At 41.4% G+C, this 69249-nt stretch overlaps 3 protein-coding genes across 3 annotated transcripts; 2 read left to right on the plus strand and 1 right to left on the minus strand.

Annotated features, from left to right (window-relative positions):
* Positions 1 to 4798: 4798 nt before the first annotated feature.
* On the plus strand, positions 4799 to 32720 carry ppp3r1.L (protein phosphatase 3 regulatory subunit B, alpha L homeolog). The gene is made up of 6 exons (XM_018262808.2): positions 4799 to 5035; positions 19388 to 19427; positions 24973 to 25149; positions 27632 to 27691; positions 29210 to 29394; positions 30751 to 32720. Exons 1-6 carry the CDS (start codon positions 5033 to 5035, stop codon positions 30796 to 30798), a joined length of 513 nt encoding a protein of 170 aa, XP_018118297.1. The 5' UTR covers positions 4799 to 5032; the 3' UTR covers positions 30799 to 32720.
* Positions 32721 to 38290: 5570 nt separating this feature from the next.
* Positions 38291 to 50196, minus strand: pno1.L (partner of NOB1 homolog L homeolog). Its single transcript, NM_001085973.2, is given in 7 exon segments — positions 38291 to 38612; positions 39021 to 39091; positions 40743 to 40860; positions 42859 to 42919; positions 45377 to 45460; positions 46483 to 46632; positions 49930 to 50196. Coding segments are annotated over 7 exon segments (711 nt in total). The 5' UTR covers positions 50089 to 50196; the 3' UTR covers positions 38291 to 38544.
* A 341-nt stretch (positions 50197 to 50537) lies between these two features.
* Positions 50538 to 69041, plus strand: dnaaf10.L (dynein axonemal assembly factor 10 L homeolog). The gene is given in 8 exon segments (NM_001095400.1): positions 50538 to 50793; positions 56307 to 56407; positions 57942 to 58072; positions 63045 to 63146; positions 63685 to 63800; positions 64697 to 64831; positions 66176 to 66273; positions 68087 to 69041. Coding segments are annotated over 8 exon segments (1077 nt in total). The 5' UTR covers positions 50538 to 50607; the 3' UTR covers positions 68295 to 69041.
* The last annotated feature ends 208 nt before the right edge of the window (positions 69042 to 69249 follow it).

Genomic DNA, 69249 nt, shown 5'->3' on the forward strand with positions numbered 1-69249 from the left:
GGGGGGTTACCTTTTTTAGCACTAATGTCTGTGTGGTCTTTTAACTGTTGTACGGGGCCCCGATAAAATTTGTTGTACGGGGCCCCGTGATTTCTAATGGTGGCCCTGAATGCCACAGTTTCAGCCTGGTGGTGTAAAGTTCTTATAATCCCCAGTTTATGTTCCAGAGTGTGATGGGACTCAAACAGCAAATAGTAATTGGTGTGAGTGGGTTTCCTGTATACCTCAATTTCCAAGTTTCCCCTTTCTTTGATAAAAAAAGAAATGCTAGTTTGCTGTTTATCACATCTTCCCTAGTGACCTTGATGTTTTTGTCCACTGAATTTAAGTTTTGAGAGAAAAATGGAACCTCATGTGCTTTAATTTTTACCCAGGTGTCAGCCACATATATGAACCAATGACTTGGTGCTATTGCCTTGAAGGTATTCAGGGCTTTTGTTTCCACTTCTTCCATGTAAAGATTTGCTATGATTGGGGACACAGGCAAACCCATGGCACAACCACTTTTTAGTCTATAAAAGACTTCCTTGTGCTTGAAGTAAGTGGTATTAAGGCATAGGTCCAGTAAGGAAAAATTCCTATATCAAAAGATAAATCTGTCCAAGGCTTTCTTTCTTCAGTAAAAAAACATTTTATTTAAGTTCACATTGAAATTCAGATACATACTGACCCCACATGGGCCACCTTACGCGTTTTGCACCCTCCGGCGCTTAGTCATAGGTGTCTCTGTTAACAACATATCCTATGTGGTATTTAAACCCTGTTAATCCCGCCCATTTTTCTTTAAAACCAATCAAAAGTTAAAAGGGATTAACCCTACTTTCTTAGTATGATCCCAAAATTGCTCCTGTGGGATGTTCGTATCCTATTCCATAAATCACAAATTATAAATTCAAGTAATATTTCAAGACAAACCAAATAACAGGCAATGAACACAGCACTGAAGTCCCTTTAAATACAGTTTGAATTTGGTGCTGTGCGCGCTGACGTCACGCACCAGCATCACTGTGCCTTTAAGAAGAGACTTGCGTGTCGCGCGTGGCCCTAGGAAACTGGCAGTAGTGAGGATCAGCGTGGTGGGGTCCCTGCCGACCCCCTTGAACCGCTAGACCACCAGGGTGAGTAGTTATTACACTTTAGCATTAGCTAGGGCCTCCAATACTTTCAACCGGATGTTTTCAGCCTCATCAAAAGCTATCTTATTATTGTGAATAGAAGAATCTGTGGCTGTGATAAAATCTACCACTGGGACATACCATGGGGCCACAGCAAAGTTAAGTCCCTTGGATCAGATTTCCTTCTCTGGTTCTGTGAGTTCCCTTCCCTGTCTGATAAAGTCTTTACCCACAGATCCTTGATGTTCTAGGATGTCTTGTTCTTATCTTCTTCCCTCCCTGTTGATTTGTCTGTTCTTTGGGTGTTGTTGATATGTGACAATAAGCTGGTGAATTGTTTATCTGCCTCTCCTTGCTCTTTGCATGTTGTACTAGCTGGTAGTCGTGCTGCCAGGCTCTGCTTCACATACTCGTATAGCGTATCATTCAGGACCTCAATTGAGAAATTGGTCTGTCTCCCCCGTTCATTTAACAGCTGTTTCTGGGCTTTCTGCTGGATCAACTTCACCCTGTGGCCAAGAGAACCCAGGCGTAGGCTGCATGGTGTAATTGCCTATCTACGGTGTAGATTAAAACGTAGATATTTTTTGTAATCCGCAAGTTTTCTGGCCGTCCTCTCATATTCCTGTACCGATTTCAGGGTAGTCTCTCCAAGATGAGTAGCAATATGTCTATGAAGATTCTCATTTATCCAGGTCATGATATACAGTATCTAGTAAAATTAAATCCAAGGCAACTGGGCAGACTCTAAGTGCCAAGTTACCTTTAATTTAATTCTACTAGATCCTGTATATCATGACCTGCATACATGAGAATCTTTATAGCCATTTTGTCTAAAAGAAAAACTATACCACTCAAATAATGTAGGTCTCTTTAAAAATACATTGCATAAAACAGTTCATATGTAAAACTCTGCTTGATGTAAATAAACCATTTTCATAGTAATAGTAGTATGTGCCATTGAGTAATCATAAATAGAAAACCGCCATATTAAAAAATAAGGGCCGCCCCTGGGATCGTATGATTCAAGTTGCACACAAACATACCAACAAACCAGACTTGTTAGGTCACATGAGCCAATTGACAAACAGAGTTCTGTCTTTTGCTTCCACACTTCTTCCTGTTACAGTTAGAGCTGCAGTATTTCTGGTCAGGTGATCTCTGAGGCAGCACACAGACCATCACAAAATGGTGGCTCAAGGCAAGAGACGTAAAAGGACAATATTTACTTAAATATATATTCCAGTTTGATAATATTCTTTAATATGCCACTTATGTTGATATAAACTATCTGTTGCTCAAGTGTTTATTTTGGGGGTATAGTATTTTTTATTTGGATTCATGATTTGCTTTTATAAAACTGCTTTTTCGTCATGTTGGTATATGTATAGCACAAGCTTCAGTATGAAGCCATTCCTTATTTATTGTTGGTCATTTGACACCTGCAGATAGGTTGCCACCTTCTCCCCATCATAGCAACAAAATCATGTGCTGGACGGCTGGTTACAGTTAAGGCAAGTGTTATGCGATTCCAGACTCTTAGCACGTGCGTCTCTTTAGAGAGGGATGAGCTGTCACCTTTATTTTGTAATGGAGGAGGCGAGGGTGGTTATCAAATGCATCGTGAAGTAAACAGTGCCCCTAAAGGAGACATTTAGGATAAATGAAAAACCCCTAGTTTTATAGGCAGTTATAAGTAATATATGGTGTTGCTTTTACATGGTGCTAAAAATTAACACTATCTTTAAAAATAGCTCCTTTATTGGAGCTCCCTATATATGTTGTCTGGTCCCTGTCTGTTTTTTAAATGAGGGGTGGGCGTGTCTTAACCGTCCTGCCAGATGCACAGTAGGAGGGGGACAGCCAATCAAAGCCCTGCAGTCACACAAGCACAGTAGGGTTACCACCTTTTCTGAAAGGTTTTACCAGCCGGTGGGGGGGGGGAACAAAACGGGCAGTCCGTGATGCAAAAGAGGTGGAGCCACGTACCATGATGCAAAAAGAGGCAAAGCCACGTCGCGAGATGGCCAGAAGGCCGTAAAAAAGGTAAGTTCTGAGTGAATTGGGGGTGGGCCAACTCCAAGGGATTTTTTAAAGGGATACTGTTATGGGAAAACATGTTTTTTTTCAAAATGCATCAGTTAATAGTGCTACTCCAGCAGAATTCTGCACTGAAATCCAATTCTCAAAAGAGCAAACAGATTTTTTTTTATATTCAATTTTGAAATCTGACATTGGGCTAGACATATTGTCAGTTTCCCAGCTGCCCCCAGTCATGTAACTTGTGCTTTTACTATTAAGTGTTGTTCTTAGATCTACCAGGCAACTATTATCTTGTGTTAGGGAGCTGCTATCTGGTTACCTTCACATTGTTCTTTGGTTAGGCTGCTGGGGGGGAAAAGGGAGGGGGTGTTATCACTCCAACTTGCAGTACAGCAGTAAAGAGTGACTGAAGTTTATCAGAGCACAAGTCACATGACTGGGGGCAGTTGGGAAACTGACAATATGTCTAGCCCCATGTCAGATTTCAAAATTGAATATAAAAAAATCTGTTTACTCTTTTGAGAAATGGATTTTAGTGCAGAATTCTGCTGGAGCAGTTCTATTAACTGATGTGTTTTAAAGGGTATTACAGATTTACCGGCAACTACATTGCCAGTAAATTTGTAATACCGGCACTGGCCTTGGCAGGTGTTTTACAGGCTAGGCCAGTAAAATACTGGCCGGGTGGCAACTAGGTTTGCCACCTTTTCCGAAATGTTTTACCGGCCTGGCGGGGGTGGGAACAAAAAGGGGCCGACGTGACATCAAAAGGGGCGGCACCATGCCATAAAAGGGGCATGGCCACTGCGCCGCCATTTCAAGATGGGGATAAAAAAAGCTAAGTTTTTACAGGGGATTGGGGGCAGGCCGAGGGGTCTTTTGAAGGGTATTACAAATTTACCGGCAGCTACATTGCCGGTAAATTTGTAATACCGGCCCCGGGCTTGGCAGGTGTTTTACCAGCTAGGCCGGTTAAATACTGGCCGGGTGGCAACACTAGTGGCAACCCTAAAGCACACAGGCTTCAGTTCCCTATCAGGTCCTGCTAGCCGCTGTTTGGTTCCTGTCCTACAGTTAGGGTTGCCATCTGGCCAGTATTTTACAGGCCTGGCCGGTAAAAACGATGGCTGATCCCAATGTTATTAATAGGGAAAAAAGATAAATATATAGGAAGGATTTTTCCAGAAAAGGTGGCAACCCTACGTACAGAGCAGTGATCTGAGTGCTACTTACGGTTGCCACCTTTTCTGGAAAAAAATACTGGCCTTCCTATATTCTTGCCTCTTTTTCCTATTAATAACATTGGCATCAAGCTTTATCAACCCTACCAGCCCCCCCTGCACAGCCTGGGAATTCAGGGATCAGGAAGTGGAAGGGAGGGATTATTAGAGTTTTTGCAGAAATATTCAACAAATCAGCCAGAAACACTACTTTTTAAAGCACAATTCTTCTATATCTAAATGAGTATAATGCACTGGTATGTTCTTATTTTTTTTTTTTTTACACAAAATGTCTCCATTGGCCATTCGACGAGGTTGTTGGCAGGGCAGGGCGCAGACACTATAACACGCCTTGTACGTGCGACGTAATGACTTCAGCACGTTGCTAGCGCTTTGGAGAGGTGCCTTGGCCGGACGACAAAGCCGCAAGCCACACCTATCTGTCTAGTACGTCAGTGCAGCTCCGCCTCTTTCTCTCCCTGTCGCTGTTACTTGTTCTCCCCCTCCTAGAAGCTGCGGGTCAGTCTACAACCGCTCTCTGCGCGCAGCCTGAGCCTTGTCCCGAGGCACCGAGAGGAACAGGGCGAGTGCCGGGGATTCCTGAGGCCGACCAGTCAGCTGTGACAGTGAAGCGAGCGCCGCTCAGCCGCCACCATGGTGAGAAAAGAGAGAGGGGGAGGGGAGGCTAGTGGGCGGCCTATTACCCGCTTGTGTACATGGCGGATTACAGGGAAACTAGTGGATAAGCCGCTGTAGTCCTGAGAAGAGCCGCGCCTGTACTTGTCCCCCATTCCAAGTCCGCAATGCGCCTGAGCCGCGTTCTCGGGGTGGGTGTCGGCTCTGGGGCCCTGCCATGTTGCACATATGTAAACATACATGTCACGGTGTGTCTGTAACCTTGCAGCGCCCCCTGCTGCTCACACTCCCGCACCGATACACTGGCGCAACCTCCTACACTCGATAGGCCGCCTGATCAATTTGTGCTCGTGCTGCGGGTGTGTAGGGATAGTCCGCCCTCCTGTAATTCCCCCAGTGATCGCCCATGTGCTCCAGCAGTACAGGAGGGGCACATCTCTGCTTGTATACAAGAGCTTATGTACTAAAGCTTTGTGTGGAATGAACCTGCTGCAGTGATGGCTTAGATCCCACTGAAGGGGAGTCCCTGGCAATGATGAAGAGGCAGGGATGGGGCTTTGCTTGGCTTTGACAGATGCAAATGTGCTGCAAAGCTCTTGTTGTACTGTAGGGGGTTAATGGCGCAGGATCTAGTGCAGAGGAGGAGCTGGGGGGAGCACAGAGGAGGGATACAGGCACTAGAATGTTTATTTTCTCTGCAGATCCCTCACCTCGGCTGCTTGGCTTTCTAAAATATCAAGACAATAAAAATAACGCCCTCTGCTGCAATTCTGGATTTGTCTTCATGGCCTCTAACCTAGAGATATACACAGAATCCAGCCAGGGGGTCTGCAATTCACATTTTATAACCTAGAGAGATATACACACAATCCAGCCACAGGGTCTGCAATTCACATTTTATAACCTAGAGATATACACACAATCCAGCCACAGGGTCTGCAATTCACATCTTATAACATAGAGAGATATACACACAATCCAGCCACAGGGTCTGCAATTCACATTTTATAACCTAGAGAGATATACACACAATCCAGCCACAGGGTCTGCAATTCACATTTTATAACCTAGAGAGATATACACACAATCCAGCCACAGGGTCTGCAATTCACATCTTATAACCTAGAGAGATATACACACAATCCAGCCACAGGGTCTGCAACATACAACTAGTGCAGGGAATTCACGGTCAAACTGAAGTAAAGCTCTTGCACTAAAGGCTTTCAATCTAAGACTGCCGTATCATTTTTTTCTTGCTTTTACTGTTTCCACAGTAGTATAGCACTGAACTCGCGAACAACGAATAGTGTGAAAACCGCTATTAAATCAGGGTTTCCTATGTTTTCAATGGAGTGATTTCCTAATAACGTGTAGGCATAGGCCGGAGGCAAAGAACTGATGGTGAAATAAGCTTTACATAAATGTATTCCTGATTGACAGCATCCTGCAACCCTTCGGGAACGACTAACCCTGTACTTTTCTTAATTACAATGTATTCATTGTATATCTTTATTTCATATCCTAAGTAGAGGAGTATAGTATATTCTGCCAAGACCTTAGTTAAATCACTCAGCCTGCAGAGAGAGAGATTTGTACCCAGTCACTATGCTTCATTATTTCTCCTTGATATTTGTTTAACGTGTATTGTAAAGCAATGTGGAATATGTTGGCACATGACTTGGCTATTCCTCATAATTGGGCAGTTGCCAATGAGGAGATAACTCACTGTGTTGTACAAAACATTGAATTTTATGCATCCTTATATTTCGGGATGCACCAAATTCACTATTTGGGATTCGGCCGAATCCATTGTGAAGGATTCAGCCGAATTTAATCCAAATCCTAATTTGTATATGCAAATTAGGGAAGGAAAAGGAAAACATTTTTACTTCCTTGTTTTGTGGTGAAAAGTCATGTAATTTCCCTTCCTGCCCCAGCTTTACATATGCAAATTCGTTTTCAGTTTGGCCAGGCACAAGGATTCAGCCGAATCCAAATCCTGCTGAAAAATGCTGAATTCTGACCAAATCTCTAACTGAATCCAGGATTAGCATCCCTACTTATATTTATACATGGCAGTGGAAGTTGCCATATTACTTGCTTTGACTGAGATGTTTTAGCAGGTGCTTTCTCTGGAGACTTTAGGAGAACAACAGCATTGGGTTCTTGGGTGGAGTTGTGACCTACAAGGAGGTTGTGTATTCTCCCAGTGTCTGCATGGTTTTCCTCCCACACCCCTAAATCATTGAGACAGGTTAACGGACTCCTGATTAAATCAGTTCTAGTGAATGTGATCAGGACCTTGGGTTGTAAACTCAACTGATGTGAATCCCCAACAATCACAACATAAACAAGTGAGCACTACATCAGGCAACAAGAGTACAGGTATCAGATGCGTTATCTGGAAACACGGTATCCAGAAAGTTCTGAATTACGGAATGGCCATCTCCCATAGACTCCATTTTATCCGAATAATCCGCTTACTTGATCCAAACTAAGATATAATTACTCATTGTTGCAGCAGAGCCAATAGGGTTTATATAATGTTTAAAATATTTTCTAGTAGACTTAAGGTATGAAGATCCTAATTACAAAAATATCCATTATCTGGGAAACCCCAAGTTGCAAGCATTCTGGATAACGGGTCCGATGCCTGTATATTGCTGCCAATGCTGTATGCTATATAATCTGGCTATCCTCTCTTTGCGTGCCAGTGACATGGTACATGCTCAGTGTGCTCTGGCTGATCCAGAATGCACTGGTTTCAATGCTGCTGTGCAATATGAATATGGCCCACCCAATCAGCCTTGTATCATTCATTTTATACTATATATATTGTAAAGCTGGCCATATATGCAAAGATCCGATCATTCGAATCCTCGAATGATCGGACTTCCCCATCTTGAGACCTGCCAAGAACTGATCAACCGATGTTCTTCCCCTACAGCAATGGTACGAAAGTTATGTCTGACAAAAGCTAGTGACAGTCTCCCACTGAAAATCGTACCATTGGCAATACATTCAGAGATATCGTCAGGCGACAAATCTTTTAACCTGGCCGATCGAACAAACGACCGATGTCCGTGGGCCGAAAAATGTTGGGACTCTCCACACACGGTCCGGAAAATCGTACAAAACGAGGATTCCTACAATCGGATCTTTGCGTCTATGGCCAGCTTTAGCCCCCATACGGTGTGCTATTTGTAACCCAATTTTGTTGAGCTTTAGTTCTCCTTTAAACGAGAAGGAAACCCTTTTGGCGCAAAACCCCTCCCTTACCCCCCCCCTGGGGAAATGCCCCTAACTTGTTAGTCACCCATCCGTGCAGGTCCTCTCTTACTGAGTTCACGGGTGCCATCTTTGTCCGAGCGCTCTTCTTCCTGTACTGATCAGCATTTGGCGTGCGCAGTAGGAGGCATTTGCCAGTTGGATCTACTGCGAATGCGCCCGAATTTCACGAAGTTTCCGATTTCTTTTTCGGAAACTTTGTGACTTTCGGCGCATGCGCAGTAGATCCAAATGCTTCCTACTGCGCATGCGCCGCCAAATACAGGAAGAAGAACAATCGGACGAAGATGGCGCCCTGTGAACTCGGCAAAAGAGGACCTGCATGGAGGGGTGACTAACAAGTTAGTGGCATTTGCCGGGGGGGAGGGGTTTTGCGCCAAAAGGGTTTCCTTCTCCTTTAAGAGCAATGGCAGATGGGGGTGTAATTCTCCATCGGCATATTTCAGTCAGACATCACTTAAAGGAGAACCAAACCCTTTTTATTAAAATCCCTTACCCTACATAGACCCCCCTCCCTGCTCCCCCCCAGCCTAGGTGTTACACTGGGTAAATGTCCCTAACTCTTTACTTACCCCTTGTTGCAGTTTTAGGGCATCGGAGTTTACGGGCGCCATCTTCTTCTCTTCGGGTCTTCTGGCGAATGGACAATTCCCGTGGCTTTCAGCACATGTGCAGTTGCTCATGACCAGAAGATTGTGCAAACTGCACATGTGCCGATACGCCGCTCTCTTCCCGAAGATGACCGAATAGAAGAAGGCGCTCGTGAAATCTAATGCCCTGAATCTGCAACGAGGGGTAAGTAAAGAGTTAGGGGCATTTACCCAGGGTAACACCTAGGCTGGGGGGAGCAAGGAGGGGGTCTATGCAGTGTAGGGGATTTTAATAAAAAGGGTTTGGTTCTCCTTTAAAGGGTTAAAAGGGCCCTTGTGTGTGATGCATAATAAATGTCAGTGCCCCTATAAGAAATGACATTACAAAAACAAATGCATTATTTATCACTGGATTAAAACATCTCCCTCGTGTATACACTCCTGCTTCGGTTCGTCAGACAATTGAATCTATCGCAAGGCCCACGCTTCCCTTTCAGGTAGAAAGCAAGACATTACAGTTCCACCCAACAACAAATAGAACGGTGAAAGGAGATACTGTACATTTTATAGAGTAAAGTATCCATTATACTGCAGGTATCCATTCCCTTGGTGTAAATGAGTATGTAATACATGTCCATTTGTCTTGAATGGTTGACTTGGCCTTTGTTTACCATTTACAGCAACCCTTGCGTTACCCTAAGGGCAGAGACACACGTGGAGATTCGGGGAGATTAGTCACCCATCGACAAATCGCCTCTTCTTCGGGTGACTAATCTCCCTGCAATGCCTTTCCGCCGGCTAGAATCTAAATCGCCGGTGGGATGGCACTCTGAGCACAAACAAGGGAAAGTTGTGCTCACCACTAATTTTAAAAAACAGGTGGGGCTGCAATGAGGGTGTGACCACAAAATACATATAGACACATACAAGAGTCCTCTGCACTCAACCCATTATCAATATATAATCTACAGTCTGGTCATTTCCCTATGGGACCAGACTGTAAATTATATCCTTATTAACGGTGCGTTCTGATGTCAGAACAAGCCGTTTATAACGGGGGTCCCCGGCCACTGAATTTGACGCAGCGCGTCCGAATTTGATGCTGCCCGGTTCAAATTGAACGGCGACGAGCCCAAATTGGATGCCGGCGCACCTGATTTGGACACCTGCGACCAGAATTGGACACTGGCCCCTCAACATTTCACACAAAATGTAGATTATAATGCATAATGTACCCCCTACTGAAATTTATAAAGATATTAGAAGTCACCTCGGAGTTATGTGACCTGTATAAAAGCACTCGTGGTTTTATATGGTCACATAACTCCACGGTGGCATAATATCTCTATACATTACAGTAGGGGGTACATTATACACTATATTTAAGAGAGAAATTTTGTGCATACTGCTACAAAAAAAAAAATAATAATAATAAAATATAATATATAATATATATATATATATATATATATATATATATATATATATATATATATATATATATATATATATATATATATATATATATATATATATATATATATATATATATATATATATATATATATATATATAAAAAAATATATAAATAATATGGGGGATGCACCGAATCCACTATTTTGGATTCGGCCGAACCCCCGAATCCTTCGTGAAAGGTTCGGCCGAATACTAAACCGAATGGGAAAACATTTTTTTCTTCCTTGTTTTGTGACAAAAAGTCACATCATTTCCCTCCCTGCCCCTAATTTGCATATGCAAATTATGATTCCGATTTGGTTAGGAATAATGGTGAAGTGGATAGCGAAGTAAGTTTTCTATTTCAGTTTGTGACTCCTCTGGCCTTGCTGCAGTTGCTCTGTCTATTTACAGCACTGAATGTGACCAGAAGCCTAGGCCATTCATGTGTCGGCACAGGGCACTTGTGTATGACTGACACTGAAGTACAAATTACAGGAAACAAAGGGGGTCAAAAAGTCTCTTGAAGTCCTTGTTGTCACTGAGGAGCTTGGTGATAAATGTTAATGGGCATTGATTGACTGTAAGGGGTTACTGACACCATACGTACATTGACAATGACGGGGAGGTTTGCAAACACTGGAGTCTCGGTTTTAAAATACAGGTATGGGACCTGTTATCCAGAATGCTCGGGACCTGGGGTTTTGCAGATAAAGGATCTTTCCGTAATTTGGATTTTCATACCTTAAATCTACTAGAAATTCACGTAAACATTAAATAAAAACAATAGGCTGGTTTTGCTTCCAATAAGGATTAATTATATCTTAGTTTGGATCAAGTACAAGAAATACTCTGTATACGGGACACGCCTATACGTAATTCGGAGCTTTCTGGATAACAGTTTATTGGATAACTGATCCCATACCTGTACCCCCACCCCTAAGCTACTGAGATAAATAGTATGTTTTGTCACCTTTGCCCACTGTGTCATTATTACCTTAGGGGACGTATTTATCAAAGGTCGAATTTTGAATTCATGGGAGTTTTTTTAAAACTCCCATGAAATCGAAGTTCAACCATTCAAAATTTATTTAAAAAAAATAAATAGATTTTTCAAAACTCGAGTGAATAGGATCGACCAGGAAACTCAAATGTCAGAAAGGCAGCAAACAACTCCAAATTGATCCCTGGACATCTCCCATTGACTTAAACAGCAATTTGGCAGGTTTTAGGTGGCAAATTTGACTTCTTAAAGGGCCAGAGTATGATAAATTTCAAAAACTAAATTTTAAAAAAAACTTGAATCTAATTTTTACAATTCACTAGTTGAATTTGACCGTTTTGGCCATAAAAAATTAGAATTCGAATTTTCAGTTTTTGTCCCTTGATAAATCTTCCCATAGGTGTGGACACATTTTTATGCACTATTTATCTGTGTTTTTATCTAATAAACTTATAATGTAATTATCTCTTTGCTTTAAGTTTGTTCTCAACTGTTCAGCGGAATCTGCGCAGACAATGTTATGGATATAGATTTTTTGTATTCATGGCAGTAGTCATTGGGAGTAGGTAATATCCTAATCCCAAACACAAAAATAAGCATACATACTACTTTTGTAGAAAACTCACCAATGTAGAACGGTCGCACAGGTAATAAAATATATAAAAAAATAATAATAAAAAAAATAGAAAAATCTTTATTAAACAATCATCTCAAGCCTTACGCATTTCATGTCTGTCTGACATTAGTCATAAGCTTACAGTAGGTAATATCCTCCCTAGATGGCAATGAAACACTGCCCTCTTGTGGCCACAAGAAATAAATAATCAAGTAATCGAGATGTAGGTATAATTCTAATACGATTCAGAACCATCCTATTGGGTTTTTTATGTATAAATTATTTTTTAGTATACTATGGTAATATACGCCATGGTGGTCTAAATAATAGAAGGATCCATTATCCGGAACACCCCAGGTCCCAAACATTCTGGACAACAGGTCCCATACCTGTATTCCCATGATAATGAAAGGATTATGTTGCATACTTATTGCTTTGTCTCAGATGTATCATTCACCCATCTAAAACCTACTGCTCCGTTTGCTTTACGTGATTTTGCAGAATTACTGGAGGGCTGAAACAGAGAATCCTTTTGTAATAGAATCATGAATGGTGGCCATTGTTTCATGACTATCATTATTGGCTGCTGGCATTCAGCTGGCCATTAACCATATTTTTTCATGTTAAGCATGCCTTCAAGGTGGCACTCGCACTTCACCATAATTGGAGATTTCTGCTGCAAGAGCAGTGCCTACATTGGTCTTATAAAATGCTATTAATTCTCATAGTGGTATAGAATTTGATGTAGTGTTGTGCTGAACTGGTAAGACTGGTGTGTTTGCTTCAGAAACTCTACTATAGCTTAAATAAACAAGAGGACATTCAACAGTGAAAAAGGATACACAGCAGATAACCTATAAGCTCTGTAGAATATCATGGGCTTCCTCCGAACGTATCTGTTATCTACTGTGTATCCTGTGCTTGAATGGCTTCCCCCATGGCTACACAGCAGCTTGTTTATATAAATTTAGGTTGTGTTTCTATAGCAAATACACCAGTTTCACCAGTGGATAGCAACATTACATCATATTGTCATTACTTTAAGTACTTTAATTTTTTAGTGTTACTGTTCCTTGAAGGCTATTTTCACACACACATATTTTTTTCTCTGCAAAAAAAAGCATAAGAAATCCACCTTTTCTGAGCACTTACAGGTGGATGCCATGCCTCTCGAGTCCTGCATGGGTCCATTTTTTGGAACCCGACCCGTACCTGCAATCCGGACCCGCAACCTGCATTCTTACCCGCTTGAACCCGCTACCTGACCCGCAAGTACCTTATCCGCAACCCAGTCCCGCGACCCGCTGACTATCAAGAATCATGAAGTGCTGCCGTAAACCGGAAATGACATCATCGGAAGTAGGCGTGATCAGAAAAAAGAGTAAAACAGGAAGTGATGTCATTGTAAACCGGAACTGACATCATCGGAAGGAGATATATGTAAAAAGGAGTGAATCGGTATTGAGAAGACCCGCAGAACCGCCGACCCGCGTCTATACCCGCACCCGGAACTTCAACACGCTGCAGGACTCTACCTCTCGGTGCATACTGATAATGGGGCAGCAATCCCGTGTGTGACACTAGACTAAAGTTTACCAAATGCAGTCCAGTAAAAGCATCTAAATCCATCCCTTCAGACAGTCTGTAGCTTATTGGCTTGTGTATATGGCCCTTCTGACAGTCTGAAGACTGATAACTGGTTGATTTTATCTGTTTATATGTGGCCTGATCTGGACAGGTCTAGATAAGCAATCGAGCGAGGATTGTATTGGCTTGTTGATGTGGTCTTCTACTGACTGGTCACCACATTGTGATCTGGTCGTTGATCCAGGGCCCAAACAGGACTGTATTTATATACAGGTATGGGACCTGTTATCCAGAATGCTTGGGCCTCGTATTTTCCAAATAACAGATCTTTTTATAATTTGAATCTCCGTAGCTGAAATCTACTAGAAAAAACATCCCCAACAGGCTGGTTTTGCTTCCAATAAGGATTCATTATATCTTAGTTGGGATCAAGTACATGGTACTGTTTTATTATTACAGAGAAATAGGAAATCATTTTTAAAAAATTTGGATTATTTGATTATAATGGAGTATATAGGAGATGGCCTTTCCGTAATTTGAATTGTTCTGGATAACGGGTCCCATACCTGTATCCCTTAGAAATCTCTTGTTTGTTCCCTGTTACACAAAAGAAAAAGCTGCCATCAGCCTGACAGTATTTGTATGAATAAGCCAGTTTTGGAAGGTGGGCGTTTGAAAGAAATCTGCTGGCTATCCCCACACCGTGCCTTTCTCTAGGACCGAGCAGTAAGAAAGAACATAATCAGACTAGAAATAGCAGTGCTCCTACATATCTCCTCTGCTCTCAGATATATCCTTTCTCTTTATGATTTACTGCTGCAGCAGACACCTGTATCAACAAAGTCATGTTTACAGAGCGATTAGCTGTATTTTAAATGTTCTCGTACGGCCTTGAAGTGCATGTTTCTTGCCTGTTCAGAACTAGCAGAAACATAACACGTAATCGTAATATCTGCATAAGAATATTACACAGTAAGGGCTTATTCGCTTGTCCTTTGCTGTGTATACATTTCCCTTATGTCTTAATTCTTCTGAAAACGATTTTGTTAATTTAGTGTTCCCTAAGCTGCCAGTCTCTGATGGAGGGCAACTTCCTTCCTTATCTCGCCCATAGCTCTCCTTTTGTGTTTTCCCCTAACAAGGGCTGTTAACGGTGTTGTTCACCTTTAAATTAACTAACTTTTAATTTGACAGAGAGTGATATTCCGAGACAATTTGCAGTTGGTTTTTATTTATTTATTAGTTTTTTTTTTTTTTTAAGTTATTTTGCTTTTTATTCAGCATCTCTCCAGTTTGCAATTTCAGCCATCTGGTCCCTAGGGTCCTAATTTCCCTAGCAACCGTGCATTAATTTGAATAAGAGACTGGAATATGAAAAGGAGCGGGTCTGAATAGAACGATGAGTAATAAAATGTAGCAATAACAATACATTTGTAGCCTTACAGAGCATTTGGTTTTTAGATGAGACCAGTGAAAGCTGGAAAGGGTTAGAAGAAGAAGGCAAATCATTCAAAAACTATTAGAAAAAAAAAAAAAAATGAAGACCAACTGAAAGGTTCCTTAGAATTGGCCGTTCTATAACATATTAAAGTTAACATAAAGTTGAAGCACCTCTTTAAGAGTCTTTGAGTCTTATTAGTAGGAATAAGAAGATCACATGAATATTTTTGATATATATACACACTATTGGTGATTCCCCCACACGTTGACATCCATTTAACATCAATAAATGGCAGTTGCCTCGGGAAATCTAAAGGCAATCTCCATAGTGATTGTAATTTTTCGCAACGTTACAATACTTTTGATTTGTAGGATTCTGCCCTGTATCCACCACGACAAACTGCTGATTGGAATCTTTAAATGATCTTAAATGGTTGGAGCCTTTGGTGCCAAACCTTCCCATTGACTTGCTGGTAAAGTCTTCCCATTGACTTGCTGGTAAAGTCTTCCCATTGACTTGCTGGTAAAGTCTTCCCATTGACTTGCTGGTAAAATCCTGCCTATGGTGAGGTACAAGAAACTTCACTTGTCGTTGAAGGCCTGAACCCCCCTGTATTGTAAGACTTCTTGGTGTCTATGTAGACTATGGACATTTCAGTTGTTGATTAGTTCCTAGTTTTCCAAAGATGTTTTATGCATTATGTGCAAGAATATTTTTGGACAAACTTGTTGTGAGAGCAGATCTTGTGAAGGAACTTTAATCAAATAGATGCACCCTTAAAACCCCATAAGATGTAAATTTGCTAACAATGGGGGGGGGGTAACCCTTCTGTAAATGTCCTTGCTGCTGTAGCCAACCTGGCATGGCATGGCTTGACACTGCAAATATTTGTGAAGGACATGGAAGCTAAACAATCTTTCAGGTCTCTCTTAGATGCAGACATGAAGGCATCTTTGAAACCTATTTTTGCTAAAGCCAGTTGTTTGGGTTCAAGACCTGTAAATTGGATTTTACTCATTCCATCTTGAATGATTTACCTAGAATATAATTTGTCAAAAAGCTAAGATTCAGAAGTTAATGGACATTTTTGAAGGTTTTGAATTATTTGCCTTTATTACTGACACTTTGCAGCTTTCAAAAAGGGTCACTGACCCCATCTAAAACCAAATGCCCTGTAAGGCTACAAATTTATTGTTATTTACCAGCAAGTCAATGGGAAGATTTTACCAGCAAGTCAATGGGAAGATATTGCACCACAGGTTCCAACCATATGAGATCATATAAATATTGTAATGAGCAGTTTGTCGTGGTGGATACAGGGCAGCATCCTATAAATCAAAAGTAATCACTCAATTAACACACAGTATATTGAAACGTTGCAGAAAATTACATTCATTATGGAGTTTGCCTTTAAATTTCCTGAGGCAGCTGCCATTTATTGATGTAAAATAGAAGAGGTGCTTCACCTTTGTTAACTTTAATATGTTTAATATGAACTTCCAATGCTAAGGAACCTTTCAGTTGGTCTTCATTTTTTTTTTTCTAATAGTTTTAGAATGATTTGCCTTCTTCTTCTAACCCTTTCCAGCTTTCACTGGTCACTGACCCATCTAAAAACCAAATGCTCTTTAAGGCTACAAATGTATTGTCATTGCTACTTTTTATTACTCATCGTTCTATTCAGGCCTCTCCTATTCATATTCCAGTCTCTTATTCACATCAATGCATGGTTGCTAGGGTAATTTGGTCTCTTACAACCGGATTGTTGACATTACAAACTGGATGGCAGCTGAATGCCTGATCCCACCCCTAACACACAAGCTTAACAGGTGTTTTCCATTCTATTGTATCATCATTTGCTCTACTCATTGGGGGGCTTGGGTTCTTTAGGTAAACCATACGTGTGCAGATCCGCTCGTTTGGAGAGTTCACCAAACAAGCAGATCTTGCACCAATGTGCTGTCCTTGAGTGGGCAGTATGGGGCTGGTTAGATTGTTGCACTTTAGGGCCCACGATCAGATCGGCCCCATATTGCCCACATTGAGGGGAATGCAGGAGGTCGATGTGAGGACCACATCAAAAAACTCGATCCGAATGGAATTCTAAAGTTGTCTGATCGACATCTGGCTGCTTTCCAATTAGATATTGGTCTGGGAAGCCTGTCGGAGGGTCCCCCTACACTGACCAATGAGTTGTCTGCAGCTTTTATTGGCCTGTGTATTAGTGGTGTGTGGGTCGAGAAATTCTTGACCTGCACCAGGCCCTATTCCACCCTCTCTCAACCCACGCCTGCACCTCCCCGCAGTGACATCACCAAAGGGGCAGGACCATGAGCGAGTCAATTAATTTAGGGGGCGGAAGTGCGAGGTCGTGAAGATTTTGAGCAAGATCCGGCCCGAACCCGCCCGACCTGCGAGTAAACCCCTCTGGTTTCAGGCCAGCCGACACATTACTACCTTTAGGGCTCTTACTCACTTGCGTTCTGACCTGCGCTCCCCTGCGTTCCGTTTTTTGGCGTTCAGCTGCAGGGGAGCGCAGGAATAGACGCATGTCATTATTTCAAATGGGGCTGTACTCACTCAGGCGCGTGTAGGCGCTGAACGCAGGAAAAATGCAGCATGTTGCGTCTGAACCTGCGTTCGGCGCCTACACGCGCCTGAGTGAGTACAGCCCCATTTGAAATAATGACATGCGTCTATTCCTGCGCTCCCCTGCGGCTGAACGCCAAAAAACGTAACGCAGGGGAGCGCAGGTCAGAACGCAAGTGAGTAAGAGCCCTTAGAGCCAGAACAGTCTGCAAAGTGACTTGTTGCTATGTATGTTGTAACTAAAGCATTCCTGACATTATATAGTAAGTCTTATTTATTTATTTTTAATAAAGCTCAGCAGCATTAAATAGGAGGCATTACAGCATACAGAGGGAATCTCCCTGCAGCCGAAAACACATGTTGTAAATGTCTCAGACTGAAACAGATACTGGAAAATGGAGAGAGGGAACCCTGACATGTTGTTTGCCAAAAATCTCAGACTTAACGTCTCCTTTAAGAACTCCCTCATCCTGCTGAGACTTGCAGAGGCAACATTTATTTATTTATTTTTTTACTAAATTTTCATTTAAAAGAGAAAAAAAAAAAAGATTTTAAAACTGATAGCACAGCACTACAGAGGAGCTCTGTAAGATAAAGTCAGTAATTGCAGTGCATGGTGTCCGTGTGTCCGTGCCAAAGCTGCGTATAGGTGGGACATCAGTGTCCATGCTTAGAAGCTGCTGTGTGTGTGCAATTCCTTGGTCGGGTCGCAACATGATATTCACTGGGGGAATCCTTTCCCATAAGAAGATCATCTTGTCAGCTGAGTGGAGGCCCTGTCTGTGTGGACATCTGTTAAGTCTGTTAACTAGAAGTGACGGGCCTGTGAAGCCAATACTCTCTGTGATTAGTCTTTCTGGGATACTTACTACAGAACTTACTGACGAGCCATTTTAGCAGTGCAGGCAGATGTACTGAGGACGTGTTTTGCACGTTTTTAGCCTATCATTTGCACTTAAAAAGTAAGACATTCTAATCTCATAGATTTGTGTGTTGTACAGATATGGGACCTGTTATACAGAATGCTCTGGGGTTTTCCAGATAACTGATATTTCCATATTTTGGATCTTCATACCTTAAAGGAGAACTAAACTCTAAACATGAACATGGCTAAAAATGCCATATTTTATATACAGAACTTATTGCACAAGGCTAAAGTTTCAGCTTGTCAATAGCAGCAATGATCCAGGACTTCAAACTTGTCACAGGGGGTCACCATCTTGGAAAGTGTCTGTGACACTCACATGCTCAGTGGGCTCTGAGCAGCTGTTGAGAAGCTAAGCTTAGGGGTTGTCACAAATTATCAATCAGAAAATGAGGTTGGTCTGCAATATAAGCTGATGCTACAGGTCTGATTATAAAATTCTGATGCTAATTGCACTGGTTTCTGTGCTGCCATGTATTAATTACTAATCAGCCTTATATTGTGACATTTCTATTCTATGTGTACTGTATATTGTGAGTGGGTCTCTAAGCTCAGTAAGTGACAGCAGCACAGAGCATGTGCAGTGAAGAAGATGGGGAGCTACTGGGGCATCTTTGGAGACACAGATGTTACTGAGTACAGATCTGGATTTTGTCTGGTCATATTTGGGTGTGGTTAGGGTGGGTCAGGGGCAATTTCTAAATTATAGCCTATAAATTATGTAATTGCATTACTAAGTACTGTTTATAAGAATATAGTTTACAGATGGCTCTCACTGCGTATACAACTGATAGAATTGCTTCAAATATTTTATAAAACTGAATTGTAGTCATGATTACCATTAGCACTGGTTTTAATGTCCATTTCCTTCTCTTTCAGGGAAATGAAGCAAGCTATCCACTGGAAATGTGCTCGCATTGTAAGTAGCTTTTCCATTTTTAACAGTGTGAAGGCATTGTTGACTGTGTCTGACTGTTCCTTATGTACCATCTCTAGGTTATAGGAGTACATTTGTTTTAAAGGAACAGTTAACATCAAAAAAAATTTAAAAAAAAAATTGTTTCATGATTTTTAATGGTTTGGAACAGTTCCCTAATCCATGCCCCCTGCTCTCCTGCTGAGCTGGCTGACTACTGTTACTTTGTATCAACAGCCATCTGTCTTCAGCCTGCATCCTCCAAACCCCACACTTCCCTGCACACGTGATGTCAATCAGGAACAGAACATCACAGTGCAATGCATTGTGGGGTATGGGGCGCTCCGCCAATGAGGCGAGTTGAGGCACTCAAGGTGAGTGGGGGGCGGCAAAAACTAAGGCCGCCTCGGGCGGCAAATTGGGCAGGATCGCCCCTGTGTGGGGTATGTAGTTCCTGCATGTTGCCTGTAAGCTGCAGAGAAGTTGTTACAATTTGTTTAGTCCCTCCTTCCCTGCTAGAATTTCAAATGATGCAGAAAGAGAAGAACTGTTAAGCAGCTGCATTTCAGCATAGAAAATGGCATTTATTCATACTTTTTGAAGAAGCGGGTAACTGTGATGGGTATTTTAGGGGTTTCTGTGTTATGTGGGTCTCTTTATCAAATTTTGGTTTAGAAGCCGGAGTTCCCCTTTAACGCTGCTTTTTAACCCTGGATGCAGAGTATACAAATGACTAAATACTGTAATAAAGGCCCTGAATATCCGTAACATTTTGTACAGGTATGGGATCCAGTATCCTGAAACACATTATCCCGCTAGCTCTGAATTACGGAAAGTCGGCCTCCCATAGACTCCATTTTATCCAAAGAATCCAAATTTTTTAAAAACTATTTTCTTTTTCAGTGTAATAATAAAACAGTACCTTGTACTTGATCCAAACTAAGATATAATTAATCCTTATTGGAAGCAAAACCAGCCTATTGATATTTTTTGATGTTTACATGATTTCCTAGTAGCGTTAAGATATGAAGATCGAAATTACAGAAAGATCCGTTATTCTGAAAATACTATAACACCGGCTGGCGGAATAAACTTTCTACAGAAGTTTATCTCTATTTTATTTTAGTGCATGCTTTAAATGACAGCGCTGATAAAATATCACCACGAGGCAGATCATTATCATTTTTTCGGACGTGACATTTGATAAAATGTTTCAATCAAGAAGCAAAGGAGGAAGAATGTGTTGATAATGCAGCACCCGATTCATGCCGGAGACCAATGTGTGGCATTAGGGGGAGCCAGTGTTCTGTATCTCTGTATATCTGCTGCTTATTTACATATTGAGACATCTGATTATGTATATTTGTTATTTATACAGCGCTACATGTGCATGCACTGCTGTATAGTAGATACAGTAGATCTAAATGCCATATACTGTTAGTAGAGAGGAAACATGTTAATGTGTAGGATCATAGACTAGACTCTGGACAGTCATGGGCTTCTAACAAATGACAGAACAGGTATGTGACCTATTATCCAGAATGTTCTGGACCTGGGGCTTTCCAGATAATGGATCTTTCTGTAATTTGGATCTTCATACCTTAAAGGAAAACTATACCCCCCAAACAATGTAGGTCTCTATTAAAAAATACTGAGTAAAACAGCTCATGTGTAAAACCCTGCTTCATGTAAATGAACCATTATCATAATAATATACTTTTTTAGTAGTATGTGCCATTGGGTAATCATAAATAGAAAATTGCCATTTTAAAAAATAAGGGCCGCCCCCTGAGATCGTAAGATTCACTGTGCACACACATAAACCACATGTAAGGTCACATGAGCCAATTAACAGACAGAGTTCTGCCTTTTGCTTCCACATTTCTTCCTGTTACAGTTGTAGTATTTCTGGTCAGGTGATCTCTGAGGCAGCACAGATGTAAAAGGGCAAGAGATGTAAAAGGGCAATATTTATGTAAATATATATTTCAGTTTGTAAGATTCTTTAATATGTCATTCAATTTGATATAAACTATCTGTTGCTTAAGTATTCATTTTGGGGGTATAGTTTTCCTTTAAGTCTACTACATAATTGTCACGTACGGCTCCCTAAATTCAGAACAATTCAGGTTCTAAGCTAGAGAGCTTAGGTCACGGCTCAATCTTCTGCCTGTAGCAGCTGCCTTTGGCCTCAGGAGGCGCCCTCAGCTATTTAGATGCCGCCAGGTCTTACCTTGAGAGGTGCAAAGCAGATTTTGGTTTTGGATGGAAGGCAACAGTTCAGGGAGTAGGTAAAAAGTGTACGCAGGTTGGGGTCGGTACAGGCGGAGTTCAAGCAAGGTCAATCGGGCCGGGGTCGGTACAGGCAGCGTTCAAAGAATAGGCAGGCAAGGGTCAATATTGGTGGAGTTCAGAATAGTCAAAACAGACTCCCAGATACTAACGAATTAGACCTAACAACGGGCAAGACTTCTAGCCTGAATTCCCTTTTTATAGTTTAAATCTCGTGCCAAAGCGTGAAGACGTCACCACGCCTGGCGCGTAAAATTCAAAAGTGCGCGTCATAGGAAACCGGCATTATGAAGAGTCAACACCACGCGGTGTGCATCCCCGCAGGCCAACTAGACCACCAGGGTATGTTATGTCAACATCATGTCAACATTAAATAAACCCAATAGTCTGATTCTGCTTCCAATAAGAATGAATTATATCTTAGTTTGGATCAAGTACAAGCTACTGTTTTATTATTACAGAGAAAAAGGAAATCATTTTTAAAAAACTGGATTATTTGGATAAAATGGAGTCTATGGGAGACAGCCTTTCCGTAATTCGGAGCTTTCTGGATAACTGATCCCATACCTGTATCTGGGACGGACTGACTGCCTGCCACTCTTTTCATAAACCGTCCTGACAGGGTAGTTGGTAGGGGCTTTTCTTATTGGGGAGGGGGGTTTAGTTCTCCCTTAAACTGAAATATGCCGGATGAAAATACACCCATATGCCATAGACTTAAAGGGGAACACTAAAAAATGAGTGTTTTAAAGTAATGAAAATATAATGTAGTGTTGCCCTGCAATGGTAAAACTGGTGTGTTTGCTTCAGAAACACTACTATAGTTTCTATAAACAAGCTGCTGTGTAGCAATGGCAGAAATTGAAAAAAGTCTTTATGCCACAGGTTAAATAGTGGATAACAGATAACATTATGTTCTACAGAGCTTATCTGCTGTGTAATCAGCCTTTTCTCATTTGAATGGCTGCCCCCATTGCTACACAGCAGCTTATTGATATAAACAATAGTAATGTTTCTGAAGCAAACACAGCAGTTTTACCAGTGCAGGACAACACTACATGATATTTTTATTACTTAAAAAATTTTCATTTTTTGGTGTTACTGTTCCTTTAAGGCTAAAGAAGGTAGGCGTGGCACAAACTGCATGTGCCTGGGATGCTGTGGGTGCAACAGACTATGGGCCAGACTGGGGATCAACTCACATTAGCTATTGCTTGTCTGTTGTGCTGTGCTGCTATTACATTATATTTCATCTTCATTCAATACTATGTCTCCGTTGCCTCTCTTGCTTGGCTGCCCTCATTGCTTGCCTGTCCATAGACTAACCCAGGGGAGCTTACAGGCCGCTTATCAATGTATTATTGAATTAATTCTAATCCACTGTGTCATGATTTTGTTTGAAGCCTGTAAAACATTCCTTTGTTCTGTAAAGCTCATAGTATTTTTACTTAACTTCAAGTACGTTTCTTTTACAAATCCACTTATTGGTAGTTTTTGTCCAGTGTGACTATCTCTTAATGGGAAAATCTCCCAAACTGTGATTAAATATCTCCTGTGGGGGTGGAAGTACTGTCTCATCTAAACGCTTTGGTGGGAGAATGTGTCTGCAGCTGATACACTAGGGATGCACCGAATCCACTATTTCGGCCGAACCCCCGGATCCTTCGTGACAGATTTGTCCAAATACCGAACTGAATCCTAATTTCCATATGCAAATTAGGGGTGGGAAGAGGGAAAACCGTTAGTACTTGTTTTGTGACAAAAAGTCACGAGATTTCCCTCCCCACCCCTAATTTGCATATGCAAATTCGGTTAGGCCCGGGCACAAGGATTCAGGCAAATCCAAATCCTGCTGAAAAAGGCCGAATCCCGAACTGAATCCTGGATTCGGTGCATCCCTAGAATACACCCGAAAATTCGAATTGAATTCTTATCGAGTTTTCCCTCTGAAAAAAAATTTGAATGTCAGGAAGGCAATAAACATCTTCAAATGGTTCAACGGACCTCTGCCATTGACACGTACATGAACTCGGCAGGTTTTAGGTGCCGAATATTCAAATTAGAACTCTTTCCAGGGTTGAGGTGTGATAAATCTCATTCAAATTTACATACGAATCGGTGGATTCAAATTTGAATGTGTGAATTTTGACACCAAAAAATAAAAATCTAAAATTTGAATTCAAATTTACCATTCGAAACGTAATAAATCTGCCCTTAAAGGAATACTAACACCAAAAAATTTGTGTTTTAAAGGAGTGACACTATAATGTAGTCTAGTGCTGCACTGGTAAAACTGGTGTGCTTGCTTCAGAATCACTACTATTGTTTATTTAATGAATCTGCTGTGTAGCCATGGGGGCAGCCGTTCAAAACTGAAAAAGGAGAAAAGGCACAGGATATTCAGCAGATAACAGATAAGCTCTGTAGTATACAATGGGATTCTTAAGAACGTATCGGTTTATCTACTGTGTGTCCTGTGCTTCAATGGGTGCCCCCGAGGCAAGGCTTTTTTTGGTGTTACTGTTCCTTTAAGTGGCTTATTAATAAACATTGGGCAAATATCCACCTGGGCAGTAACCCATAGCAACTAATCTGTGGCTTTTTTTTTTTCCTGATGCAGCTGCAGGCTAAACAATTAAAGCAAACATTTGGTTTGCCTTGTTCAACCTGCAGCTACCAGGAAAAAGGTCAGTTGCTATGGGTTACTGCCTGGGTGCTAATTTGCCAAGTATTTATTAATGAACTCCATATCGTTCAAACTGTAGCCACACTTGGTGCATTTTATGAACTACAACAAGGAATGAACTGATCCACCACCAGGTGTATAAATGTGTTTGGATGAACGCTTCCTTTAGAGTGTTTAAAATGAATTTACTCAATACACTGAATACACTTTTTTGTTTTTTGGATTGTAATTGCACCGAGGGCCCCAGGAGCCTGTGTCCAACATTTCTTCCCACTGTGCCTGCAGAAAGTGACCGATAACCTGCTTAGCTTGTCCACGTTAATCACGTCATGTGCTTGTGTGGAATTAACGAAGTATTAGCTGCTCATTACTGCTTTAGTTTTACAGTCAGCACAGTTCTAAGCGAGCCTCAGGTTTCACTGTCATGGCTAGTGCTGGCAGAAAGAAAGGTAATTGCTCACAATTTCTAATGCAAATTGTCTGGCAGTGTTCTACGGGATCCAATAAGAATATACAATCCTGATCATTAGGGGAATGCAGCTAACATGAATTGTTTTCTCTTTCTTACAGTCGATGCGGATGAGATCAAAAGGCTAGGGAAAAGGTTCAAGAAACTGGATTTAGACAACTCTGGTTCCTTGAGTGTGGAGGAGTTCATGTCTTTGCCAGAGCTTCAACAGAACCCTCTTGTACAGCGAGTAATAGACATATTTGATACAGATGGAAATGGAGAAGTAGACTTCAAAGGTAAGAGACCTCATATATACATATATTTTTCTATAGTGGTGCACTCGCGATATAGGCAACCGCCTGGGTGCTGGTTATAAAATAGTCTAACTCGGGCCATCTTCCTAGACGGCCCGAGTTAGTGTTCCGAAACGTTCTGAGGTAACTTCTAATATCCTCATATTTTGCAACTGGGGGTTCTTTATTTATTATAATACACAAAGTTTCAGTGAGTCATGTGACAGAAATTACATCAGAACTCACTGTTTATAAGGATATAATTTACAAGATATTCATGGCTTTTGTGTATTATATATGTATTAGATAGATAGATAGATAGATATGTGTATTTTATATATATATATATATATATATATATATATGTATTATTTATATATATATATATATATATATATATATGTATTTTATATATATATATGTATGTATTTTATATATATGTATGTATGTGTATGTATATATGTATATGTGTATGTGTATGTATATATGTGTGTGTGTATATATATATATATATATATATATATATATATATATATATATATATATATATATATATATATATATATATATATATATATATATATATATATATATATATATATATATATATATATATATATATATATATATATGATTGATGCGCTCGCAGGATTTGTGAATCAAAAAAAGTTTATTGGATTCTCAACGTTACGATCCCTTACAGGGATCTTCGTTAGGAGTGTACAGAACGGTAGTTTTGTACACTCCTAACGAAGATCCCTGTAAGGGATTGAAACGGAATTGCCATATACATGCTGGTTGCTCAGGGAAGCATGTTATCACTTGTGGCCAATATAATTGCTACCTTGCTGTAATTACATTCAGGCCAGAGCCTTGTGTACATGGAGTGTGTATGTTCTTACTGTGTGGGTTTTCTCCTGGTTACTTCTGTTTCCTCCCACGCTCCAAAAACATACAGGAATGTTACTTTGCTCCTGATAAAATTGACTGCAGTGGGAGTATGTTGGATTGTAAGCTCCATTGACGAGAATGATGTATAATCTCTGTAAAGCTCCACAGCATGTGTCAACATGATAAACATAATACAGGTATGGAATCCGTTATCTGAAAACCCGTTATCCAGAAAGCTCTGAATTACCGAATGGCCGTCTCCCGTAGACTCCATTTTATCCAAATAATCCAGAAAAAAATCATTTTTTTCTCTGTAATAATAAAACAGTAGCTTGTATTTGATCCCAATAATAAACCAGCCTATTGGGTTTATTGAATGTTTACATGATTTTCTACTAGACTTAAGATATCCAAATTACGAAAAGACCCGTTATCCGAAAAACCCTAGGTCCCGAGCATTCTGGATAACAGCTTCCATACCTGTAGTAATAAAACCCTGAACTTCTCATTATCCTGGACATTCACTTATAACTGGCTTAGAAGATCTGTTATATTGTGCACTTTAATTCATGCCTCCATAGGAAATCAGTGAGCATGTGTAACAGAGCTTCTACTGGTGACTCCTATGTAGCCCTGACTTACTGTAGTCTGGTCAACAACTGCTACAGAAGTGAAATCGTCTGTACTTTAATCTCTATGTATTATTGGCTATATTGTCAGGAAATGTCCCCAAAGAATATTTGTTACATTAATATTTTATGGATATTCTCCATATTTATCACATCTTTGCCTACAGGAGCAGCTAGAGCTTTTACTAGGGATGAACTGGAATGGCAATTTACTCATTGTTACTTGTTGGGGTGATCGGATAATCCGTAGAATTTGGCCCCAACTCTGTGCCCCTGTCATTTCCCTAAGGGGGCTGTTCACCTGTAAATTAACTTTTAGTATGATGTAGAGAGTGATATTCTAAAACTATTTGGTTTTCATTATTTGTGGTTTTTGAGTTATTTAGCTTTTTATTCAGCATCTCTCCAGTTTGCAATGTCATCAATCTGGCTGCTAGGGTCCAAATGCCCCTAGCAACCATGCACTGATTTGAATAAGAGACTGGAATATGAATAGGAGAGGCCTGACTAGAAAAACGAGGAATAAAAAATAGCAATAACAATACATTTGTAGCCTTACAGAGCATTTGTTTTTTACATAGGGTCAGTGACCCCCCATTTTTAAAACTAGAAAGTCAGAAGAAGGCAGATCATTCAAAAACTATAAAAAAAAATAAATGGGACTAAGGTAGAATAGTGGGAAATAAAAATATGGGGTGTTTAGCAGGATGACAGGCAGTTTGTCCAACACAAACTGTCAGGTCAGCTCCCCATTATAGGCAAGGCAGAGCAGTTCTTCATTTATGAAGTCTGTGCACATCAATGGTTGCCACTGTGTTTGGTTGACAAGGCCAAATATATATATTTTGTATATTATATATTTTTTGAGAATAAATTGTAGAACAATTGTTATTGTTTTAGTAACAATTTTCTGTACATGGAAAGGAAATAATTCTCCAGCTTTCCCCCCCCTCTTCTCTCCCCAGAGTTCATCGAAGGAGTGTCCCAGTTCAGCGTCAAAGGTGACAAGGAGCAGAAACTGAGGTGTAAGTGTTTTAAAAGACTTTTATAGAACAATTTTATTTTTTTTTATAGAATTTCACAGATATGCAGTGTTTTGAAACAGACTTCTGAATCACAAGAGGGCGGCCATGGGAAGGGGTGAAATAAAAGATGGCAGCTGGCCATACTCGCAAAGACATAAACATTCATTACTTCCCCGGTGTCGCACACTCGCGTCAGGCCAAGTAGGGATGCACCGAATCCAGGATTCAGCCGAATCCTTCTGCCCGGCCAAACTGAATCCGAACAAGGAAATAAAATAAAAAATGTTTTTCCCTTCCCACCCTAATCTGCATATGCAAATTTGGTTCAGTATTCAGCCGAATCTTTCGCAAAGGATTCAGGGGTACGGCCGAATCCAAAATAGTGGATTCAGTGCATTCCTAGCTACAAGCAGATTTTCTGGCCACACCCTCAGTACCCGCACAAGTCTGAATCACCGTACATTTTGCCTCCTGCACTAAATCGCAGTCTAGTTCAGCAGAGCGGGAGAAAACCATTAGCAATACAGACACTTCCTAATTGGTTTTAGGGGAGTTTATTTGCTGCTGTTCCTGTTCGCTATGGCTTTATTATAAATATTAACGCACGATTTGTCATAAATTGTGCCTTTTTGGAAGCAAATATTTTTACCTACTGCGCTGCTTCCCCCCCCCCCTTGTAAAATCCAGCATAAGAGAAAACACCTGCTAAATTGCATTCACCCTAACTTGCCTGCCATTCACCAGTACAGAAACCGTTTTGGAAAATTCCACTGCATTTATGTGTGAATTCAGTCACTTCCAAGGCAATTAACTTGTAGTATAATGTAGAGAGTGCTATTCCGAGACAATTTGCAACTGGTTTTCATTTTTTTTATTATTTCTGATTTTTGAGTTAAGCTTTTTATTCAGTAGCTCTCCAGTTTGCAATTTCAGCAATCTGGTTGCTAGGGTCCAAATTTCCTAGCAACCATGCAATAATTTGAAAAAGAGACTGGAATATGAATGAGAGGGACTGAATAGAAATATGAGTAATTAAAAGTACCGATAACAATACATGTGTACCCCCATTTTAAAGCTGGAAAGAAATAGAAGGCAAATAATTCAAAAACTATATAAAAAAAAAATAATGAAAACCAAAAGAAAAGTTGCTTAGAATTAGTCATTCTAGAACATACTAAAAGTTAACTTAAAGGTGAATTACCCCTTTAAAGTAATCAGCAGCAACAGATGCAACGCATTAAAGGACCAGTAAAGTACCGAATCTCCACTTGTGCTCCTCTTCAGAAAAGGTGATCCATTGTGCGCGCTCTATTTCTCCTCCCTGCATTCCTTATAGGAGTTAGCCAGGGAGGAGAAATCAAGAGCCGCACGATGGATTGTAGCCTTTTCTGAAGAGGAGCGGAAGCCTCTGGTTTGGCTCTGTGGATGTGCTTCTATTCGTGAGCCACCAAGTGTCCAAAACCTCAGGACTAATGAAATGAAAAATCAGAATATTTTTATCCTGTTTCTCTCTTCCAGTTGCTTTCCGTATATATGACATGGACAAGGATGGCTACATCTCCAATGGTGAGCTCTTCCAGGTACTGAAGATGATGGTGGGAAACAATCTCAAAGACACTCAGTTACAGCAAATAGTAGACAAAACCATTATCAATGCAGATAAAGATGGAGATGGAAGAATATCTTTTGAAGAATTCTGTGCTGTAAGTATCGTTTGTCCTGTCACCTGCTTCCCATTTATAGCTGCTCCAACCAGAATGCCCACACAAGACATTACTGATTTTGGCATAAAAATCCGGAACCCTTTCCAGATATCGACTGGCTAAATGTGGTCGTACATGCACAGATATCTGGTATGAAACAATGTTAACTAAGAATATTCAGAGTGCTTCGTTTCCAAAGTCACCTGAAGTTTCCTTGTGAGGCAACTTCGGGCGACTTCGGAAAACGAAGTGCTCCGAGTGCTATCCTGCCAGCGATTTACATTGTAGTCGAGGGGAAGGCAGTTCGGAGAGATTAGTCGCCCTGAAGAAGAGGAGATTTGTTGCCGGGCGACTGATCTTCCAGAATCTGAGCGTGTGCCCTGACCCTAACAAGACTCCGCTTCTAGTATTGATAGGAAATAGGATTATATATCTAGGGAGAGAATCTCTCTGCTCAGGAAGCTATAAAGATAAACGTTGTTTGCCAAAGCCTGTATATTGGCCTTGCTGGGCAACAATGCGCAAAACTGCGTATCTAGATAGAAAATTCTTTATTAAAGGACCAGTAACATAAAAAAAAAAAAAATCATTTGTACTTAACGAAAAAAAAAAAAACACCTAGACACTTTTAACTTAAAATTCACAAAGTCTTTATTAAGAAATGACTTACCGATTCTCCGCTTGCGCTCCTCTTCAGAAACGGCGACAGGGCGATGATCCATCGTGCGGCGCTTGTTTTCTCCTCCCTGGCTATCGAGGGCTGCACGATGGATCATTGCTCCCCAACCCTTTGGATGTTGCTCCCAGTGGCTTTAGAGCAGGTGCTTATTTTTGAATTTCAGGCTTGGAGGCAAGTTTTGTATAAAAACCAGATGTCCTGCCAAACAGAGTCTCTTATAGGCTGCCAGTGCACATAGGGGCTACCAAATGGCCAATCACAGCCCTTATTTGGCATCCCAGGAACATTTTTCATGGTTATTGTTCCCAACCTTTTTTATTTTTTTTACATCTGAATGTTGTTCATGGGTGAAAAAGGTTGGGGACCCCTAATATAGAGGGAGGGTAATGATGAGGGTAGCAGTAATGATTGGGCGTGCTTCTCTCTTACATATATAATATAGAGGGAGGGTAATGATTGGGTGTGCTTCTCTCTTACATATATAATATAGAGGGAGGGTAATGATGAGGGTAGCAGTAATGATTGGGCGTGCTTCTCTCTTACATATATAATATAGAGGGAGGGTAATGATGAGGGTAGCAGTAATGATTGGGCGTGCTTCTCTCTTACATATATAATATAGAGGGAGGGTAATGATGAGGGTAGCAGTAATGATTGGGCGTGCTTCTCTCTTACAGGTCGTAGGAGGCTTAGATATCCACAAAAAGATGGTGGTGGATGTGTGACCGACCTGAGAAGCGCCCAACACACTTGCTTTCTTCTCCATCTCTGAAGATCTGCTCAAGACGTCCAGCAACGCTCTCTGTGTATTTTCAATGGAAGTATTTTTCTCTGTGAAGCCACATTTTCCAACATGAGCCTCATGAAGCCAACTTAGTGTTATTGAATTTTTTTTTTTTGATTCTCTCAATAACTTCAGTGTAGCACTTTAAACAGTCTGAAGGACAGCCAGATGGGGAAGAGCGCCTCCGTGTGGTGGTGAAAAGAAAAGGGAAGTTGGTTTTTTATTTATTTTTATTTTTTTTCCCTTCATCTTTTATAACAAGAAATATATATATATAGCTTTCTATGTAGTCATTAGGCGGGCTTTAATTTAATATACTTGAGTCGAACCAAACTAGAGTACAAGTGCCAAGCAGAACATACACCGATCAGGACATGACGGCGACGATCCTTTACTTTTATGTCACACGGTTTTATACGAGGCAGGAGAATGTCGACTTTTTATCCCGCCGTCGGGTCAAATTGTCGCTTTGCTGCGATCATTTAACTGCCTTCCGGTGATTCTCATTCATTTTAACACAGGAAAACTATTGGTTAATGTTATACATGTGCTGTTCTGTTAGCAGGGACTGTGTGTGTATCTTGCTTTACTGCCAATCGCTCGTCTGTGTTCATAGCAACCACATAGCAACCAGGCTACATTTCACCCTTTTTTTAATTTTTATTGTAAATTTGGCTGCAAGAAGCGCACAGAAAAACCTTCTCTCTCTCCGGCATTTAACCTGGTCATGGCGGTGTCTTATAGCAGGTTAGAAATGCAGGCTGCTTGTTGGTAACGCGGGTTCCCTTTTGTTTCCAGGCAAGTTGATTTATAACATTTAAGCTAGAAATTACCGGAGGCAGCCATTAATAATGATATATATGTGTATAATTATATACATATGCTCTTCATGTCCATGTGTCTGTGTTACTACTTCATACGTGTGATGTAAAAGTAGAGAAATAAGTTCTCTTCCTGGAGCGTTCTCACCTCTCCTATATCTGCTCTGCTACTATTGGCTGGAAGATAGAAATAAAAAAAAAAAAAATGAATTCCCCCTAAAACCCCAAACCCTAGTTTCAAGGCATTTTCTTTTGTTTTTCCTTCTTTGGCTTTGGAAGTGGCCCGTTGGCGACCATTGGCCGACGCATTTAAGTGCTCGTTCCACCATATTGTTACGCACGGAGCTGCCATTGCTGTTCCTTCGACTCGTGTGCTGCACAAATAAGGCTCTTTCAGTGCGAGAGATCAAGGTGCTTGGTGTCCTTGCATGACATGGAGTTTTGCATGTAGATCGATTGAAATGTTCCTCTTGTTTACATCATTTGCATTATATATATATAAATATATATATATTTGAGAAAACCGGAAAAAAAAACACAAAACGTTGCCAAACTTTGGTACATGTTAATGTTCAACCAATAACGAGAAGAAACATGTAAGTTCCTCCCCCCCGGGGTCAGTGTGTGTGGTTTGCTCCCAGCCGCTGGTTGTCTGTTCCAGGGTCACTTGCCATGTACTCTGGACTAACTAGTCCTTTTGTGAAGTTTTTTCTCTCTCCTTGTTTTGTACATAAGTTGTGTTATATCTATATATACATTTTAGCAAAGGCTTTCTGTTTCTCTCGCTTGTGCATTTCTCGGCTGGCGTAAAAAAAAAAAAACTAAAAAAAACAAAAAGGGCAACTTTTTTCCTTAATGGAGGTTTTTTGTTTTTTTTATTTCTATTTTTCTTAGTTTGTGTGGGGAAATGGGGTTTTTTTTTTTTTCTTTTTTGTTTTTTTGGGAATGATTCAAATTTTTTTTTTTTCTCCTGCATGCTCCGGAACTGGTAGAGTCTGTAGTAATCTTCATACTGTATCAATAAAAACATGAAACTTGTTAATCGGTTTCCAGTCTGACTTGTTTTTGGGGGGAGACTTTAAGGGCCACAGTGATTTCATTTTTTTTTTTTGTGAAGATATCGTAAGATTAATATTTGTCTCCCCTTCTAGGCAGCTGCTAAGAAGCAGATTTATAATGTTGGTGCTAAAATGCAGCTGTTGTTGGGAACCAATCAATACATTTTGGAAAATAAAGGAGTGGTTGCTATGGGTAATTGTGCTGGAGCAGCTAGAGTTGCCAACTTTCCTGTATTTTCTTAGCAGCCTGCAAGGAGAAGCCACTGATTCAGTGATGTTGCAGGATGGTGATGTCATAGGGTGGGGAATGGGAGGTTCTGTGAAGTCAGGGGGTGGGTATTTGGGAAGATCAGGGAGGGATTGTCAGGGAATAATCTGTGGGAGAGGGGTCGGAATCTTTGAAAGGCCGAGTTTACAAGTGATACACGTTGGTGAGTGGAGGAAAGAACCAGCGATTAAAAATTTACTTGGAACTGCATTGCTGGTAAATTAGTAACAATGGCCCCGGCTTTAGCTGCTGATACATTAGTTGTGCCCGTCAAATACCAGCCAGCTGGCAACGCCAAGTGCGACTCTATCATAGTTAATGACCCCAGGGTTAGGGTGGTGGCACACGTGGAGATTTAGTCACCTGCGATAAATCAAAACTACTGCGGAAATATCATCATACCGGCAAGAATGTGAATCTCTGGTGGCATGGCCTACGCGTCTCTTCGGTTTTCTGAAGTTTCCTTGTGAAGGAAGTTCTGGCAACTTCGGAAAACTGAAGCGATGCTTATGCCATACCTACGGTGATTCACATTCTTGCTGGTGGGATTAAGCCACCCGCAGTAGGGAACATTTATCGCTGGCTATTAAATCTCCCCGTGTGCCACTGCCCATAGCCTTGTCCTGGCAGTCACTGTCTTTCGGCTGGACAACAAAAAGAGGAGAGGCCATCCACTGAGCGTCCCGTCCACTGAGCGTCCCGTCCACTGAGCGTCCCGTCCACTGAGCGTCCCGTCCACTGAGCGTCCCGTCCACTGAGCGTCCCGTCCACTGAGCGTCCCGTCCACTGAGCGTCCCGTCCACTGAGCGTCCCGACCAAAGCACAATTCCCTTGGTTTTCTTGTAGCATGAACAGACACCACAAATCTATTGCTGCTCTACAGGAAGTAAGACTCTGCAGGGTAACAGAATTTAAGGGGACCGCAGCCTTTAAAATAAACAAATAGAAGTAACTTTTATGACAAGGTACATTAGGTCAGAAGCATCCAGTGTCTAAAATGGCATAATTGGTTTGAACACCAACTGCTAAGATCCAGACTAGCCAATCGTTGGCTAGAGTTGTGTGAAAGGTGGCTGTCATGGGATGATTGAGGAGTGGAAGTAAGTTAGGTTGAAAAAAAGACACGTCAATCAATTTCAACCTTTTAACTTTTTTGTAATCTGTCTTAACTGCCAGTTGATCCAGAGGAAGGCAAAAAAAAAAAACTCTTATCTGAAGCTTCTCCAATTTGCCTCAGAGGGGAAAAAAAAAAAATCTCCTTCCTGACTCGTTATGGCAATCAGACCAGTCCCTGGATCAACTTGTACTATGAGCTATTTCCCATCACCATCTAAACAACATCCAACCCCTTCTTAAAGCTATCTAATGTATCCGCCTGTACAACTGATTCAGGGAGAGAATTCCACATCTTCACAGCTCTCACTGTAAAAAACCCTTCTGAATATTTAGGCAGAACCTCTTTTCTTCTAATCGGAATGGGTGACCTCGTGTCAGCTGGAAAGACCTACTGGTAAATAAAGCATTAGAGAGATTGTTATATGATCCCCTTATATATTTATACATAGTCATCATATCACCCCTTAAGCGCCTCTTCTCCGGCGTGAACATCCCCAATTTGGCCAGTCTTTCCTCATAGCTAAGATTTTCAATACCTTTTACCAGCTTAGTTGCTCTTCTCTGTACCCTCTCTAATACAATAATGTCCTGTTTGAGTGATGGAGACCAAAACTGTACGGCATATTCTAGATGGGGCCTTACAAGTGCTCTATACAGTGGAAGAATGACCCCCTCCTCCCGTGACTCTATGCCCCTTTTAATACAGCTCAAGACCTTATTTGCCCTTGATGCTGCTGACTGGCATTGCTTGCTACAGCCAAGTTTATCATCTACAAGGACTCCAAGGTCCTTTTCCATAATGGATTTGCCTAGTGCAGTCCCATTAAGGGTATAAGTGGATATTCTTACATCCCAGGTGCATGACTTTACATTTATCAACATTGAATCTCATTTGCCACTTAGCTGCCCAGATTGCCAGTTTGTCAAGATCATGTTGCAAGGATGCCACATCCTGGATGGAATGAATTGGGCTGGATAATTTTGTGTCATCTGCAAACACTGATACATTACTTACAACACCCTCCCCTAAGTCATTAATGAACAAGTTAAATAAAAGTGGACCCAATACTGAGCCCTGGGGGACCCCACTAAGAACCTTACTCCAAGTAGAGAATGTCCCATTAACAACCACCCTCTGTAGCCGATCCTGTAGCCAGTTTCCTATCCATGTGCAAACGACTTCATTAAGCCCAACAGACCTTAGTTTAGAAAGCAGTCGTTTGTGGGGCACAGTATCAAACGCTTTGGCAAAATCCAAATAGATCACATCTACTGCCCCCCTCCTCCCCCACTGTCCAGTGTTCCCTATGGAGTGAGAAATCATGTTTCATAATCTGATAGTCTTGGGAGAAATCTGTCAGCCTAAATATCTAATGCTGATGGAGAAATAATGGTCTATAGCTGTGCTCCATAGTTTGGGCTAGGGACCCTGGTTTCAGTGAAGGCAAACCTATAAGGACAAGGAAAGTCTAAAAAAGAATAAGGCTAGAAATGCTGTATTTTGTATACTAAATATAAACATGAACTTACAGCACCACAAGCCTAATCAAACAAATAATTTATGCTTTCAAAGTTGGCTACAGGGGGTCACCATCTTGTAACTTTGTTAAACATCTTTGCAAGACCAAGACATCTTGTAACTTTGTTAAACATCTTTGCAAGACTAAGACTGTGCACATGCTCAGTGTGGTCTGGGCTGCTTAGGGATCGTCATGAACAAAGTTGCTGGAGTTCTGCATGGCTGGGAAGTAAGGCTGGGGCTCCCCCTGCTGTTCATAAGTATGATTGTTTCCCTGCTCAGCAGTTAGGGACCGTCTGACAATTCCTATCCACAGCAGTAAATGAAGGGAGAATTTCACTGCATAAAGTCAGGTTTCTTATAAAAACGGTACACATTTTTTTATTAAAGTATATTGGAGATAGGTTTCGTTTTCATTAAAATGGGATTTCATTTTTTTGACTTTCCTTGTCCTTTAAAAGACCAGTAACGAATTTTTTTAAAAAAAAAATTTAAATTTTTTTTTTCCTTTTTAACGAAAAAAACCCAGACATTTTAAACTTTTAATTTGCAAATCTTTTATTAAGAAATTACTTACCGATTCTATGCATGCGCTCCTCTTCAGAACGGCGACGATCCATCGTGTGGCGCTCGATTTCTCCTCCCTGCCTTCTATAGGAGATAGCCAGGGAGGAGAAATCGAGGGCCGCACGATGGATCGTCGCCCTTTCTGCAGAGAAGCGCATGCAGAGAATCGGTAAGTAATTGCTTAATAAAAGCTTTGCAAATTAAAAGTTTAAAACTGCCTTGGTGTTTTTTAAAACAAATCTTTTTTATGTTACTGGTCCTTTAAGGCTACTGTGTACAATCATTTGTGATTCTGTTCTTTTATTTGAGGCCCTTTCCTGTTGCAGAGCATGAATGTTTGAACACAAAGAAAAGTACAGATATGGATCTGCTATCCAGAAAGCTCTGGATTACAGGATGCCTGTCTCCCATAGACCAAAATAATAATCTTTTTTTTTTTTAAATGTTCTCTGTAATAATAAAACAGTACCATGTACTTGATCCCAACTAAGATATAATTAATCCTTATTATTGGAAGCAGAACCAGCCTATTGAGTTTATTTAATTACAACTAGCGCCAACTTCATCCCCTTGGTTCTGGTCTTTAGGTAATGTAGCGTCATTTGTAGTAAAGCAGAATGATCTCCAAGTAGGTGAATACAATGCAGCCAGTAGAAACATTAGAGAAGATCTGTATTGTACAGAGCAAAACATTCATATGCCGGAGTCGTTTACTGAAAGCGTCTGACATTGTTGTACAATGACAACACAATCTCTAGTGGGAGAGGCTTTTCCTTTACAATTACATAGACTTTGTGGCAGAACGCTTGATGTGCGTCCCGTATTCTTGAGGCGTCAGCTGACATGTAAATTTGTGGCATGTCCTGTAACCTTTACACGTAGGCCAATGATTCAGTTTCCAGCAGCACCGAGACCACTGACAAATAATGACCATACTCTGGCCACGAGGGCTGCACTCGATCTTCTGCCGCTCACACAAGGAACCTTCACTAACAGAACAATCCTGTGCTTTATTCTTCATTTATTAAGAGGATCTTTACAGTTCTACTAAATAACAATTGTTCCGTTTGTTTGGCCTGAGAGGCTGAATGGCCGGAAATAAAGAGTAGCTGTGGTTTCCCTTCACTTCCTCATCTGCCAATAACCTGTTTACATCTCTACATTGGATTTTCAAACCTGCACAACTAATAAACCAACAGCATCTATAGCACATACATGTGGGCCAGGTCCCATACACACATAAATACACACATACATACATACATACATACACTGCTTCAGTTGTACCTGTACATGTATGGCCAGATTAGTTTGTCCAGCACTCGCAATATATATTCTGCACAATCTCCAGCTGCATCACTGCCCATTCACTGAATGAGAATCCTGGCAATCGGGCATAGCACACTCATACAGATCACCCTTGCAAGGCACTACAGGTATGGGATCTATTATCCAGAAAGCTCCGAATTAAAGAAAGGCCGTCTCCCACAGGCTCCAAATTTTTTATAATGTTTTCCTTTTTCTCTGTTATAATAAAACAGTGACTTGTACTTGATCCCAACTAAGATATAATTAATCCTTATTGGAAGCAAAACCAGCCTATTGGGTTTATTTAATGTTTACATGATTTTCTAGTAGGGATGCACCGAATCCAGGATTCGGTTCAGGATTCGGCCTTTTTCAGCAGGATTCGGATTCGTCCGAATCCTTCTGCCCGGCCGAACTGAATCCTAATTTGCATATTAGGAAGGAAATTGCATGACTTTTTGTCCCAAAACAAGGAAGTAAAAAAAAAATTCCCCTTCCCACCCCTAATTTGCATATACAATGCACAAAGGATTCAGGGGTTCGGCCGAATCCAAAATAGTGGATTCCGTGCACCCTATTTTCTAGTAGCCTTAAGATATGAAGATCCAAATGACGGAAAGATCTGTTATCCAGAAAGCCCCAGGTCCTGAGCATTTTGGATAACAGGTCCCATACCTGTATCACCCTAATGAATACTATGATAAGTATTAGTATTTTAACACCTGTCACAGCCAGTGATCAAATACTGGACCAAGAAGTCTATAGAACACTGCAGCGAATCAGCAACCTCGCATTTATTGTTTATTTTCACAATGTATTGGCAGAGTCATTAATTCTTCAGGTTCAAGTCATATACATGTTAATAGGAAGAGTCGGACCAGTGCAGGGGGGAACCAACTGCTTCAATCATTGTGCCAACAAACGTTCTTCTCTTCTGCACGTCAGTCAATTGCACAAAAAAATTTCGATGTGGGAGGAGTCACAATTTAAAAAATCTACACGCTGTTCAGTCGTTCCACGTCGTCCAACGCTAAAACCGATCAGCTGCCCGACTCGCCACTGCCCGTATGTTGCCGTACACTTTGGATGGTGGGCTCCCTGTTCAGGTAAAGCAAAAGAAGTGAACAAATCTGGGTCTAAAGTAATCGCTGGTGGTACTTTAATTAAATTTTAGGTAAATGCATAAAACGAGGGATGCAGGATTCGGTTCGGGATTTGGCCTTTCAGCAGGATTCAGATTTCAGATGCCTGGCCGAATAGAATCCAAATCCCACTTTGCATATGCAAATTAGGGGTGGGAGGAAAATTGGAGTAGGTCTTGTAACCTATAGCAACCAGTCGGCAGGTGGCCTGTTTGAATGCAAACATCTATTTGGTTGCTACTGGTTAGAAGACCTGCTGCAAACTTAGTGATTCCATTTACACCTCTATGGCTTCCTACAAGAGTTGAGAGGGATTATTAGGACCATATTGGAAGAGACAATGGCTGACGACATGAATAGTTACCTAAAATGAGGTTACAGATTGCGGTTCTGGCCATCTTGATGTTTTGAAATGATCCCATTATGTGTATTTTTCTGCCAGTGAAGAAAATAAGAAAATACAATATGGTTAGAAAGGACATCGTTACCTTTTTCTTTCCAGTAATTAAGATATTTGAAACACTGACCCCCTCCATAATGGACTAGAGGTAATTAGATAGATACTAGATCTGGTGTGAGAGCCTGTGCCCTTTAGCAGTGAAGATCTGGGTCTCTAAACATGTCCCAGTAATTAGTAGGGATGCACCGAATCCAGGAGTGGCCTTTTTCAGCAGGAACCCTTCTGTCCAGCCGAACCAAATCCTAATTTGCATATGCAAATTAGGGGCAGGGAGGGAAATCGCATGACTTTTTTGTCAAAAAAAACAATTAAAAAATGTTTTCCTCTTTCCACTCCTACTTTGCTTATGCAAATGATGATTCGGTTCAGTAATGCTTAGCAAAAGATTCGGGGGTTCGGTTGAATCCAAAATCGTGGATGCGGCGCATCCCTAGTAAATAGTAACTAGTAATCCCTGAATCCTAGTAAATAGGGATGCACGGAATCCACTATTTTGGATTCGGCCGAACCCTTTTCGGCTGAATACCGAACCCGAATCCGAATTTGCGTAATCAAATTAGGGTTGGGAAGGGGTAAAACATTTTTTACTTGTTTTGTGACCAAAAGTCATGCAATTTCCCTCCCCACCCCTAATTTGCATATGCGGATTCGGTTCGGCTGGGCAGAAGGATTCGGCCTAATCCAAATCCTGCTTAATAAAGCAGAATCCTGGCCGAATCCTGAATTTGGTGCATCCCAACCGGTAGCTCCCCATCTTCTTTTCTGCTGATTCACTGCACATGCCCTGTGCTGCTGTCACTTACTGAGCTTAGGGACCCACTCACAATATACAGTACACATAGAATAGAAATGTCACAATATAAGGATGATTAGTAATTAATACAGATAATTACTACATGGCAGCACAGAAACCAGTGCAATTAGCATCAGAATTTAATAATCAGCCCTGTAGCATCAGCTTATATTACAGACCAACCTCATTTTCTGCTGGATAATTAGTGACGACCCCTAAACTTAGCTTCTCAACAGCTGCTCAGAGCCCACTGAGCATGTGAGTGTCACAGACACTTTCCAAGATGGTGACCCCCTGTGACAAGTTTGAAGTCCTGGATCATTGCTGCTATTGACAAGCTGAAACTTTAGGCTCGTGCAATAAGTTCACTATATAAAATATGGCATTTTTAGCCATATTAATTATTAGGGTTTAGTTCTCCTTTAACTTCCCATCACGCTACCAGTTCCACTCAGATCTACGTTAGCTGCATTCACAGAAAGCAACACTATTTTCGGATTTCTGCTGTGCCACACCCAGTAGATACAGCCCCCCCCCCCCTGAACTTCTAGGCCGGTCACTGAAGCACACGGTAGCCCAATGAGTTGGGGTAGAAAACCAGGCTGCTGTAGACTGAAAATTGGCAATTTGAGGGAGTGGAGGTTATTTGGTCCTGGGAAAGCACAGCAGAAATCTCAAAACGGTGCCTGTATCTCCGTAAACAAACTGTCTGTTCGTGAGCCCTTTAAAGTTAAAAGACATAAGATATCACAAGCACTGAAGGCTGAGACTGTCCAATCACAGTTGAAGACCCATTAACCCATGAGCGGAGAAGTTTGTGCGTTTGTACTTACGAATCAGCCAGAACTATCCTGGTCTTTGTGACATTTTCGATGGTGAACTTTGTCTTTCCTCCTTTTCCAGCTATTCGCCCAATGGCCCGAGATAAGTGGTCTCCCTTCAGCGGCTTAACTGAACATGAAAAGTAAAACGGGAATAAAAAGGCGAGAATTTGCCAACACAAAGCAGGGGAAGGGAATGTAAAGAAAATAATGCAAGCAATTCGCTGAGGTTATGTTTAGTAAGGATGAAGTAGTGACAAATTGTCCCCCCTTATCCTGCTCAGAATTGGTGATGGGAAAACTGGACGACCTATAGACACTGCTAAACTACAGCTCTCAACACCACTGACACCTTTGACTGTGAATTCTGGCACTTGCAGTTAAAAAAAGAAAGAGGTATTGGCTGGACATGCCCGGCCCTTGATCTCTAGATGAATTTCCTCGTGCAGAGACACAAAAACCAAGCCCAGACATCAGAAGACACTTTGCATGGACACCTTCAGCCCATACATGAGCAGATATAAACTGCTGACAGATTGAGTTGGCAGTTTATTGGGCATTGTGTGGGGCCATCAGAAGGGCTTCCCCAATCGATATCTAGGCAAAAGTTGGACAGATGGGCAGGCTTTGGTTTGTTGATGCAGTCCTCAATCTGACTGCCTTTACGCTCTACTAGGGATGCACTGAATACACTATTTTGGATTCGGCCGAACCCCCAAACACTTCACGAAAGATCTGCCGAATACCGACCCAAATCCAAATAGTAACTTGCATATGCAAATTAGGGGTGGGAAGGGGGGGAAAACATTTTTTACTTCCTTGTTTCGTGACAAAAAGTCCCGATTTCCCTCCCAGCCCATAATTTGCATATGCTAATTAGTATTTGGATTCAGTTTGGCCGGGCAGAAGAAAAAGGACAAATCCTGGCCGAATCCCGAACAAAATCCTGGATTCGGTGCATCCCTATGCTCAACGTTGTGATCCAGTTGTTGGGCCCTAGGGCCCACTATCGAACCAGTCCGATATCGCCGACCATCTCTACATGTACCTTAAAGGAGAATTCAACCCTAAACTTAAAAGACCCGCCTCCCTCCCCCCAGCCTAAGTGTTACCCCGGGCAAATGCCCCTAACATTTTACTTACCCCTCGGTGCAGATACAGGCATCAGAGTTCACGGGCGCCATCTTCTTCTCTTCGGAAATCTTTGAAATGAGACCGCCAGTCAGCGCATGTGCAGTTGGAGCAATTTTCTGTTTCGCGACAACTGCGCATATGCTGAAGCTCATGAAAATTGTCCATGAAAAGAGAACCGGGAAGATTACCGAAGCTGCTGAAGATGGCGACCGTGAACTCCAATGCCTGAATCCGCACCGAGGGTTAAGTAAAACGTATGGGGCATTTGTCCAGGGTAAAACTTGGCCTGGGAGGAGGAGGGACTATGAAGGGTAGGGTTTTTTAAGTTTAGGGTTGAATTCTCCTTTAAGGCCTTTGCTCCCAGGGAGAACCATGGTGGTCAAAATGCAGCTCATTGTCCAGAAAAGCATTGTGAATTCCAACAAGATTTAGAATTGATCTGACACACGGGGAAGAGTTATACTGAGCTTTACTCCATTTTTAAAATGTCGGCAGATAAATGTCATTTAAAATGTTGTTTTTGCGCCATTTTGTCGTTTGAAAGACAAATTCATAAAAGTGTCTGTAAACTTTCTTTCAATAAAATATGAAAAGTGTTGGTTGAGTCGGAATTTAGTTTGTGATTATGGAGAAAGTATTTTACTCCAGTTTACCACCACTTTTACTCCAAAAATGGTCTCTCTCCACTTTTGTGAATTGCCACCAAAATCTATAAAGTGTCTGTTTAAAAGACAAATTTACAAAAGTGGAGATAGAGGTTTGTGAATTTGGTGGCAAATTCAACATTTTTATCTCCACTTTAATTTTGTCTCAGTATCAGCACTTTTGTGAATTCCCCACAAAGGAGTTTGGGTGAGGAGCCAATGTAAACGGCAGCAAAGCGAATTTGTAGAAAAAAAAACGAAAAGTTGCAGCCGGACAGACATAAGAGCTAATGAGCAGGGCAGGTGCTGAATGTAAGAGCTTTATAAATATCCTACTTTACCAGACTTACCATCTGTCACTTCAAAGGATTCTAAGAAGAGATCATCGAGCCGGACCAGGGCCAACGCATCCTGCAGCAAATGTGGGGCACAATTAGTTGGTACAAACACATCACAATACAAGGACACAAGGTAAATAGGAAAACCTAGAATAGATTCCCCAGTAGTGGGAAATGTAAAATATATATTCAGAAATAGACACAATAAAGAAGAATTCTGCACTTTGCAGATAAAAGAGTGGGGGATGGGAACACTGTGTCCTGGTCATGTCACTTTTGAAAGACACAAAACAAATGCGCCGTGCCAAAATTAGCCAGACACCCAACAAGCAAAAGCTTTTATCCACATCCTGAATTGGCCAACATAAAACCAGAGGTGATGTGCAGGATGGCCGGATACCCGCAGGTTAGAGTCCTGCAGCGGGTCGGGTACCCGTGGGTTACCCGCAAATAAAGCGGGCACCCTGCGGAATGAGGGGAGGATTTTCAGGTGTGGTTATAGATGCAGGTCTCATCTTAATTCCTTATCTTATGTCATATTGTCTATGTTTTACTACTTTTAAAGTTTTACAAAACTTGTTTCTGTCCCCGCCGACTTTTGAAGACGTTTGCAGCACCAGCACTTCCTGTTTGATGGTGGACGGCGGGTTGCGGATAAGGCAGGTAGAGGATCTAAGTGGGTAAATATGCGGTATGCAGTTAGGGTCGCGGACTACGGGTTTAGGAATTTGGTTCCGTGCAGGACTCTACCCCCGGTTGGCGTCTCTTATGGGTGTGTTCGTATTGAGCTCTTCTGCCTGCTTTCCCCACCGGAGACCTTAAACTGCCAGCTTCTGACTTCCTGTTTTATAAACTTGCACCTGCCCAACCCCCCCCCCCCCAGTGGGGCTGGTTGTCGCTGGTCTATAAATGGAGGGGGGGGGGAAGTGAGTGCAGGTCCGGGTTTTCTCGATCCGCACATCACTACCATCGAAGGGTAGGAGGAAGGAAAAAAGGTGGAGAATCGTACTGTAAGTGGTGTGGTGCCTACTGGGCAAACACACTGCCTCTGCTTCTTCAATATTTGCATCGAGGAAAGTGCAGAAAGCAAAAGGGGGCGGAGCTGTGCGCTAGATGAGGAAGTAAAAGAGCTGCAGTTCAGCTACAGAGCTTGCGGTGCAAGCGGCCATGTTGGTCAGAACACATGCACAACAACAAGTTGCAGCATTTGCTCATTATGTGCATGTAGGTGCCCCAACATGGCCACTTGCACTGGCAGCTCCCTCCCGGTGTGGGTGGCCAAGCACTGGCGGGGGGAAATTATTTTTTTAAAAAAAAGAAACTACTATTACCCCCAACAGGAGTATGGGCTCTATTAACCTGCACCTTTGGTTAGAGATAATGTTTCTTTGGAGACAGGTGCCCTTTAAACATAGCAGAACAGTGAAAGCAACCGCATAAACCCCCACAGCCCCGTATTTAAAGGAGAAGGAAAGTCTTCTTGCACTTGGGGGTGCCACATGTTAGACACCCCCAAGCGATTGTATTGACTTACCTGAAACCCTGGGCTGGTGCTCCTATCAGCAGAAAACTGCACTGGCCCGGGGTTCTACCAGTGAGCACTACGGAGCGATCCACTTTCTTTGCGTGGCTGCGCATGCACAGTAGAACGAAAAGCTGAACGTTAACTAAAAAGTCGGCTATTTCGTTCAACTCCAGATGCGTCTGCCCTGGGAAATTTGAAAAAAGAGGAAGACGGAAAAAGATCGCTCCATGGTGCTCGCTGGTATAACCCCGGGCGGTGCAGTTTTCTGCTGATAGGAGCACAGGCCCAGGGTTTCAGGTAAGTCAATACAATCACTTGGGGTGCCTAACATTTGGCATCCCAAGTGCAAGATGACTTTCCTTCTACTTTAAGAACCTCCCCAGGTTATAAGCCATTATTACAATGTTCTAGTCTGCCGCCGCCACCACCCCCAGGCCGACAATCTATGGATTCTGGCAAATGCCAGAGGGGCTGCTGTAAGATGCCATAGACCAAGGGCCCCAACCTTTTATATGTGTGAGCCACATTCAAATGGAAATGTTGGGGAGCAACACAAGCATGAGAAAAAGTTCCAGGGTGCCAAATAAGAGATTTAAATTGGCTTTTTGTTACCCCCCTATGGGAACTGACAGCCTACAGAAGGTTCTGTTTGGCATTACTGTGGGTTTTTATACAACCAAAACTTGCCTCCAAGCCAGGAATTCAAAAATAAGCTCCTGCTTTGAGGCCACTGGGAGCAACATCCAAGGGGTTGGAGAGCAACATGTTACTCATGAGCCGCTGGTTGGGGATCACTGCCATAGACAGTCATTATTTATTGGGCTGGTTGGGCCTTGGTGTATTTAAAGCTCCTATATTGACTCCCAGTCTGGACCTGTCTATAACCATCATCTCTGTACAGACAGGGAAACGTTGCTACAGTCTCACTCACAGACAAACCTGTGCTGGTTACAATATACACAGTGTTTAGGCCGTGCAGAACCAGAGGAAAAGGCAATAACTTACCTCAACTTGAAACCCAAGAATAAAGGCTCTGACAAAATCAGCTGCTTTTGTTAAGGCACCGACATCTGTGGTTTCTTTGCAAGTCTAATGAGGATAAAGGAAAAGCAGCTGTGACAGGACAATTCACACCAACGACGATTATTTGCTACAGAACAACACGGGTGCCCGTTGGTGGCAAAAAATAGTCTACAGTGAAAATAATTACATTCCCCCCATTAAAGGAGAACTAAAGCCTAACTAAAGAAGTAGCTAAAAATGTTGTACATTATGTTTTGAGCTTCTGTACCAGCCAAGGCAACCACAGCCCTTTAGCAGTAAAGTGTGTCTCCAAAGATGCCCCAGTAGCTCCCCATCTTCTTTTCTGCTGATTCACTGCACATGCTCTGTGCTGCTGTCACTTACTGAGCTTAGGGACCCACTCACAATATACAGTACACATAGAATAGAAATGTCACAATATAAGGCTGATTAGTAATTAATACAGATAATTACTACATGGCAGCTCAGCGGATTCCTGGATAACGGATCCTATACCTGTACTAGTGACAGCCACATACAAGCATTCCATTAATCCATTCAATAGGTGCCAGTCAGTGCTAAAAATGACACTTTATTTCCCCCTGTAAAATGCCATTCCTTATTTAGATACATTTAATTATATGTGCCAACCAGGTCTGCTCAGCACATTCCTACAATCAGTTTATTTAAATTAGGGATGCACCAAATCCAGGATTCAGTTCGGGATTTGGCCTTTTTGAGTAGGATTCAGATTTGTCTGAATCCTTGTGTGTGGCCGAGCCAAATTTGCATATGTAAATTAGGTGTGGGAAGGGAAATCATGTGGCTTTTCGTCTCAATACAAGGAAGTAAAACATTCTTTTCACACTTTTTTCTTTCCTGCCTCTAATTTGCACATTCAAATTAGGATTCGGATTCGGTTTGGTATTCGGCCGAGTCTTTCACAAAGGATTCGGCCAAATCCCAAATAGAAGATTCGGTGCATCCCAAATTTAAATGCAGGATGGGCTAAGAATCAAGAAGATGACGGCACATACAGGGCTGTGAGGGCCGATGAAACGTTAGCTCCTATGACAAACGGACGTTACCTTTATTTCTACATTTCTCGACTTTAGGTTGAAGCGCACTTGAAGCTGTAAATGCTCCACAATTGGGGTGAAGATTTTCATCCAGTTTTCTTTAAGAGGTGTGTATCTGTGTGAGGGGACAGGGATTTTCCTCATTTCATCTTTGTCTCCCTAAGAAAAATAAAAAGCAGGACATAGAGAGATATAGACATATTCAGTACAGTTCTTAGGCAATAAAACGGATCACACCTACTCGATATTTTCTGATCAAGCAATAGGAACAAACTTTTATTATTCTATTTTCTTGTTAATTTTGAACTGCACCATTGCCCTTTATTAGTGTCAGGATAGCAAGCAAACCAGGAGGCCTTTCCAAGAGTCTGTTTGTTTGTACCTCTGTGCAAAACTAAGTTAAAGGGATTCTGTCATGATTTTTATGGTGTAGTTTTTATTTCTAAATTACACTGTTTACACTGCAAATAATTCACTCTACAATATAAAATTTAGTTCCTGAACCAGCAAGTGTATTTTTTTAGTTGTAATATTGGTGTGTAGGTGCATCTCAGGTCATTTTGCCTGGTCATGTGATTTCAGAAAGAGCCAGCACTTTAGGATGGAACTGCTTTCTGGCAGGCTGTTGTTTCTCCTACTCAATATAACTGAATGTGTCTCAGTGGGACATGGGTTTTTACTATTGAGTGTTGTTCTTAGATCTACCAGGCAGCTGTTATCTTGTGTTAGGGAGCTGCTATCTGGTTACCTTCCCATTGTTCTGTTGTTATGGTGGCCATACACGGGCAGATAAAGCTGCCGATATCGGTCGTTTGGACCGATTTGACAGCTTATCTGCCCGTGTATGGGGGCTTCCGACGGGTCTTCCCGATCGATATCTGGCCACGATATCGATCGGGAAGGTTGGATTTTTACCCGACCGACCCGTCGGAGCCCCTTTGCGCATCGTAATTCGATCGTTCGGCCACACGGCGAACGTTCGAATTACCCCTGATATAGCCATGCCGTTAGTGGCATATCGGGGAAAGATCCGCTCGTTTGGCGATGTCGCCAAACGAGCGGATCTTTGAGTCTATGGCCAACTTAAGGCTGCTGGGGGGAAAAGGGAGGGGGTGATATCTCTCCAACTTGCAGTACTGCAGTAAAGAGTGACTGAAGTTTATCAGAGCACAAGTCACATGACTGGGGGCAGCTGGAAAACTGACAATATGTCTAGCCCCATATCAGATTTCAAAATTAAATATAAAAAAAAAATCAGTTTGCTCTTTTGAAAAACGGATTTCAGTGCAGATTTCTGCTGGAGCAGCACTATTAACTGATGTGTTTTGAAGAAAACATGTTTTCCCATGACAGTATCCTTTTAAGGTTCTCCAATTATCGAAATGGATGAGGAAATTGTCAATTTGTCACCTTACGAGGGGTCTTGTGGATGTTTTTAATAAAACTCTCCTTGTCATTCTGATACAAAGGCCTTGGCCAGAGGCTGTCCCTGGTATGACAGTGAGTCTACAGACTGACCTAAGACTTCTGTGGATGTTTTGTTTTCACATGCAGAATCCTAGCAGTTATATGGATAGTTACTCATGAGCATTCTACGGTTTGGCTCTTCAGCCTTCCCTGTGTCACTGCCTGTTTTGAAAGTTTTTTCCATCTTGTTGCTGGTTCCTTTCTTCTTCTTGGGGATGATCAACTGTGCTTCTAACCATATGATATAGAGAATGACCTCCTACTGCACAATATAAAGGATATCAGGGGGGTCATAAATAAGTTCCTATTACAATAAAAAGGCACAGGGCAACTGACCATGTTCTTTGATACCTATAATGAAAAACGATGGTGTCTTCTAATATCCTCATTATTTACAGCAGGGTGTCGTTTTATCAATACATACATTTAAATCATGCAGCGTATAGGACATCAATATGCTCCAACGAGAACTTATTACATTGTATCCACATACCGTTCTCAGTGATGTCATTAGTTCTCACTGAAGCTTAGTGATGTCATTAGTTATGTCATTAGTTCTCACTGAAACTTAGTGATGTCATAAGTTCTCACTGAAACTTAGTGATGTCATTAGTTCTCACTGAAACTTAGTGATGTCATTAGTTCTCACTGAAGCTTAGTGATGTCATTAGTTATGTTATTAGTTCTCACTGAAGCTTAGTGATGTCATTAGTTCTCACTGAAACTTAGTAATGTCATTAGTTCTCACTGAAGCTTAGTGATGTCATTAGTTCTCACTGAACATTAGTGATGTCATTAGTTCTCACTGAAGCTTAGTGATGTCATTAGTTCTCACTGAACATTAGTGATGTCATTAGTTCTCACTGAAGCTTAGTGATGTCATTAGTTCTCGCTGAAGCTTAGTGATGTCATTAGTTCTCACTGAAGCTTAGTGATGTCATTAGTTCTCGCTGAAGCTTAGTGATGTCATTAGTTCTCACTGAAGCTTAGTGATGTCATTAGTTCTCGCTGAAGCTTAGTGATGTCATTAGTTCTCACTGAAGCTTAGTGATGTCATTAGTTCGCACTGAAGCTTAGTGATGTCATTAGTTCTCACTGAAGCTTAGTGATGTCATTAGTTCTCACTGAAGCTTAATGATGTCATTAGTTCTAACTGAAGCTCAGTTGTGTCACTTCTCACTGAAGTGTAATGATGTCACTAGTTCTCACTGAACATTAGTGATGTCATTAGTTCTCACTGAACCTTAGTGATGTCATTAGTTCTCACTGAACCTTAGTGATGTCATTAGTTCTCACTGGAGCTTAGTGATGTCATTAGTTCTCACTGGAGCTTAGTGATGTCATTAGTTCTCACTGGAGCTTAGTGATGTCATTAGTTCTCACTGGAGCTTAGTGATGTCATTAGTTCTCACTGGAGCTTAGTGATGTCATTAGTTCTCACTGGAGCTTAGTGATGTCATTAGTTCTCACTGGAGCTTAGTGATGTCATTAGTTCTCACTGAAGCTTAATGATGTCATTAGTTCTAACTGAAGCTCAGTTGTGTCACTTCTCACTGAAGTGTAATGATGTCACTAGTTCTCACTGAACATTAGTGATGTCATTAGTTCTCACTGAACCTTAGTGATGTCATTAGTTCTCACTGAACCTTAGTGATGTCATTAGTTCTCACTGGAGCTTAGTGATGTCATTAGTTCTCAATGGAGCTTAGTGATGTCATTAGTTCTCACTGGAGCTTAGTGATGTCATTAGTTCTCACTGGAGCTTAGTGATGTCATTAGTTCACTGAAGCTTGGTGATGTCATATACGTTGTGATTTTAATGTGTATATTAATAAAACGAGACCCTGCTGTAAACAATGAGGATGTTAGACGTCACTATAGTTTTTCATTATAGGTTAAGTCAGAGGTCTTTTCACCTACACAAACCCGAACACGGAGCCGATTGTCTGTACAGATCAGTGTGTTGCCTCATTACATAACGTTCCATACCATTAACTTGTCTCCAGAGATGGGAGGAAAGTCGGGCCTCTTGCTGGGCTGTTCCCCCATGTCCATGGGCCTCTCCTCGGCCGCTCTTCTCTTCCTGCTTTTCTTAGAGGTGACACTTGTGAAACTTTCCCCGGAGGTTGCGGCGCTTTCGATCTCCATTTTTTTGTGCTGTGATTTTCCCCCAAACAGAAGCGATAGAAGAAAACTCCACTCCGATACTTCCCAGCGATATCGCTACACGTGCGTCTCAGCAGCCATCCGGGTCACAGAAGGGCGGGGCTAAGGCAGCCTGACCAATATACAGTGAGCAATAGAGCGTTTTCACAATTACTTCACGTTCGAGCAGTTCACGGCATTGCTGCGTGAGGCCCTATATAGGCGTCTTAATTATTGCCTGCGCTGTTCATCTTTGGAACGCAACCTGCCAGTTACTTTACGCGTTTACATTATTTGAGCTATGAATGAATTATGGCTTCTATCAGACGAGCTTATGAAGGAAGGTACGGGGACAGTAATGCATATATTATAAACAGAAGGCGTGAAGCGGACAGCTAAAGCCCTGTGTTTGTCAGTCAGTTGGTTGGTAAGTGTTCTAAGGGGCGGAGCTTGAAGCAATAGAGTCACACGGAAAGTACACACAGGTTGAGTCGCAGGCAGACGTCGGCCACCGAACGCATCATGTCTTCCCCTCTGGAGAAACCGCAGATCATCGCTCATGTGCAGAAGTCCGTCAACTACACCTTGTTCGACTGCAAGTGGATCCCGTGCAGCGCCAAGTTCGTGTGTGTCGGGAACCTGGCCCGGGGCAGCGGCGTCCTGCAGGTGTATGAGATCCAGCAAGGAGAAGCCAAACTGCTCCAAGAGGTCAGGGGATTGGGGGGAGGGAGGGACACAGAATATCATCTCTGAACCCCAATAATCACCGCCCCAGCCTCCTCCTCTTCCTAAAATTCATTATAATAGGGATAAAGTGCAACGGGAAACTAGTTTGTCCTTTGCATCACCTGTTGCCATGGAAACACTAGTATACTCCACACTAGTAGGGCTTGTTCCCCTTTAAATTAACTTTTAGTATGTTGTAGAGAGCAATATCCTGAGAGCATTTGCAATTAGGTTTTAGTTTTTTATTATTTGTGGTTTTCGCTTTTTATTCAGCAATGTCTGCAATCTGATGGCTAGGGCCCAAATTCCCCCTAGCAACCATGCCTTGATATGAACGAGAGACTGGAATATGAATAGGAGAGGCCTGAATAGAAAGACGAGGAATAAAAAGTAGCGATAGCAACACATTTAGTAGCCTTACAGAGCATTTGTTTGTTTTTAGATGGGGTCAGTGACCCTCATTCCAAAGCTGGAAACAGTGAAAACAGTCAGAAGAAAAAGAAGGCAAATAATTCAAATACTATAAAAAAAATAAAAATAAATGAAATGCAGTTGAAAAGTTGCTAACAATTCGCCATTCTATAAACAATAAACCTGTTTTTGATACATACTTTTGCTGTTTGTGTTGAAAAACCCTAGGAGTGCTGCCTACTTTGCACATATATATATATATATAATACACAAAAGCCATGATGAATATCTTGTAAATTATATCCTTATAACCATTGAGTTCTGATGTCATCAGTTATAAACGGTGAGTAGTGATGTCATTTCTGTCACATGACTTGCTGAAACTTGTGTATTATAATAAATAAAGTACCCCCAGTTGCAAAACATGAGGATATTAGAAGTCACCTCGGAGTTCCATGGCCTACGGCCTCGTATTTTTATATGGTCATGAAACTCCTTTGTAATTTATAATAATCCTTAATAATTTACAAGAGGGGGTACTTTATTCACTATAAATATATATGTGTATATATATATATATATATATATATATATATGTGTGTATATATATATATATAATATATAATTTTACAAGAGGGGGTACTTTATTCACTATATATATATATGTGTATATATATATATGTGTGTGTATGTATATATATATATATATATATATATATATATATATATATATATATATATATATATATATATATATATGGTAAGTACGTCAGAGTGATGTTATTCTTCTTATTTAAGTGCATTACAGATGTGATGCTGTATATTTGAGAAGTACCAGAGGAAGTGGGGTAGTCGCCAGTCAACAACAATACTAGGACATTTTGCAGTTGGTCATTTTTTTTTAGTGATATTTGAACTGAAGCAGAAATGCAATTTTTACTTTTTTTCAGGGGACCAGAAAAGATGATGTAAAATCCAGGAAAATGTAAAACCAGGGAAATGTATTATGCCTAATATATAGGTGGGACCACAAAATGAGATGTGAAATGAGGGAAAACTTTAAATCAGAGGATGTAAAATGGGGGTTTTACTGTATATGCTTTTTTTTTGTTCTGCAGCCAACAGGCTTGGAATTTAAATTGATTTCTGAGCCCAAGATGCTCTTGTCATGGAAATGGGAAAACGATTTTGCAAATCAAAAAGAAATCCTGAAAAATAAAATAATGAATAGGAATAGAATTAATCATTACAAACAATCTGTTGTTGGTTGCCGGGGGTTAGTGACTCCCCTGACAACTGGATAGCAGTTGAAGTTGCAGGCTGAATAGAGCCACAATAGGAAGGCTGATAATTGAACAAATAAAATAAAATCACGCTGATCACTTAATAATATTCCTTGAACAGGTCCATCTTTAAAGGGGTTGTTCACCTTCCAAACACTTTTTAGTTGAGTTGTTTTCAGGTTGTTCACCATATACAATGACTTCTTTTTTTCAATTACTTTCCATTTTTTGTTTTTTTACTGTTTTTCCAAAGTCTAAGTTTAAAGTTGAATGTCCCTGTCTCTTGTGTTTGTCTGGCAGCTCAGTAATTCATGTGCAGACTCTGAACTGTTAGAATGTAGTTGATACATTTCTCAGCATGCACCGTAAGAAAAGCAATATGGTGTAACCCTAGGAGATTTCTAGTACAAATTGGTTTGGACTGACCCACAACTTGGAATGGTTGGGGAGGCAAAAGTTGGAAAAAGCTTATAGCCTTTCTCCAGTTTAGGTGCATCTATATGGAGGAAAGACTACATTTCCCAGAGTTCCCTGTCATGCAGCTCTTCTCTGGCAGCAGCAGCCTGGGTGGGTGGGTGGCTGATGGATCAGTGTAGTTGTTGCTAGTGAGGAACCACAGTTGTGCTGCTGATTTGGAGGGAGGGGGAGATGAGGCCCTGCCCCACTGAACATTTTGGGGAATTCCTCACTGTGAGAACATCACTGATCATTGGGGTTAGCGATTCATTTAGATGCATGGCTGCACATAAATCAGTTCAGTCTGCAGCATGCATGGAAATGAATTGCTAATTATCCGCACTGGATGTGGATTGAATATGGGGGGGGAGAGGGGGCAACCCTACTGATCATGCTGCAGAATAAAATGCAGATCACAGAGTTACTATGTACTAAACTCATTTCTCTAAAGGAAATTCCCTGTAGAAATGATCTGTTTTGTTTGTGGCGTCTCTGGTGCTTTATTGTAAACACAATTCTCCAGGGACCGTTAACAACTTACTTTGTTTTTCTTACTCCTCCAGCTTAGGGGTAAATGCAACGAGTGCTCATCTGACTGGGGTATATGGAAGATTAGTGTCCAACACAATACCAGCAACTACCTGTGCATTACAGTATAAAGTATGAACTGTCTTCTGTCGTGCTCTCCCTGTCAGGAGGGTAAATGGTACAGTCCAGAGATAACCTCAGTCGACATTTATTAAGGAGAGAAGCAGTATGGATTAAGATCTTGGATTCTCTCTCCCATCAAGGATTAAATGAAAGTTTTAGTCCAAGGGCAGAGACACGCGCAAAGATTTGGGGAGATTTATTCGCCCAGCGACTAATCTCCCCGAACTGCCTTCCTGCCGGCTATCTAAATCTGAATCTAAATCGCCAGCGGGGATGGCACTCGGAGCGATTCGTTTTCGAGTTTCCTCGTAAGGCGATTTGTAACCGAGCGAATAAATCTCCCCGAATCTCCACTTGTGTCTCTGCCGTAAGATGCTTTTTGTAAACAATGTATATATTATATTTATTGATACTTTGTATTGGAGATCGTAATAGTGTGACTGCACCCGGAGACATTACCTCGGCTGGGGTGCTGACAGATTTTGGTGGGGGGAATGCAAAGGCTAAAGTTGGCCGTACACTATAAGATCCGGTTGTTTGGCAAGGTCGACAAGCGAGCGGATCTTAACCCGATATGCCCACTAACAGCTGGGCGATATCGGATGAATTTGAACGTTCGGTCCTGGGCCGAATGATCAGATTACGATACTACAAATGGGCTCCGAAGGGTCGCAGGACCGCATCAAGTAGCCAATGCGGTCCTGGATCGTACAAAAAAAGTCAAACTTGACCGATTGATATCTGGCCGATTTTTGGCCTGATAATCGATCGGGAGGACCCGTCGGGAGCCCCCACACATGGGCAGACAAGCTGTCGAATCGGTCTCTAAAGGACCGATATTGGCAACTTTAATCTACCTGTGTATGGCCACCTTAAGGCCAAACCATATTGATCTTGGCAGAGGCCGACAATCCGCTCACCTTGATCCCTCTGCTGCACTGACTGCACACAGAAACATTAAACATTACCACCTTTCTGGTGCAGGCAGACACTGTAGATATCAACAAAATAACTAAATCTCATGTTTCAGTTCCAAAATCCTTTGGGTCCAGGGAGCGCATTCTCCGCAAGCCAAGATCTGTATGGTGTGGCCCTAGCTAAAATTTTGCATTTAGGACCAAAAGCCGGTTGCAGACAGAAGGGCTTCAGGGGAGGAGCGGATACATTTCTCCACAGGTTGAGTTCTGAGTCGTGTGGCCCTGGCGGTATAAAGCTGCTGGCTATGGGAAGCCGTAGCCCCTCGATGACTAGTAAAATGAAGCAGGGACTTTAGTTGCCCTTTACCTTTATCATACCTAGGGTTGCCACCTTTTCTGGAAAAAAAAATACTGGCATTCCTATATTTGTATAGTTTTTCCCTATAAATAACATTGACATGAAGCAACATTTTTACCGGCTAGGCAGCAACCCTAATCATACCTCCCAGCTCTTCCACAGGACAGTCCCGATTTTGACAGCTCAGCCCACAGTCCCGGATTGTTACAGAAATGTCAGGACTTTCTCTTTGATCTCCTGCACTGAACAGCCCGAAAAAGATACAAAGTTTGGAACTTAATTGGCTTTTGGTTGAGAGCCCAGAATAAATACTTAGATACTTTTGTAACAATTTAAGATAAGTAGTGATGGACAAATAAATTCGGCAGGAGCAAACTCGTGGCGAATTTCAGTGTTTTGCTGCAGGCAAATAAATTTGCGAAGCTGCAGTGAAAATTCAAAACCGTTGTGAGTCAACATTATTCTGACACCCATTGACTTTAATGCCAGCGGGGAAAATTGAAGCGGGCATCTAAATTCGGGACAAATTCTCCCATCACTAAAGATAAGCAAAGAAACAATTGTAACAGTTTAAGATAAGTAGGTCTCTTGGGGAAATTGTGACTTGCAGCTTAAAGGGCAATTCACCTTCATTAGCAAAACTGTAATAACAAATAAAAACCACAGAAATGTGTTCAAACTTTCATAACCTGCCAAATTTTGTAAAGTGGACATGGTAATTAGGGGGTGTGGCCACAAAATTGGGCGTGGTTAAACTAGCACGGCAAATCTTTTTGTCCCCCTCTTTCTATTTCCAAAATGTTGGGAGGTATGCTTTCTTTTTTTTAGACTTTTTGTTTACAAACAGCAGTGTTCTATTTGGACTGTACCATTTACCCTCCTGATAGGGAGAGCAGAACAGGTTCATACCTAATGTACATATCATGATACCTGACCTGCTTTTCTCCGCTCGCTCGAAATCTGACTTGTGTGGCCCTAGCCTTAGAATTACAGCCCCCAGATACCATTTGCAATCCTCCAGCTCAGCCCCAAGTCCTCTAAGGGGGGATGACAGAGGATTAAGAGCGGTAACCCCCCCCCCCCTGCACTGGGCAAAATGATGCATTTGTAGCAAACGGCTTAGTTGCAGATGTCTTTTAATTTGCTGCCATCTACAGGTGAAAGAGAAAATCTGTCTCTTCTTCCTGAAATATATTTGGTACCAGCTGTGGGATTCCGTGGCCTGATAGTACTGGATATAGTAAGTCAGTGGCAGCTGTATAGGTGAGGGTAGGGGCTCAACACTGTTGGAACCATCAATGCAACATAACCATATCTTACAGGGTAGTGAGGATTTTATATTGTGTATATTGTGAGGCTGAAATAATAGTGATTTATTATGTTTCTTCAAGTGAATAAGATTTATGGGGTTTTTTTCAGACTGAGAAGCCCAAACCTATAAAATGTGGGACGTTTGGAGCGAGCTCAATGCAGCAGAGATACCTGGCTACTGGAGATTTTGGTGGAAACCTTAACATATGGTAAGTGCACATACAGTTGGCTCCATAAATCTTTGGACAGAGACAACTTTTTTCTAATTTTGGTTCTGTACATTCCCACACTGAAGTTTAAATGAAACAACTCAGATGCAGTTGAACTGCAGACTTTCAGCTTTAATTCAGTGGGTTGAACAAAAAGATTGTATAAAAATGTGAGGAACTAAAGCCTTTTTTTTAACACAATCACTTCATTTCAGGGGCTCACAAGTAATTGGACAAATTAAAAAACTGAAAATAAAATGTTCATTTCTAATACTTGGTTGAAAACCCTTTGCTGGCAATGACAGCCTGAAGTCTTGGACATCACCAAATTCTGGGTTTCCTCCCTTTTAATGCTCTGCCAAAGATTTATGGAGCCAACTGTAATAGGGCATGTAGCGCTGTGACTTTTAATCACTCATATTTATAGGATAGATCTAAACCTGATTGTTGCTACGGGTGGGTTTGTACCAGGGAACAGCCCATAACCTGCAATTATCCTCCATAAACACCCCCTAATCCTTTGTCTGGTGACAACTGCAGGTGACTGGAAAGCTGGGGCGAGAAATAAAGCAAAGGAAAAATAAATATACTCCCAGCTCATTCTATTTTCCACAAGGCAAATCCTAAGATATACCGGCAGTCATTCTTGGGTGGTAAAGTAATAAAAGTGGTAACGTTTGTACCAGGTCTAGTAACCGACAGCAACCAGTCAGACAAGTAAATGCTACCTGCTGATTGGTTGTTATGGGTTACTAGGCAAAACTTTTACCATACCACAGTTATGGGATTCGTTATCCGAAAACGTGTTATCCAGAAAGCTCCGAATTACTGAAAGGCCGTCTCCCACAGACTCCATTTTATCCAGATTTTAAAAAAATGATTTCCTTTTTCTCTGTAATAATAAAACAGTAGCTTGTACTTGATCCAAACTTGATCCAAACTAATGTTTTTTAAAAAAACACATCAGTTAATAGTGCTGCACCAGCAGACTTTTGCAATGAAATCCAATTCTCAAAAGAGCAAACAGATTTTTTTTACATTCAGTTTTGAAATCTGACATGGGGCTAGACATATTGTCAGTTTCCCAGCTGCCCCAGTCATGTGACTTGTGCCTGCACTTCAGGATGGAACAACTTTCTGGCAGGCAGTTATTTCTCCTACTTAATGTAACTGAATCCGTTTCAGAGGGACTTGGCTTTTACTATTGAGTGCTGTTGTTAGATCTTCCAGTTATCTTGCTGCTATCTCATTACCTTCCCATTGTCCTGTTGTTAGGCTGCAGGGGGGGGGGAGTGTGATATCACTCGAACTTGCAGTACAACAATAAAGAGTGACTTAAGTTTATCAGAGCACAAGTCACTTGACTGGGGGCAACTGGGAAACTGACAATATGTCTAAAACATGTTTTCCCATGACAGTATCCCTTTAAGATATGGAGATCCAAATTGCAGAAAGATCCCTGGTCCTGAGCTTTCTGGATAACAGGTCCCATACCTTTACTCCATGTTTATTCAATGTAATATTGTCCTCCTAGGAATCTGGAAGCACCGGATACTCCCGTTTACTCTGCAAAAGGCCACAATGAAATAATAAACTGCATCGATGGGGTGGGCGGAGTGGGCATCGGGGATGGAGCTCCCGAAATAGTAACTGGAAGCCGAGACGGTGAGTAAATAAGCAGAGCAATTTGAAAGAGAAGTACATCGCTTGCTTGGCTTTACTGAGCAATAACCTTCAGTGTGAGAACCTCGCAGACTCTCTAGTAACCTGGTTGTGCTGAAGAAGAAGCTCTGCAGAAAACATAGAGACGTTTATATTGCGGCAATAGTAGGAGTAAGCGGCATTTGTTACATTTCTTCTGTTTCATGTGCCATTGGCAACACGCTGGAAATGAAATGACTGAATCAAACGGCCAGAGGTCAGGCCTTTGGATTTCCTTCAGTGTTTATGGTTTTTCTCTAGTACATTCATTCCCTGCACTCAAACAGAACTGCACCCAATTCTGCTTTCAGAAATAACAGAGAAAGTGACAGCAGGAATCTAAAAAAAAACGTTCATGTTCAGTGAAAGCGACATAGTAACTAGTTGTTGTACTACCAGGAGTGCTCTGACTGCTGTGTCACCTCTCCTAGTAAGGATGGTCATATTTCTTTAAAGGAATTGTTCAGTATAAAAATAAAAACTAGGTAAATAGATTGGCTGTGCAAAATAAAAAATGTTTCTAATATAGTTAGTTATCCAAAAATATAATGTATAAAGGCTGGAGTGACTTGATGTGTAACATAATAGCCAGAACTCTACTTCCTGCTTTTCAGCTTTCTTGGTTTCCACTGATTGGTAACCAGGCAGTAACCAATCAGTTACATGAAGAAGATGCGTCATAACTGCTGCTTTTGAATCTGAGCTGAATGCTGAGGATCAATTGTAAACTCACTGAACAGTTATGTCCCATATTGTCCCCCTTACAGTCACTGACTAACTTAGAGAGCTGAAAAGCAGGAAGTAGTGTTCTGGCTATTATGTTAGACATCCAGTCACTCCAGTTATACATTACATTTTTGCCTAATTAACTAAATTAGAAACATTTTTTATTTTGCACAGCCTATCTATTTACCCAGTTTTTATTTTTATACTGAACAATTCCTTTTAAAAACAGCCCTTTACATACAGCACATGAAGGGAAGGGCAGACATTGCTATAAATAAACACAGCAGGACGTAGTGCACAATGCAAACGTAATGCACAAAGGAAGGATCGGCCATTTCTTTGCACTGTGTCCACTGCATGGTGTTGTGCAAATAGCAGACTGATCTGTCAATCAAGTGTGGCCTGCCATAGTGCTGCCTCGCCCGGGGGTCCTCAATGACCCCTCTGTTGTTATAAAGGTTGAGTAAGAGCTCTGTTGAGCAGAACCCACTTGCCCTCCTGTATGGATCGGTATTTATTAGGGATGCACCGAATCCAAGATTTCGTTTGGTATTCGGAAAGGATTCGGCCGAATCCTAATGGCGAACCGAATCCTTAAAATCATGTGACTTTTTGTCGCATGCGTATGATTTGCGTATGCAAATTAGACTTCGGATTCGGTTTGGTATTTGGCCGAATCTTTCACGAAGGACTCAGTAGTTTGGCCGAATCTAAAATAGTGAATTCAGTGCAAAAACAAGAAACACAAGGGACTTTTAACACCACAATACAAGTGTCCAAAAACGATCTAAAGATAATATGAGTAATTACACCTCAAAGTAAAAAATAAAAAGCGACACTTGTATTGTGGAGTTAAAAGTCCCTTGTGTTTCTTGTTTTCATATTGATAAATTTGTGCACACCCCAATACACGTAGTCCGACATAATCACATTAAGCCTTATCTTAGATAATTTGTTGTTATGCATTCAGTACATCGCTAGTATTTGTAAAACAAAGTTATTAAAAATAACAAGAAGGGCCCTGCCCTGTAGAGCTTGCAATCTTAAATGGACAAAGATGTTATCAGACTCTGCATGTTTATACTAATTAGGGATGCACCAAATCCACTCTTTGGGATTCGGCAAATCCAAATTTGCATATGCAAAATAGGGGCAGGAAAGGAAAAAGTGGAACAAATTCTTCTTTTGTGATTTCCCTACCCACCCCTAATTTACATATGCAAATTCGGATTCGGTTCGGCCAGGCACAAGGATTCGGCCGAATCTGAATCCTGCTGAAAAGGCCGAATCCCAAACAGAATCCTGTATTCGTTGCATCTCTAATACTAATAGCTGCCTGCTTCCCCCTCTGGGGGGTTCCTTTAGCCTGGCCCTGCAGCTTCTCTTCATGGTATCTGGGCCCTCACTTCTCTCTGCATCTCACCCTCATTAGTGACATGTTTACAGCTAGATCTTTACCTGTAATTTAATTACTTGTAAATACAGCAATGTCATTAAAGGGGAGGTAGCATGTTATAGAATGGCCAATTCTAAGCAACTTTTCAATTGACCTTCTTTTGTCTTAATAGTTTTTTAAATTAATTGATCTTTTCTTCTGAATGTTTCCAGCTTTGACCCCATAAAAATAAATGCTCTGCAAGGCTACAATGTATTTGTTATTACTACTTTTAGTTACTCCGCGTTCTGTTTGGGCCCTCTCCTTTTCATAGTTTAGCCTCTTCTTTAAAATAAGGTGTGGTTGCTAGGGTAATTTGGACCCTAGCAACCAGATTGCTGAAATTACAAACTGGATAGCTGCTGAATAAAAAGCAAAATAATTCAAAAACCACAAACAATTGACCTTGCACATGTGCAAGAAAAGACTTTTTGCATTAATTTAGCTTTTTATTCAGCAGCTCTGCAATTTGCATTATAAACAATCTGGTTGCTAGGGCCCAAATGACCCTAGCAACCATGCATTGAATTGAATAAGAGACTGGAATATGAATAGGAGAGGCCTGAATAGAAAGATGAGTTATTCAGTATACAACAGCACCGTCAACACAGGAATTTAAATTAAAAAGCCTTTATTGGAACATACGGCTTCTGATCCAGGACATAAAACGTTTCAGGCCTGATCTCGGCCCTTTATCAAGCTACGGCTTAAAGGACCAGTAACAGCAAAAATTTTCTAAAAAAAAAATGTTAGCATGCTACGAAAAAAAAGACGCCAACATAACTTTAAAGTCGCTAAATCTTTATTAAAAATTAACTTACCGAAACTCTGCTTGCGCTCCTCTTCAGAAACGACAGGGCGGCGATCCCTCCTGCGGTGATCGATTTCTCCTCCCTGGCTATCTCCTATAAGGAAGGCAGGGAGGAGAAATCGAGTGCCGCACAATGGATCACCAATCACCGTTTCTGAAGAGGAGCGCAAGCTGAGTTTCGTTTATTTCTTTATAAAGACTTAGCAACTTTAACGTTTAATATTTGTTGGCGTCTTTTTTTTCGTAGCATACTAACAGATTTCTAAAAAAATTTTTGCTGTTACTGGTCCTTTAAATCACATTGTTACAATTTATAATTTTTTCACACAGTGCCATCTAGTGGCTATCTTATATGATGTCTCAACAGATCCACAATAAAAAACATATTTGTTGCACTAAGAGGCATATTTATCAAGGGTCGAATTTCGAATTGAAAAAACTTCGAAATTGAAAAAGACCAACCGAAATTAAGTTGAAGGTTTTTGTTTTTTTGGTCAAATAGGTCAGTTTTCGATCGAACAGGTCCGTATTTGGCCGAATACGAATCGAAGAAATAGAGCATACGGTTGAATTCGATTCAAAGTTTTTCCAAAAAAAAAAAAACTTAGATTTTTCAAAGTCCACCAATAGGTTCTAGGAGGTCCCCCATAGGCTAAAACAGCAATTCGTCAGGTTTTAGATAGCGAATGGTCTGTCAAATTTTTAAAGAGACAGTACATGATAAATTGTGATATTAGAATTTTTGAATTGTTTTCAAATTCGAATCGAATTTGGACAATTCCCTAGTTGAAGTACACAAAAAAATAGCCCAAAAACTTGGGCTCCAGGGTAACTGCCTCAGTTACTTAGCCCTTGAGCCGGCTCTGTAGGAAATATCAGAGAGGGTCCAACATCCAAACTTGGGCGCAAATTTACTAAAGGGCAAAGTGACTAACGCTGGCGAAAATTCGCCAGCATGATGTAATTTCGGAACTTCGCCAATTTACAGGTGCAGGCAAAAATTCGCTAGCGAAGGAGATACTCTAGCGGTACTTCGCTCCCTAACGCCTGGCGAATGGACGTAACTACGCAAATTCATTAAGATGCGGATTTTACTCTTGCGCCAGACTTGCCTTCACCACCTCAGACCAGGCGAAGTGCAGTAGAGTAGATAGGACTTTCTCCTAATTTAGTTGAAACATTTTCTAAGTCCCAAAAACGCTGGCGTCTTTTGCCTTTTTCAGGGTGATAGGCTGCAAAAGTCCATAAATTTTTTTGGGGTACCCGGCTTCCCCCCTACATTTCCTAACGTATGGCACATAAACTATACACTGGGCTCATGTGTAGGGCAATATAACAACTTTATTTTATTTTATTAAGGTTTCCTGGACTTGTGTAGTGTAATGTATTTGCTGCAACATATACGTCCATTGAAATTTAACTTCCCACCGTATCCAACCCAATATGCAATTACCCAACGCTAGCGCCAGGGCTGGATTTACATAGTGGGCGCCCCTAGGCCCATTACCGTTTGTCACCCCTGTCCCTTCCAGGGGGACCGGAGCAATGGGGATTGGCTCACGGGAAATTTGAAAAATTATTGTATCTCCAGCGCATCCCCTGTGTTTTGAACCAATGTGGGTGTGGTTGGGCAGCATGCCGCCCCCCTAAAATCCTGCCGCCCTAGGCCCGGGCCTAGGTGGCCTTTCCACAAATCCGGGCCTGGCTAGCGCAACTTTGCTTTGCTTGCCAACGCAACTTTGCATTTTAATAAATTTGTGTTTACACCTGGCGAAGTGTTGCGATGGCTGCGAAGCAGTCGCTGGCGAATTTTCGCCACTTAGTAAATTTGCCCCTTGGGCTTATGTGGGAGTGTGACAATGTGAATAAAGAAGGAAATAGTGAAGGTGGTGGAGCTGTTCACAGCAGTGACTTATACACTAACACTACATGTGACTCCAGCCAATGATTTGCTTCTCTCCTAGGAACGGTTAAGGTTTGGGATCCCAGGCAAAAAGATACTCCAGTGGCCAATATGGAGCCTGCAGCTGGGGAGGCCAAGCGAGACTGCTGGACAGTGGCATTTGGTAAGAGACAAATACACCAGCCCATACTAAAAACAAGAGAAAGCAGTAAAACCCCACACTACCTTACTAAAATGAATTGAGATCTAATTATATAAGTGCTTACTGCTATATTAAGCACTTTAATCATAATTATGTGCATTAACACAATCGATTGAAATACCATTAGTTGTATGTTGGTGCTAAATTGATTGAGAACTAAGCATATGTTTATAATAGCACTAAGCACTTATATAATTACATCTCAATTCATTTTAGTAAGGTAGTGTGGGGTTTTACTGCTTTCTCTTGTTTTTAGTGTTTTTTAGTGTCCCTATTCTGGTTTATATACCTCTACACAGCCTGAAATTGGGTAATACAAGTGAGTGAACATTAATTACAAGTCAACTATATTTTTGTTTGTGATCAAATCCACCAGCCCAGTCACTAACGATTGAGGGGTATCTGCCCCCCTAGATATTCCGCAGGTAAAAAAACCAGAAAAATGTATATGTGTTTTTTGCATTATTATTATTATTATTAATGTGTGTGTTTGTGCCAGGCAATGCCTATAATGAGCAGGAGAGGGCTGTGTGCGCCGGATATGACAACGGAGACATTAAACTGTTCGACCTTCGGAACATGTCGGTGAGATGGGAGACCAACATTAAGAATGGGGTAAGGACTATTCATGAGTAATAAACTCATTGGTTCAGAATAGGGTCTGCCATTCATGCTGCAGAATCACTGTGAGAAACAGTTGTAATGTCAGTTGTCTTTAAAGGGATATTGTCATGGGAAAACAGTTTTTTTTTTTTTTTTTTTGTTTATCAAATGCATCAGTTAATAGTGCTGCTCTAGCAGAATTCTGCACTGAAATCCGTTTCTTTGAAATCTGACATGGGGCTAGACATATTGTCAATTTCCCAGCTGCCCCCAGTCATGTGACTTGTGCTCTGATAAACTTCAGTCACTCTTTACTGCTGTACTGCAATTGGATTGATATCACCAACCCCCCCAAGAGCCTAACAACAGAACAATGGGAAGGTAACCAGATAACAGCTCCCTAACACAAGATAACAGCTGCCTGGTAGATCTAAGAACAGCACTCAATAGTAAAATCCAGGTCCCACTGCATCACATTCAGTTACATTGAGTAGGAGAAACAACAGCCTGCCAGAAAGCAGTTCCATCCTAAAGTGCTGGCTCTTTCTGAAATCACATGACCAGGCGAAATGACCTGAGATGCACCTACACACCAATTTTACAACTAAAAAAATACACTTGCTGGTTCAGGAATGAAATTTTATATTGTTGAGTGAATTATTTGCAGTGTAATTTAGAAAGAAAAACGACACCATAAATAATAAATCACGACAGAATCCCTTTAAGGGCAAGGAAAAGCAGATTTATTGGGCGTTACCAATATGGCTTTTATCGGCCTGTGTCTGGCCAGCTTAGAGCAATGAGAACTTAGGTCAGTGCTGATCTCTTAATATACAGAGTGCACTTTTATGATACTTTATGTCTGTTTGGATTTCATTAGTCTGAATGGAATGTCTTGTCCCGTGCAGGTGTGCAGCCTGGAGTTTGACAGAAAGGATATCGTCATGAACAAATTAGTCGCTACTTCGCTGGAAGGAAAATTCCATGTGTTTGACATGAGGACCCAGCACCCCACCAAAGGCTTTGCGTCTGTCTCAGAAAAGGTAACGGCACCTCCCTACGTAACCGAACCCCGTTGTCCCCCATTGTTGTGCTTTCGTAACTGAGGCTCAGGGATCAGAGATATAGTAGAAGAGTCATTGCTGCTTTGTTTAGAGACTCCCCTCAACACTTTACACTTATTTCTCATGTGTTTCAGGCATCGTAACCAGCAGAGACAGCCCCACCGCCAGATTTACTGGCAAATGATTTAAAACCATTGCTGGGATGGGAACTATGTGACAGTTTCATCATATCAATTAATACTCCCCACTTGCCAGCAGCCTTAGCCGTCACTCTTTTTCTCTTTGTAGTTTTACTTTAATGCCTGAGCAGTGGGACGATGGCTCCGCATATTTGTACCCCCAGTAGAATAATCAGCAGAATGTTGGAGGTTGAGCCCTTTAGAAATCTAGTTATGAATGTACAGTAGGTAACACTTATCAAAGAGTCGTTTGCTGGATACATTTTAGGAGAGGTTTACTGTTACCCTGGATGCAAAATTGCTCCTCTTAGGGGTAATAGTCTCTGTGGGCCACACCCTGTGCCTCACACTGGCCCCTGGCACTGTCGGATGAGGGGGGATTTCTGGGGTCATCCTCTGAATTCAGTGCTGCTAAACCCATTGAAAGCAAAGTGCAACTGTTTGTGTTCCTTTCTTGCAATGCAAAGAGCTACAAGGGCATTTTTTCTGAACCTTTTTGCCTTTGAAATTGCTCTATGTGGATAGGAAGTGTATATTGGGGAGCTGAACAGTGAAGCAGCGGACTGGGGATGGTATTAGAGTGACACCTGTATGTAGTCCTGCGCGGGTCCATTTTTTTTTTTTTGACCCGTACTCACAACCTGCAACCCAGACCCGCAACCCGCATTCCTACCCACTACCCGACCCGCAAGTACCTTATCCGCAACCCGGATCCGCTGACCATCAAGAATCAGGAAGTGCTGTCATTGTAAACTGGAAGTGACATCATCAGAAGTAGCCGTGATCAGAAAAAAAGGAGTAAAACAGGAAGTGCTGTCATTGTAAACCAGAAGTGATGTCATCGGAAGTAGACGTGATCAGAAAAAAGGAGTAAATATCGCTATTGAAAAGACCTGCGACCCGCCGACCCGCGTCTATACCAGGAACTTCTATCCGCAACCCGCAGGTTTTTGCGGGTAACCCGCGGGTCCCTACAGGACTCTACCTGTATGTACTGTATAACCACAACTGTCAGCCAAAGCTTCACTTATAAGTGCCCGTTGATTTCTATGTGTGCCGAGTGATACACTGTAAAGTGACTGCCTTTGCCAGTGTAACGAGCAGCTTATCAAGTGATATTGACGTCACAATTTTGTGTCCGCAGGCTCATAAATCCACTGTTTGGCAAGTGCGACATCTGCCCCAGAACAGAGACGTTTTCATGACCAGCGGAGGAGCCGGAAATCTTCACCTTTGGAAATAGTAAGTGGATTTATGTGTGGCCTGAAGATGCTGCCAAATCCTTTAGACCGTAGGGCACACTAATGGGAAGAATGAATGTTGCACAAGTTATACAGCTCCATATAAAGCTGGAAGTAAAACTGTGCATAGGAAGCTGTGTATAAGTGCCTCCCCCATGCATTGGAATGGCCCAGTCGGGAGAATTGTCGTCTATTTCTATCCTGTGAATGTAAAATTTGGGTTTTATAACATTTGTTATCACTCTCTTGTGTTCAGCCATCTTTTAATCTTAAAGAACAGTTCAGTGTAAAAATAAAAACTGGGTAAATCTAATAACGATATTAGGCTGTGCAGAATAAAAAATGTTTCTAATATCGTTATTAGACTAGATGTCTAACATAATAGCCAGAACACTACTTCCTGCTTTTCAGCTCTCTTGGTTTCCACTGATTGGTTACCAGGCAGTAACCAATCAGTGACTTAAGGGGGGGGGCACATGGGTCATATCTGTTGCTTTTGAATCTGAACTGAATGCTGAGGATCAAACTCACTGAACAGTTATGCCCCATGTGGGCCCCCTTAAAGTCGCTGACTAACTCAGAGTTAGAGAGCTGAAAAGCAGGAAGTAGTGTTCTGGCTATTATGTTACACATCCAGTCACTCCAACCTTTATACATTACATTTTTGGCTAACTAACTATATTAGATACATTTTTTATTTTGCACAGCCTATCTATTTACCCAGTTTTTATTTTTACACTGAACTGTTCCTTTAACCAAGACCCTCCCAGAGTTTTAATACATTGTTCATGACCAGCCCCCGCAAAAACCCTCCCAGAAAAACTACAGTTCTTTATAAATATTCGATCCCTAGAAATGGTGCGAATTAAAAAGAAAAGCGCAGAAGGGAGACCCATTTATTAACTTTGGGTTGATTTTTTTACAATTCAAAAATCTTGCACGTGAAGAATTCTCTCTAGAATTTCTTCTAGGTTTTGGAGCTTATCAAAGTTTTTATTTTTTTGGCTTGTAAACACGTGAAAAGTTTGGAGTAAACGAGAATTTCTAGGTTTACCTTTAAAGTAAATTTTTAGTATATTATAGAATGGCTAATTCTAAGCAACTTTTCAATTAGCCTTAATTTTTTATTTTTTATAGATTTTTAATTATTTGCCTTCTTCTTCCGACTGTTTCCAACTTTCAAATGGGGGGTCACTGACCCCATTTAAAGACAAATGCTCTGTAAGATTTCAAACTTATTGCTATGGTTACTTCAAATCAATGCATGGTCGCTAGTGTAATTCGGACTCTACCAACCAGACTGCTGAAATTACAAACTGGAGAGCTGCTAAATAAACTCAAAAACCACAAATAATACAAAATGAAAACCAATTGCAAATTGTCTCAGAATATCAGATCATCACAAATCATACTAAAAGTTAACTTAAAGGTGAACAACCCCTTTCAAAGTTGTTCAATGCATTTGTTTGTGCTTTCATATTTGGATCTTTTAATAAATACGTAGACGATTGTGCTTTTTTTTTTTTTTTTTTTTTAAATGTGAGTTCGGTCGTGGGTTGAAAATGCCTCTAAAACTATTTAAAATAATAATAAATAGGCCCCTAAGTGATAGTTGTAGCACTTGCTTTGTTGTTCCCAAATTGCAAGCGCAAGAAGGGGTATAGGGAAATGACCCGTTATATGTATATCCGGCATAGTAACCAATCAGAGGCTTCCTTTCCAACAGCAGACCGGTACATTATACCTGCATGTAAAGTAAAACTGTTTTTGTGGGCACTGATTGAGTCTCCTCTTTCTTCACCCCTTTCTTCTAGCGAATACCCAGCTCAGCGCTCCCGAAAAGACTCCGATGGCGTAGATACGGGCGTTGCCGGATCAGCGAGCCTTTTGCAGAATGTGACTCTGTCCACCCAGCCGATCTCTAGCCTGGACTGGAGCCCCGATAAGAAGGGACTGTGTGTTTGTACCTCGTTTGACCAGACGGTGAGAGTGCTAATAGTCACCAAGCTGAATAGACTATGAGGCCGGTGCCGGGGAGCACAGAACATACGTTTACATGGGACCATGTCATATGTGCGTCCAGTTCATCTGATCCAAAAGTGACCGGGAGGGACAGACGCAGAGTTAAAGAGATCAATCAACCAGGAAAAGATTTGAATATAAATACCCACTTATTATTTGTAAAGATTCATTAGGGTAATGCCATGTTCCTCTACAGTCTCACGTCATGTCCTTCCCAGGACACCGTAGCTCAAATCCATTCAGCAGCTGGAGGGATGCGGATTTCATACAGTTTATTGGAACACTGTTGCATAAATACAGATTATTGGATAGCCTGCTGTCCTGCTAAAGTCTATTAGTTTTCCGATGCCGTATCCAGTGCAAACTCCAGTCTTGCTCATATAGAGGAACAGTGTTGTTGCCACTCAATGGATCATCACTTTGGTTATGTGAGAACTGTGGGTCCAGCAAATTCTTGCTAATGGTGCAGCCTAGAGCCGCATGGCTCTGCCCCCCTATATAACAATCCAGTCAATCAATTGCCATCATCCGGAAAGATTGTTCCTTTCTCTGTGATTATAAGTCTTGTGAAACTTGTGTTTCCATTGTTGTTCCATGGAGTTCTCATGTGCGTTCTCTACTCAAAAGTGCCTTCTGCTTCTCCGTCTCCTCCGTGTTGATTAATGAAATAAACCGCGTGTGTTGGCTCAATGTGTGTAACAGATCGACTGTAAGCTCTGCGCTTCAACACTGCTTGTTTTTTTTTAATTCCGTTTCAGTCTTTGATTGTGTTTTATCCCCATCAAATGCTTCACACGTAAAATGATATAACGATGAGTTGCTTTTTCCTGTGTATTATCTGGGGGAGGGCTGTTTATTAGTTTGCTTCGTTTTTTTCAAGCACAAAGCTGCAGCTTCATTTGACGGAGCTCAGGCGCAAGGATCTTATCTTTCTGGTCCATTCCGACCCATGTGA

The sequence above is a fragment of the Xenopus laevis genome, chromosome 5L, assembly GCF_017654675.1.
Source record: "Xenopus laevis strain J_2021 chromosome 5L, Xenopus_laevis_v10.1, whole genome shotgun sequence".
Taxonomy (NCBI): domain Eukaryota; kingdom Metazoa; phylum Chordata; class Amphibia; order Anura; family Pipidae; genus Xenopus; species Xenopus laevis.

Coding starts and splice junctions, on each gene's coding strand:
- ppp3r1.L (XM_018262808.2), top strand. Junction 25,150..27,631: donor TGGAGAAGTAGACTTCAAAG/GTAAGAGACCTC, acceptor TTCTCTCCCCAG/AGTTCATCGAAGGAGTGTCC. Junction 29,395..30,750: donor CTTTTGAAGAATTCTGTGCT/GTAAGTATCGTT, acceptor TCTCTCTTACAG/GTCGTAGGAGGCTTAGATAT.